Raw genomic sequence first — 62,438 nt, 5'->3', positions numbered from 1 at the left:
TCAAAGATCCTAATCATCAGTTCCTCAATATAGTAATCTCAGCCACACACAAAGATGGTCATTCTCTTGATTTTGCTATCATCCACAAATACACCACTTTTAGGCTCAAGAATTCTGAAACCCCTTTATTTGACGATAATCTCTTGGTTTTCAATTTTTCCTGCTGTCTTCCCTTACCAAACCCTAATCTTCATCCATACTATAACCAATTCATTGACCTCTACATTCTTTCCCAGGCTATTACCCTTGAACTAGACATTACCTCCTCTTTTCCCTATCTTAACCCTTTGATAAATCATTTCAACTTTATATTTGAATCTTTTTTTTTTTCTAACAGTATTTTATTTTGAGGGTAACTAGGTGGTATAGTGGATAAAGCACCAGCTCTGGAGGCAAGAGGACCTGAGTTCAAATATGACCTCAGACACTTAACCTGGTGATCATGGGCAAGTCACTTAACCCTAATCGCCTCTCAAAAAATCCAGTATTTTATTTATTTATTTAAATAAATTATTTAATATAAATAAATAACAAGTTATTTATTTATTTTATTTTTCCAAATATATGCAAAGTTAGTTTTCAACATTCACTTTCACAAAATCTTGTGTTCCAAATTTCTCTTCCTCCCTTCACTACCTCCCTCTTCCCCAAGACAGCAAAAAATTCAATATAGATTAAAGATGTACAATTCTTCTAAACATATTTCCATATTTGTCATTCTACATAAGAAAAATCAGATCAAAATGGGGGCAAAAACAATAACAACAAGAAATTGAAAATACAACTCCACATTCAGTCTCCACTGTTCTCTCTCTGGAAGTAGATGGCACCTTCTATCTTAAGTCTATCGGAATTGCCTTGAATCACCTCATTGTTAAAAAGAGCCAAGTCCATCACAACTGATCATCACATAATCTTCTTGTTACAGTGTACAATGTTCTCTGGGTTCCAGTGACTTCATTCAGCATCAGTTCGTGCAAGTCTTTCCAGGCTTTTCTGAAATCAGCCTGTTGAAAGATGGCAAGAAATACAGAGATAGTAATTTTATCTGAATGTGAATGGGATAAACTCTCCCATAAAACCGAAGTGGATAGCAGATTGGATGAAAAGCCAGAATCCTACAATTTGTTGTTTACAAGAAACTCATTTAAAACAGAATGATACATTTAGAATAAAGATAAAAGGCTGGAGAAGAATCTATTATGCTTCAGCTGAAGTTAAAAAAAAAAAAAAAAAAAAGCAGGCCTAGCAATCTTGATCTCAAATCAAGCAAAAGCAAAAATAGATTTAATTAAAAGAGATAAGGAATGAAACTACATCCTGCTTAGAGGAACCATAGATAATGAAATAATATCAATACTAAAAGTATATGCATCCAAATTCCAGACATCTGCAAGAAGAATTAGATTGCAAAATTATACTACTAGGGAATCTCAACCTTGCTCTCTTAGAACTAGATAAATCAAACCAAAAAAAAAAAAAAATAAGAAAGAAGTTAAGGAGATAAATAGAATCCTAGAAAAGTTAGGGATGATAGACCTTTGAAGAAAATTAAATGGAGACAGAAAGGAATATACCTTTTTCTTGGCAATACATGGAATCTATACAAAAATTGACCATGTATTAGGGCATAGAAACCTCAAAATCAAATGCAGAAAGGCAGAAATAGTAAATGCATTTTCTCAGATCACAATGCAATAAAAATTACATTCCATAAAAGGACAGGGAAATAGACCAAAAATTAATTGAAAACTAAGTAATCTAATCCTAAAGAGTAAGTGAGTGAAACAACAAATCATAGACACAATCAATAATTTCATTCAGGAGCATGACAACAGTAAGATAGCATACCAAAATTTGTGGGATGCAGCCAAAGTTGTTATTAGAGGAAATTTAAATCTCTGAAATCAGCCTGTTGACTCCTTCTCTTATATTTCTGATTAAGCCTATCCAAGCATCAGCATTGGTTCTTGCTTGTCATCTGTCACCTTCACTCTAACACATTGCTACTGAAAAAAGGTAGGAAAAAAAATCATACAACTGTTCTGACTAGGTCCACTACAAATTTATGTGACAAAATTTCAATAGGGTGTTTGCTGCTGCTTGGCTAGTTTCCTACATCTCTCTTGTCAACTCACTATCTCACTCTCCATAACAGCTCTTATAAACTTTTCATCCCTTCTCACATCACCCTATGGCTTCCCCTCCACCACCCTGTCAGTTAAGAAGTTTTACAGAAAAAAACAAAAACTGAGGCAATCCTCTCCCTTTCCCCCTCTTCCTCATCTCATATTTTCTGCCACCATCTCTTCTTCCACTTGTCTCACATGAAGAGGTGACCTTACTCCTTATCAAAGCAAATCTCTCTACCTGCACAAGTGATATCATTCTATCCCATCTCTTCTAACAGATTGTCCCCTCTGATATCCACACTCTCTCTTATCTTCAATTCCTCTCTGTCTCCTCTCTCTTTCCCTACTGCCTACAAATAGGCCCATATCTCTCTCCCCCATCTTCAAAAAACCTTTAATTTGATCCTTCCATCCCAGCTAACTATTGTTCTTTATCTCTTCTGTCCTTTGTGGCTAAACTCCTTGAAAAGACTGTATAATAGATATTACTCCCCCTTTTATCCTGTCCCTTTCTTCTTTAAAAAAAAAATTTAATAGAATTTTATTTTTCCAAATTCAGGCAAAGATAGTTTTTAACATTCACCTTTGCAAAAACTTGTGTTCTAAATTTTTCTCCCTCTCTCTCCCTTCTCCTCCCTTAGCAATCTGCTATAGGCTAAATGTCTCACTTTTTCTTAACTCCTTCATTACAGATTTTAATTTCCTCATTCCACTGAATCTGTTCACTCTAAAGTTACTAATGATCTCTTAGCTGCCAAATCCAAATGGATTTTTATTGATCCTTATTCTCTTTGACCCCTCCAAAGTGTTTGACACTGTTGACTATTCTCTTCTCTATGATACTCTTTTCTTTCTAGGTTTTTGGGATACCATTCTCTGATTCTCTTCCTACTTATCAGTCTACTCCTTCTTAGTCTCCTTTGCTGGAGCTCATATCCACTAATTCATTCCCAGAATGTGTCCCAGAAAACCCCTAGAGGTGTCCTTTTCTCTTCTCCCTCACCACTACTTCACTTGGGGATCTCATTAGCTCCCATGGATTTAATTATTATCTCTATGCTGATGTTTATCAACTCTACCCTTCCTACCCTAATTTCTCTGCTGATCTCAGTCTTGCATTTCCAGTTGTCTTTCAGATATTTCAAACTGGATGGCTAATAGATATCTTAAACTCAACATATCCCAAACTGAACTCAATATCTTTTCCTATAAATCCTCCTTTCCTCCAAGCTTCCCTATTATTATCAATGGCATCATCTTATCTCTCACACTATATTCTCAATGAGAAAAACATAACTATTTTTTAAATTATAAAGTATTTTTTTTAAAAAGAAAACTACAAAGAACTATTTATTCTAAGCTTTTCTGCATAATTCCAAAAAAAACAAAAAACTGAAAGAAATCTACATGTCTACTAGTAAGGAAATGATTGAATGCATTGTTACATCAATGCAAGGAACTATAATAAAGATCATCAAGTAGGACAAATGTAAAACAATCTGTAAAAATTTTAGTGAAATCATGCAAACATAGTTTTCATTAACATCACACAAAAGCAAAAATGAATGAGAATGAATAGACAAAGAATTCTGATAGGGACTTTGAAAAAACTGTTAGAATACATACATATTGAAATTAATTAGGATCATAAGATTATAGATTCCAAAACAGAAAAAAAAAATCTTAAAAGTCAAAGCTCTAAGAAAAGTTAAGTAATTTGTCTAGTCACACAGTATTTTAATGGGTGAACCAACATTTGAATCTAGACATAAGACCATAGATTTGGAACTGGTAGGTATCTCAGAGGCTATCTAATCTACCTCTTCATTTGCTTTCATAGATGAGGAAACTGAGGACCATCAAAGTTGTGATTTATCCAAAGTCATACATGTAGTGTTTATTTGTGAAAGGAGTTCAACCAGACATTTAAATAAATCTTTCCTGAATTGGTTCATCAATCTTTCTATTGTGCCACATCGCTTCCATTAATTAATAAGAATATTGACATAGTATTAATAATTTATTAAAATGTAAGTAATTTCTGAGCAATTTAGTGGGTTTTTAACAAAATGTTAAAAATAAAATATTACAGGATATGGGAAAGATAAGAGGGAGAAAAATTATTTTTGTTCATTGAAAAAATAAAATGAAATCACAAAATGGACAAATTTGAGGGGAAGTGATATAGTGACTGAAAGGAAGGGATTAAACATTATATAGTGCCTACTATTATTATTCCCATTTCATAGTAGTGGAAAGAGATAAACAAAGGTTAAATGGCTTATCCAGGGTCATACAGCTAATAATTATGTCAGTGACTGAGGGATTAAACTAGTATCTGAAGCCAGGTCCTCTAATTTCAAATTCGGTACTTTTCCCATCATACTATATTGTCTCATAGTTAAACCATGTAGCAGGAATTGGGTTTGGTTTTGTGGCTGTTGTTCAAGTCGGTGTAAGAAATTCCATCTCAATGCAGATCTCTATTAGAGATCTTCAAATTCATATAGGATCTTTTTTTTTTTTAAATATTTAAGTTCCCATTTACATGAGTTTTGCTAACTTCAGAATAAAAATTAATTTAATTAAAAGTCTGCTGACAAAATTTTTTTAAAAGATAGAGAAAATTGACAGTCTCAAAAGGTTGTAACCTTGACTGGGGTCCCAGGACCAAGTCCAGACTTGAATTCAAATCTTTTTGAGGATGCCACAGTGCCTGACAGTTGAGATTAAATAATAGATATCTGTGATGACTCAGTCATTACAATTTTAAGATTTCCTCCTCAATTCTGGATATAGCAAATGATTTATTTCTCCAAGGTCATCTCAGTAGTAGCAGAATCAAGAGTCAAAGCCAGATTCTCTGACCCCTAAGTATAATTTTTATACCCCATGAGTTTCCAATGCATATACTCCCTGATTGAGATATCAGACCCTAAATAAAAATTCACTTTGACACATAAATGAAAGACATAATAACTAGAAAAAGGCATAATAACATAATAACAATAATAACAAAGACAAGAGATTATAATTATAAAAATTATTTAAAATATGTAATTACAAAGTTAGAAATTTTTACTCTTCTTCTCTGACCAGATCGCATAGGGTCTGTTGGAAAAAAACAGTATGAGTCAGGTTAATTGCAAAAGCACAAGATGTTTTTGGAAATGCAGGTTTTGCTTAGGACAGTGTCCCAAGAGAATTAGGGACCCTTAGTCATTTCCTGACACTGTTGCTAAAGAAGGTGCCTGCCCAAGCTCTGCCACTCAAGTCTAAAACAGCCTGGGAATCAAAATTCCTGGGGTCTTGTCCTAGGTCTGCCCTGAATTCTTGAGTGGCCCTGAGCAACAAGAAAATTCCCCTCTTTGCTTCCTTCTGTGTTTTCTTTTGTTCTCTGCCATGTACTTTTTTTTTTACTCTAATTTGACTCTTTTTTTAAAATTATAGCTTTTTATTTACAAGATATATGCATAGGTAATTTTTAAGCATTGACAATTGCAAAACCTTTTGTTCCAACTTTTCCCCTCCTTCCCCCCACCCTTTCCCCCAGATGGCAGGTTGACCAATCCATGTTAAATATGTTAAACTGTAAGTTAAATACAACATATGTATACATGTCCAAACAGTTATTTTGCTGTACGAAATGAATCAGACTTTGAAATACTGTACCATTAGTCTGTGAAGGAAATCCAAAATGCAGGTGGACAAAAACAGAGGGACTGGGAATTCTATGTAGTGGTTCATAATCATCTCCCAGTGTTCTTTCACTGGGTGTAGCTGGTTCAGTTCATTCCAGCTCTACTGGAACTGATTTGGTTCATCTCATTGTTGGAGAGGGCCATGTCCATCAGAATTGATCATCATATAGTATTGTTGTTGAAATATATAATGATCTCTTGGTCCTGCTCATTTCACTCAGCATCAGTTCATATAAGTCTCTCCAGGCTTTTCTGAAATCATCCTGCTGGTCATTTCTTACAGAACAATAATATTCATATACCACAATTTATTCAGCCATTCTCCAATTGATGGGCATCCACTCAGTTTCCAGTTTCTGGCCACTACAAAGAGGTCTGCCATGTACTCTTTACTTTTTTTTCTCTCTCTCCCTTCCCTCACCCCATTTTCCCCAAACCAGGATGGGTTTTTTTTAGTATGTTTGTGGAGACAATCAGAGTAAAGTGACTTGCCCACAGTCAAACAGCTAGTAAGTATCTGAGGCCAAATTTGAACTCAAGTGCTCCTGACTCCAGGGCTGGTACTCTATCTACTGCACCACCTAGCTTCCCCTTAGTTTACTCTATTCTTAAAATATTTTTTGTCACAGATCCCTTTAGCCGAATGATAAAGCCAATGGACTCCTTTTCAGAATAATATTTTTAAATGAATAAAATAAAATAACAGGATTATGAAGGAAATAATATTGAATAACATTGAAATAAAAATGTAATTTTTCCCCATCCAAGTTCTTGAGCCCCCTGAAATTTGTTCATAGATCCCACCCAAGTTAAGAATCCTTGCCCTAGAACCTTCTGGTTGGACACCATTGCTCTATGAATGAGAATAGTAAAATGATAAAAATAAGTTTTTCACCATCACAGAACTGAAACCACACTCCATGGCTCCTGATTAATGAATCATTTTGGTCCATCCAGATCTGTGGTTTCCTCAGAGAAGGCAGCTCTAAGTGAGTAAACTATCTCCCAGGGCAAATTTCCAACTATACAGTCACTTAATGTTTTAGAGAGTTATTTAGAGACAGGTCGATTGTTCACCCAAGAACTTTAAACTATACAAGGCTGTCTCAAAAGATTCTAGTCCTTTAATTGTAGGCAGTATGGTATAGAGAAAAGCCCATTGGATTTGGAAACTAGGTTTTGAACCCTGAGATGTATGTCCTTAAATAAATCACCTAATCTCTCTGAGTCTCAGTTCCCTTATCTATACAATAGAACTAAAAATAGTTATAGTCTCTATTTGACAATGATATTATGAGGATCAAATCAGACAAAAGACATGAAAACTGTAACCATTAGAGTGCTAGAGGAATGTGATAATTCTTTTTTTTTTTTTTTTAAGGTGCTCTTTCTCTTGACCCTCTCTACTCTCACCACACACATCTAGATGCTAAAGGGTCCTAGGCCTATGCTGTCTTTGTTCTTTTAGAAAATGAATGGGCAGCCAGTTTTTTCTTGGACAGCCCTGGGAGACTTGATCAGAGACTCCCAGAATCGAAGAGTTGGAGGGAATCTTAAATCTCATCCACAGAAGAAACAGCATGCAGTAACAGCCTTCGGTGGACAGAGGACTTAGATCAGACAGACTCCTGATTTAAGCACTTCTTAGGTTTATGACCCTGGAAAGTCATAAAATTTCTGGAACTCTGTTATCTCATCTGTAAAATGAGATCCACTTGGGACTTCATGATTTGTAAAGTCCTTTCCAGCTCTAAATCTATGATTCAAATGATCTGCAATTTATCCCCAATCACTCCCTTCCTCCCTCCTCCCCCCACCAAACTCTGGAATCCTCTGGGTAACATCCCAATAGAGCAAATCATTCAGCTTTAGTTGGACATTTCCTTATTCCATCGCACTGGATAGCCCTAATTGTGGGGAAGTTCTTCCTTCCGCTGAATCATCTCCTTCTCTGTACTGAGAAGGAGCACTACTTAGTGCTCAGGGTTCTGGCTGGGGCACCACACATTCTTCCCAATGACAGCCTTTTGAAATATTTGGAATCAGGGATCATATCCCTCCTTTCTTCTTCCCTGCTCTCCCCTCCCCCCTGGAGTCTATCCTTTTTTCTAGGTTAAATTCCATTCACGACATGATTTCCAGATTCCCAATGCACTCTGACCTTTCCACACCTCTCCTGACCTTTCTGGGGTCCCAGCACTCTTGTGTCTAAGATAGAAAGCTTCTCTTCCCAGTGCAACCACTCAAGGGTTCCATGTCTTCCACAGTACCAGCTAATCTTTGAGATGGTACCTTGGAAAGATGATCGCAGGAGGGAAGGGGAGAGTAACTAATGCTAGTGTGACTTTGGGAAGTTGCCAGGGCTGGAAAGGGCAGGCCCAACTGGCTAAGGGGAGAAGAGGAGGAAGGGAAGGAGGAGGAGGTGCCCCAGGCTTCGGGCGGGGCCCCGCCGCCATCGCCGCCACCACCTTCGGCACCTGGGCGAGTCGGGAAGGTAAGCAGCTGAAACTTGACACCTGGACCCGTGAGTACGGGGGCGGGCAGGGAAACACCACTGCGAGGTGGCCTCCTGGGGCCGCGCCCCTTGGGCCTAGGGCGCACTGGGCAAAGCGCGCCATCCACGCGATTCACGGAGCGCTGTCCGCGGTGCACTGGCTGTCTGGGGGCCCGGACTCTGAGCCCGTGATGAGCTTCATCCGGAAAAAGGGCTTTTACAAGCAAGAAGTGAACAAGACTGCCTGGGAGCTGCCCAAGACCTACGTGAACCTGACCCACGTGGGCAGCGGGGCCTACGGAGCTGTGTGGTGAGACCCTGTTCCCATCTTAGGTGGGACTTAGGTGGAGGTTGGCCTGGGCTGAGGAGCGGGGGCTCTGCTGGTTGATTTGAGCAAGTACAGGTCGTAGAGACTCCGGCAACCGTTCCTGGATCTCCCCGGAGGGGCTGGAACTTTACTTTTTATGGTGGGTGTTGGAATTACTCTTTTTGTGCCCCTTGAGGGCAGGGTTAGAGTCCCCTTTCCTCCCACTGACTTTTCTGGAGTCGCTGACCGGGTACCCTTAGGCAGGTAGACACCTCAAGCAGACAGGCTCCATGCCTAACCTTGGCTTAAAGCTTTCCCTTCCTCTCAGAGACCCCAGCGTGGATTTGCTATGGGACCATTCCAGACTGGTAAGCCTGCTCAGAGGTCCCTAGCCTCTCTAACTGGAGAGTTGGGTGGAAAAGGAAACAATAGGGTGAAAGAGTAGCGTAGGACAGTAGAGATTTATAGTTGTAATAATTTCCAAATCAAAATATAGATTGACCAAAAAAAAAAAAAAAAAAAGTTCCCCCGGATCTGTGAATGAGACCAAATATTTGATACTAGTCTGTCCTGGAAAATACTGAATATGGGAATGGTTACTATAGACAGGAGTAGAGGGATGAACTGGCCTCGACAGTCTGAGCTGGTTGTTTTGGTGTGAGCAACGGCTTACATTTCAGCTCAGAGGATCCTTAGATATCACCTAGTGCAACCGCCTCGTTTTACAGAAGAAAGATGAAGTAATTTCTACAAAGTCACAGGTTACAAAATTGGAAGACTAAGATTGCATCATAAATCATGGAAATAGAGCTGGAAGGGACCTTCAGAGATAAGGGAACTAGAGGCCCAGAAAGTTAAATTACTTGGTCAAGTTCACGAGCATAAGTGTCTGAAGCAGGTACTCTGATTCCAAGCCAATGCTCTTAGTACTGTACAGACCCTACAGCAGAACTGGGAATCAAACCCAGGTATTCTGATTACAGCATAATGATGCCCCACTGCATCCTGCTGTTTCTCATTACTTATGCTACTTTTTGCTTACAGAGCTCTTTCACATGCAATTATCTTATTTGAGCCTTGCAGTAATCCTGTGAGGTCAGTAGGGTAGCTATTTTACCAATGGAGAAATGGAGGTTTACCTCACTGAAACATCTGCACAGAGATCAGCCTCGTGGTTCTGTGACTGTGTGGAGCCTAACCCTCAGTATGTCTCAGCATCTTTGTACCTGATTCTCATTGGTAGTTGGTTGTTGGGGTTTTCCCCCGAAGTCCCTGCCTATCTTGGTCTATGTTTGTAATGTAGTAATCCTCTCTTCCCATGCTGGTCTTTCCAGATTTACCTTTTGGGGGGAGGGAGGAAATAGAAGCAGGCAGGCAGGTGGAGGCTGATTCCCCCAATTTGCTCTTCCACTCCACCCCCAGAACAGGATTAGGAGTAGCAGACTAGAAAAGAGTCATCAAAAAATGAAGGGGTGTGTGTGTGTGTGTGTGTGTGTGTGTGTGTGTGTGTGTGTGTGTGCACGTGCACATAGCAAGAACTACCTGAGCTGTTACCTTCCAACCAGCCCTGTCCCCCATGTTTCCTATAGCTCAGCCATTGATAAGAAGTCAGGAGAGAAGGTGGCAATCAAGAAACTGAGCCGACCTTTCCAGTCAGAGATCTTTGCTAAAAGAGCCTATCGGGAGCTGATGCTATTGAAACACATGCAGCATGAGAACGTATGTATGCAGGAAGAATCCAAAGGGAACTTGGAAGGGAAGGGGCCCAAAGCATCTGCTGAAATTCATGAAACAAAGAACAGTGGGGATTCGGTGTGGAATCCTGTCAGGGATCACTCATCCACTTCCCTCATTTTAAAGAGGAGCTAACCCAAGCCTGAGGGAAGTGATTTGCTTGAGATCCCCCAATAAGTCAATGGCAAAGCCAGAACTACAGCTTAAAGTCTCCTGCCTCCCAGACCCATGTTCCTTCCATACATAGCAATGGAAAAAGGAAACTGGACCCTGCCTACCATCTTCTTTTCTTCTACCTTGCATAGTCCTTAACCATCTGTGATGATGAGGCAATAGAAATAAAATTTTGTAACTCTGACTTAATGCCAAGGTCCCTCATGAAAGAAGGGGGAGGTGGTTGGAGGTGAGCTGTACTCAGAACAGACCCCAAATCTAACTGAATAGGTGCTGATCACAAGGGGAGGCAGGAAGAAGCCCCCTCTCACCTGATGATTCCTTCTCCAGGTTATTGGACTCTTGGACGTCTTTACTTCGGCTACCTCCTTGCACAACTTCCATGATTTGTAAGTCTGGGGTGGGTGGAATCCTGGAGTATTTGTCAGTATCATTTCAGCTGAACTAAAATGCTTGGGCTGGAGGTGAGCAACCCATCTTGACATTTGTCTGCTGCTGTCCATTTAGCCCTTACAGAGTTATTATATATGTACCTCTCCCCTACCTGGCATAGTAGGAGGTTACTGCTAGGCACTGAGAAGATTAAAAATATGACACAGTCCCTGCCTTTCATAGATTTACAGTCTACACGGGGATGATAAGAAAATACACATAATAAAGAAGAGCACATGACTGGAATATATATTACATGCTCAGAATTGGAAGAGACAGCTGAGATTTCTTGTCCAACCTGGGCTTGATTAAGAATATTTGTGAGTCGCTATTCAAGGCAGTTTATTCCACTGTTGAGCAGTCTTAACTGTTAGGAAGTTTTTTCCTGACATCAAACCTAAATTTATAGCCTCTTTTCAAGTTTACTATGTGCTTCCAGTTTGGCTCTTTGAGCTACATAAAACAAGCATGTAGCATATGTAGTATCTCTCTTTTTTACAATAATTTCCTGCCTCCCCCCCAGGCTGGGGTTAAGTGACTTGCCCAGGGTCACACAGCCAGGAAGTGTTAAGTGTCTGAGCCAAATTTGAACTCAGGTCCTCCTGACTTCAAGGCTGGTACTCTATCCACTGCGCCACCTAGCTGCCCCAATAATTTCTAATAATAGTTTTTTATTTTCAAAAACATATGCAAAAAAGATAATTTTCAACATTCATCCTTGCAAAACCTTGTGTTTCCAGTTTTTCTCTCTCCCTTTCCCCACTGCTTCCTCTAGACAGCAAGTAATCCAATATATGTTAAACATAGCATGTTCTTTTTTTTAATTTTATTCATAATTTTTTGATAGTATATATGCATGAGTAATTTTTTTAAATAACATTATCTCTTGTATTCATTTTTCCAGATTTTCCCCTCCCTCCCTCCACTCCCTCCCCCCGATGATAGGCAATCCCATACATTTTACATGTGTTACAGTATAACCTAGATACAATATAAGTGTGTAAATCCAATTTTCTTGTTGCATATTAAGTATTGGATTCCGAAGGTATAAGTAACCTGGATAGATAGACAGTAGTGCTAACAGTTTACATTCACTTCCCAGTGTTCCTTCTCTGGGTGTAGTTGTTTCTGTCCATCATTGATCAGCTGGAAGTGAGTTGGATCTTCTTTAACATAGCATGTTCTTAATGCTAAGCTGATACATTGTAGACTGTTTCTTTATGATGTTTGGGTATTATAATTGTAGCATAAACCATAGTCACTTTTTAGTGGAAAAATCTTTCCTGTATTCTCTGGTAGACATGAATGAATACAGATAGCGCTTTCTATCTGCCTCAGTACTTTCATATTGTCTTATATTGTTACTTATTTGCATGCATGTTAGATTGTAAGCTGCACGAAGGCAGGAACCATTCAGCCTCAGATCCCCTGAGTACGTTGCCTATGGTACATGCTCAATAAGTATTTGTCAAGTGAATAAATGAAAGAATGAATGTTTTGGGGACATATAAAATCAAATAGAAATTTATTTTAAGATTATCACATAGACCTGGTATTGACAGTACCATTGTAGTGCTGAAAGAAATTTTGAAATCTCAATTAGCTTATTTCTGTAACTTAAAGCTGGACTGTTCCAAATCTATTTTAAAATTTATTCAATAAGCATATTTTAAGTACTTACCAGTACTTACTGGACATTGTACAAAGCACTAGGGCTGTAAAAGCAAATTAAAAAAAAAAAAAAAAAATCCTTCCTCAAAGGAGTTTACAATCTACTACTTTATCTCTCTTGACAAACCATCACAATATCTACTTACCCTTATTACAAGGAAATTCTTCCTTTTGTCTCACCTGAATAATATCTATCATTTACATAGCATTCATAAGGTTTACAAAGTGCTCATTTGATTTTCACAGCCCCATTGGAGATAAGTACTTGTTGCTATTATTATTACCATTTTAGAGATTGAAGTAGCTGAGACTCAGTTCAGAAAATGATGAGTGCATACAACGAGCAAAAAATTCTAGCAGCTCAGCCCAGTGGAGCCTGGTGGAGGAATGTGCCAACCAAGGATGAGGAAAGTAAAGAGGATGTCTTTCAGGAGGGGAAGAGACTGGCAGGGCTGAAAAAAGGAGGATTGAGGGAAGGATTAAAGGAGATATTTATAATTGTCCAGGCTGTCGTCAGGACAGATCTGTTTAACCTGATAAGCCAACCACATCTACAACTTGGAAAATTTAACAGGATACACATAGTGAAATTGTTGTTTTTATTTTTATCATTTTCTCCAACATTTTTGATTTTATCTCAGATGTCTACCTACATCATATTGTCTATATACATCATATCACCAAATTGTTGAGGAAAGCAGATAATAGAATAGATTATAATATGTGAAAGCTGGAGGCAGCCTTATAGACCATCTTGTGCAGGGGTGGGAAACATGAAGCTCAAAAAATCATTTGCCAAGTTAATTGAAGGTGATGGTGAGCCGAAAACTAGATTTAAAAAATCTCCCACTGCTTGAGTTTTAAAAATTTATTATTTTATGTGGCCCATGAATCATGTTATAAAATATCTAAATGGCCCTTGGCAGAGAAAAGGTTCCCCACTCCCATCTAGTCCAATCCCTTTGGTTTAGAGATGGGAAGACTGAAGCTCAAAGGGGGAAAGTCAACTTGTCAGCCAGCATTTATTAAGTGCTAACTGTGTTATGTTCTGGGGATGTAAAGGAAAGCAAGAACAATCCTAACTCTCAAAGAATTTATAGTCTAATGGGGGAGGTGGGGCATGCAACTTGCACACAACTATAAACAGTTAAAGATATAGAGTAAATTGGAGGTAGTCTCAGAGGAAAGGCATAGGGTATGGGAAAAGGCTTCTTTCACACATAGTAGAGAGGCCATGCTAGGGCAAGGACCATAGTCTCCTGATTGCTTGGCTAGTGTTTCCTTATCTTTTCCTCTCTTCTTTCTTCCCTCCTTCTTTCTTTCCCTTTCCTCCCCTCCTTCTGTGTCTTTTCCCTCTTCCCTTTTCTCTTTTGCTCTTTTCCTCCTTTCAGTAAACATATGAAGCATGGTAGCAGGATGAGATATTTAACAGTTCAGAGCAAGAAATGTCACAAGGCTGCATAAAATTAATTGACATATGAAAGGTACATTTAATAAATATTAGAGATATTCAGAGAGAAATAGAAAACAAGGCCACTGTTGTTGGGTAGTCTGCAAGGAAGAGGAATTTGAGCTGAATCTAGAAGATGAGTAGAATTTAGACAGACAAGACTAGGGGCAAAGTTTTCTCTTCACCACCAAACTTCTCATCTGAATAATCTATATTTAATTCTTCCATTTTCTCACCAGATTTTCTCCTTAACTTTATCTTCTCTCCCCACCTCATTCCACCAAATCAGTTCTCAGGTCAAGGGCTTGCAATGTACTGAATCTTCTTAGTCCTCATTCCCCTGGGAATATTTTATAGGATTCTTCACAAGCAATTGGAGGTGGGTGATTTAGGGAGGGTAGGGTAAGACAACCATACACTATATAAAGCACACTCTATATGCTTGGAGTCAGAAAGAGCTAATCCAGTTTTCTCTCAGACTCTTACTAACTATAATCCTTGGCAAGTCACTCAGTCTCTCTCTTGTGTGTGTGTGTGTGTGTGTGTGTGTGTGTGTGTGTGTGTGTGTGTGCGTGCGCGCACGTACAGGTACATGTGCATTTTTTTAAATCTATAAAATGGGGATAATAATAGCACTAATTCTGCAAGGTTTGTTGTGAGAGACAAATGAGATGTGTAAATGCTTTGCAAACCTTCAAGTCTATATTGATGCTAGCAGTTGTGATTTTTTTATCAGTATGGGGAAATTTTCACTTTCCTAGGTTGCTTTGATACACCTCCCCTAGCCTGATTCTCTCCATACACATACTGGCTGGTATCCTTCTCCAACTTTACTTCTTCCTTCTACCTCCTGAATTTGGGTCCATCCCCTGGGACTGCTCTCCAGCTCTGGCTCTTATCACTGTGATTCCCTGCCTCCTTAGGCAAACTCTGAGCTAGCTATGTTTCTCCATTCCTCTGCCTGTATATGAGATTATCTTGAGATGCTGAGTTGTTGGATTCACCATTGCTAAGTCAGAAAAGCTCCAGGAACTTGAATAACCTAGACTTTTAAAAACTTCCCCATCCAATGGAAACTCTGGAAAGGTAGCTTCTGTGTTATCAGATTCTTGGTTCAGATATGGTCCCTTCGTAACCATGTCCTACACCCTGTGGTTTCCAGACATATAAAAAGAGCCACAGAATCTTACTGCCAATGTGCCCACAGAGCTTACTTACTGTTTCCTGAAATCAGCTTTAGAAAGAAGCTGTCATATTTCTTGTTCTCTGCACTCTTATACTTAAGAGTGATTTCTTAATTGAGTAGAAAAAGACTTGACCACTTCTTGCCTCCCCATCTCCAGTGTAATAATTCTTCTCTTTAAGACCAGACTTTCTGTCTGTGGCTCAACAAAATGGTGGAAGGAATGAGAGGGGGGAATGAGGAAGGGAAGAGGGTGTGGTGACATTTTGCACAAATTGAGAAGGAAATATGATACTTGGTTTTGTTCAGGGTGTGGAAAGATAAGGGAAAATGATGTAATAAAATAAGATACTTGGCAGAAGCTTAAGATCTCAATTACAAAAGCCTGCCCCAAGAATCATTCTGAGTTCTGGGGAAAGTCAGTCAATAAACATTTACTATGTGCCAAGTATGTGCCTTTCCAAAGAGTTTTCCATGGATAGGAAAGGTTTAAAAATTCTGTCTTACAGGGCAGTTAGGTGGTGCAGTAGATAGAGCACCAGTCCTGAAGTCAGGAGGACCTGAGTTCAAATCTCGTCTCAGATGCTTAATACTTTCTAGCTGTGTGACCCTGGGCAAGTCACTTAACCTCAATTGCTTCAGGGGAAAGAAAACTTCTATCTTATTCAAGTATTCAATAGCAATATTTTTAAACTTTTTTTTGTAAATAGTATTTTATTTTTTCCAATTACATGTAAAAACAGTTTTTAGCATTCATTTTTATAAAATTTTGAGTTCCAAATTTTTCTCCCTTCTTCCCTCCCTCCTCTTCAACCTTACCAAGATGGCAAGCAATCTGATATAAGTTATATGTGTCCAATCATGTTCTATATTAGTCATGAGAAACATGAAACCAAAGAAGAAACAAAACCAAAAGGAAAAACAATGAAAAAAAAAAACCTCTAAGTGAAAATAGTATACTTCGATCTGTATTCAGATTCCATGGTTCTTTCTATGAATGTGGCTAGCATGTTCCATCTTGAGTATTTTGGAATATTTTGAGTATCTTGCTATTCCTGAGTATAATGTTCTCTCAGTTCTACTTACTTCACTTAACATAAGCTCATGTAAGTCTTTAAAGGTTTTTCTGAAGTCTGCCTGCTCAACATTTCTTATGGTACAATAGTATTCCATTTTAATCATATTCCACAACTAGTTTAGCCATCCCCCAATTTATGGCCATTCCTTCAATTTCCAAATCTTTGCCATCACAAAAAGCTGCTAGCTAGATTATGTGATGATAAACTATGATAGCCTTATCTCCTCTCAGAAATACAATGATCCAAGACAATCCCAATAGATTTGGGATAAAAAAATGCCATCTGCATCCAGAGAGAGAACTATGTCGACTGAATGAAGATTAAACCAATTCTGTTTTCACCATCTTTTTTGTTTGCTTTTTTTCCCTTGTGGTTTTTTCCTTTTGTTCTGATTTTTCTTTCATAATATGACTAATATAAATATGATTGTACATGCATAATCTGTATCAGATTGCTTGCTATCTTAGGGAAGAGGGAGGTAAGGGAAGAAAAAAATGTGGAACTTTAAATCTTACAAAAATGAATGTTGAAAACTATCTTTACATGTAATTGAAAAAATAAAATACTATTGAAATTTTTTTAAAAGCTGCTATAAATAGGGGCAGCTAGGTGGCTAGAGCACCAGCCTTGAATTCAGGAGGTCCTGAGTTCAAATCTGGTCTCAGACACCTGGGCAAGTCACTTAACTCAGCCTTAGGAAAAAAAAAAGCTGCTATAAATATTTTTGTATATGTATATTCTTTCCCCTTTTTTATAATCTTTTTGAGATATAGATCTAGAAATAGTATTGCTAAATTAAAACAAGTTTCCTAAGTTATAAGCAAAAACTGACTTAGCAAAAGTCAATAACCCATCTGTTCAAGGTATTTATGTGTTCAGTCAGAATGTTGTAAAAACACAGGGTTTGTCAAGAGAGGAAGGAGAACACAGTGGGATATAAAGAAAGGCCAAAGATAGTCCTATTCTTCAAGGAACTCACTATAAAACAGGGAATCTGCTCACAACTACATACAAACTACATACATACGTACTACATACAAACAAGCAATATGCAAGTTAAATTGGGAATAGTCTCTTAGGGACGATGCTAAAATTAAAGGAACTGGGAAAAGCTTCCTATGGAAGGTGGGATTTTTATAACCATAACATTTTCAAGCTATTGTTTTCCTTTGTTTTTTGGGGTTGTTTTTTTTTTTCATCCCAAGTGGCTACCAGTGATGGAATGCTACTAGGCCATCCATGAATAAGGAAACTCTCAAAGAGGAATTAATGCCCAAGATTCCCCAGGAAAGAAAGTAGCAGACCTAAGATTTGAACCCAGGTTTTTTGATAGACAAAAACCAAGTTCTTCCACCACTGTGGGGCAGTAGCTCACTGTTGATTTTTGTAAACTCAGAAGGAATCTGACCTGTGAGCGAGCATGTTGCTTTCTGGAAAAATATTTCTGTTCTGGGTCATGCTTGCCACTTGATTTTTTTTTTTTTTTTAACTTTACTCAGTTCAGTTTCTGAAATTTCCCCCAATTTCCAATAATATCCTGCTTCCTTTTCTTTGGAACCATCTCTTGTTTTAAAAAAAATATATTTTAAAAAAGAAAGAAAGCCATTTAGTGAAGTTGTCCAATGTATCAATGAAGTTTGGCAATATATATTTCACCTTCATGGTCTCCTATCTATGGGGGATGTAGAAAGAAGGATATTTGGGGAGAAGGGGTGTCGAAATGAGGAGATAGAAAAGTCTAGTCCCTATTTGTTTTTGCCTCATTAAAAAACTCATCTGTTAACATTGAGTTCTGCTAGTCTTGGGGGCTGAGAGTGGTAAAGCAGTTATGCTGGGAGACTGAGAGCCTAATATTACATCTTTAATTGTTTCAAAGGAAAGATAATGGGATTTCATTCATATGCATTGATGCTTTGTCTGATAGAGAATCAATAAATTCAGAGTCCCCATTCTCTTTCCTACTGGAAAGAAACTTTGACACTGGATGGAGACGGGTATTACAAGTGGATTCCTTCATTCTAGAGCCTTTGTTTTTCAGCTATCTGGTGATGCCATTTATGCCGACTGATCTTCAGAAGATAATGCGCATGGAATTCAGTGAAGATAAAATCCAGTACCTTGTCTATCAGATGCTGAAGGGGCTTAAGGTGAATGAGAGCCAACTTGGAAGGGACCAAACCTCTTCCTATTCTAATAAAGTACCTTTAGTCCAATGGCAGGGTGGGTAGACAAGATAACAATACATTAATTTATCCTTCTCTTTTCTCATTCTAGTATATCCACTCTGCTGGGGTCGTCCACAGGGTAAGTCCCACCATTGGTGTTCTCTTTCCTTTCTCACAAGGTCTCTTTGCCATCTTTGGTGTTCCTCTGACACCAGGTAGGGAGGGAGAAAGAAGAGAAGTATCTCCAGAAAGGCTAAGAGTGTGGGGTTGTCTAAGACCCTGTTACAGAAACAGAAAGAAAACAGAATTTTTTTTTTTTTTTGCAGCTTGGACTAAAGCCTCCTAGGTTTGCAACTTAGAAAAAACATTGCCTCTGGAATCTGAGGTCCTAGATTCAAAATGCACTTTTGCTTCTTTCTAGCTATGTATCCCCAGACAAATTCCTTAAGCCCAATGGGCCTCAGTTTTCTCAGCTGTATAATAGGGGTATTGAAGTAGATGATTCTTCTTCCAGCTACATGGGACAATAGGAGATTGCTAGGGCTGGAGTCAAAACCTGAGTTCAAATCTAGCCTTAGATATTTACTAGCTGTGTGATACTGGGTCATTTGCTTAACCTCAATCAACTTCTTTTTTTTTTTTTTTTTAATATAAATAAAAATAATAATAGCAGCTATGTCCTGAGGTCATTGTGAGGATCAGATGAAATATTAGAGGTTTTAGCACAGTGCCAGACATATAGTAGATGTTTAATAAATTTTCCTTCTTTTTTCCTTCTCTAAATTGATGTTTCTGCAGTTTTTTAACTAGTCTGAAGTCACTTGGATGACCTAGTAAAGTGCTGAACTTGAAATCAGAAATAATTTTTTAAAAAAATTTGTTAAGTGTTTATAATATGCCAGGCACTTTGCTAAGTGTATGGGGAAGTGGGGAGGAGGATAGTCTCTATTCTCAAAGAGCCTACATTCAAATGGAAGAAAATAACAAAAAGAAGGGGAATATACATGCAAAGGCATGGTTTAGAAGTAGTCAGGAAGTGATGTGGTGACCTGGTTCTGAACCAGATGGCTCAAAAACCCATCTGTCAGAGCTGAGGATCCCAGGGGCAGAGTCTGGGTTCCAGCAGATGTAGCTGATATGGCTTGAAAGTAGCTTGATGACCTTAATTCTGGGCAACGATATAAGTCAAAGGCTTACCTATCAGAAGTTCTAAGTTGGCGTCTTGCCTCAGATACTTACTAGTTCTATAATCCTAAGCAAGTCCCTTACCTACTTTCAGGCTCAATTTCCTCATTTGTAAAGTTGGGATAATATTAGCATTTACCTCACAAAGTTGTTGTAAGGATCAGATAAGGTAATATTTGCAAATCACTTTGCAAATCTTAAAGTATATAAATGATTGCTGTTATTTTTATCATTATTATATCTGATTTATGGAATTGGTCAATGGCCTAAGAGTATAGTGGTACTAAAACAAAGTTACTGTACTATACTTTCTTGATTCTTAGAATAAACTTTTTAAGAGTTAGAAGGTGCCCTAGAAATTATCTAAGTCAACTCCCACATTTTAGAGCTGAAGAAGCTGAGTCTGAGATAATTAATGATTTGTTCCCAATGTAACAACCAATAAGGAGTATAGTCCAGCATTGGAAACTAAAATTCTCCTTAGATAAATAAGAAATTTGTTTATCCTCACTGTTTACAAATTTCCTAAACCTCTGTATATCATTTGACTTATTCTATATTTAGTAGGTAAAAATATGAAATGAAGACAAATATATATATTCTTTTGACTTGAGGAATTAGCATGATGAGAAGTCTTTTTTGGGCACTACTCAAGTTGGCCTCCTTAGTGGTCTTGGCATGAAGTCTAAGAGACAGTGGAAACACTAAAAGACTTGGTCTTATTTTCAACATGTTTATAGAATAGTACCCAGGTCTTAACTCACAGCCCACAGGCTTTGAGGCTACCAAAAGTTGAAGAACATTTTAAATTTCTCATTATTACATCTTCATTTGGATGATCTCAGTGGTCAGGGATATGGTGGAGGAGATTCATACTTAGGAATAGTTATAGTACATGTCTTTTGAAGTCCCTCCCAGAGGAACTCAAGAAACCCAAGAAACTCTTAAGAGATGGAGAATTGCCTAATGGGAAATTTCGGTAGAGGCCCTAGGTTTCACCACTTGGTGATGTTCAAACAAATGAGGTCTTGGCTCTTAGGAAAGAGTAAGAATGCACCTTCCTCCCTTTTTTGTGGAGGTGGAAAGCTATAAATATGAAATGCTGTTATTGTTTTTTAGTCATTTTTCAGTGTGTATAATTCTTCTTGGACCCAATTGGGGTGTTGCAAAGATACTGAAGAGGTTTACCATTTCCTTCTCCAGTTCATTTTATAGATGAGGAATTAAAGCAAACAGAATTAAGTCACTTGCCTAGAGTCACATAACTAGTAAATGTCTGAGATCAGATTTGAACTCAGAGAGATGAGGTCTTCATGACTCCAGACTTAACACTCTATCCACTGTACCACTGAGCTGTTGGTGAAATACTTTTCATACTGTCAAATTTGGTTACTGTGTTAGCTTTGCCAGCTGTTGGACTTTTAGGGGGTTGGGAGGTGATTATTCTCTCTCTCTCTCTCTCTCTCTCTCTCTCTCTCTCTCTCTCTCTCCATATATATATATATAATTTGTTTATTATTATTATTATTATTTTTTTTTTTTCCAAAAAAGTGAGCTCAACCTTGGTTTTGATCTTCTATTCTTATTCATTGTAGGACTTGAAACCAGGAAACTTGGCTGTGAATGAAGACTGTGAACTGAAGGTGGAATCAAAAGAGACTGGGTTAAATTTGGGAATGACTACCAAACTGAATCAGAGATGATGTCTCTAACAGGGTGGGGGATGAGAAGAGAGGAGGAGGAGCAGAGAATTATGAGAGCTTCTCATACCCTTGCCTCGACAATAGATCTCCCTTCCTTTTTCTACTAAACTGTAGATCCTAGATTTTGGGTTGGCCAGGCATGCAGATGCTGAGATGACGGGCTATGTGGTAACACGTTGGTACCGGGCCCCAGAAGTGATTCTCAGCTGGATGCACTATAATCAGACAGGTCAGTCATGGGTGAGGGTAGATAAAAAACATTTCATTTCTCTTTGGTTGTCATATAAAGTTTATGAAGACTTCATTTAGCTATTATTATTAGCCCCCAGGAATCTTTTTCTCCTATAGCCAATCAGTCAAATAAGCATTTATTAAAACACATGCCATACACTGTGTTAAGTGCTAGACATACAAAATGAAACAAAAGTCAGTTTCTGTTCTCAAGGAGGTCACAATCTAATGGGGAAGACAGGATGAAAACAACTATTTACCAGTAAGATATATATGGGATAAAGAGGAAACAATCAACAGAGAGAAGGTGTTAGTATTAAGAGAAATCCAGAAAAGCTGACTATAGAAGATGGGATTTAGAGGCAGTTAAGTAACTTAGTGAATAAAGTTTGGAGGTTTGAGTCAAGAAGAGTCATCTTCCTTAATTCAAATTTAGCCTTCGACACTTACTGTGTGGTCCTGGACAATTTACTCCATCCTGTTTGCTTCAATTTCTTTATCTGTAAAATAAGCTGGAAAAGGAAATGGCAAAACATTCTAGTATCTTTGCCAGGAGAACCCCAAATAGGGTCACAAAGAGACAGACACGATTACAAGAAGATGAAATTTTTAAGGAAGCCAGGAGGAAGAGGTGAAGGAGGAGAGAATTCTAGGCAGAAAGTCTTGTCCAAGGAACAGATTTGCCGTAATAGCTATTACTCTTAGCATAGTTGGAATCAGGAAGATTTAGGGTGAAGTATATACTGGCTCTGTCACTCTGGACAAGTCACTTCTTTCAGAGATCTGGACCAGAGGTATCCAATTCAAATAGCAAAAGAGGCCTCTAACCCATACAAAGGATCTCTGTGAAACCTCATATTGACTAATTTTTAAAATGTAATATTTTAATCTTTTATCATATTTTTATTTATTTTGTTAATATTTTTCACTTACATTTTAAGCTGAATCTAGCTACATTTGAGAATCAGTCCAAGTGTTCTCTGTTCTCTATTCTGGACAACTATCTAAGACTATAATTACCTGTCTGTATTAGCAGTTTCCTTTCCAATGAAATGCAGTCTAAATCTTCAGTGGTATCAGATATTCATCCTGTAATGATAAGTTTAGTTTTTCAAAACCTGCAGTGGTAGAGGAAGGAAGAAAGGAAGAAAAGAAGGAAGGAAGCAAGCAAGGAAGCATTTATTAAGCCCCCACTTAGCACTAGCACAGTGCCAAACACTTTACAAATATTATTTTATTTGATCTTCACAACAATCATGAAAGGTGGTGCTATTTCTATCCTCATTACATTATCCCTAGAGGAAACTGAGGCAGGCAGAATTAAGTGACATGCCTGGCTGGTAAATACCAGATATCACATCTGAATCCAGGTTTTCCTGGGCTCTATTTCCAATGCTCCAAAGCTAGTAGATAAAATAGGCAACCAAGTTGAATGCTATATTTTCTGGCCTAAAATGAGGTAGAGCTATAAAGTTGTTGTTGGTGTTGATATATTGTCATAATGGTAAGGGTATGAGGTTTTGAATGGAATCCTGGTTCTGCCATTTGATATCTATGTAATTTTGGGCAAGTTTTCTCTTGGGACCTCAGTTTTTCATTATTCATTCAAATGAGAAAGGTTGGGCTTAGATTATCCCTAAGTCCTTTCCAAGCTAAAGAGTGTGATCCTATGAATGAAAACACATCATTGGAGGTTCCCAAGGTTCCAACTTAGTATTTTAAGCGGTAGTGGACATCATTAGAATAAATATATAATCTCCCGAGATTTGAAAAAACTTTGAAGAAAAGTCCTCATTTGACTTATACATGTTATGGTTTTTTGTTTGATTTTTTAAATGTTATTAAAAGTCAATCCAGTAGATATCTTTTATGCCAGGTATAGTGCTAAGTGTTGAGAAAACAATTCATAAAATGTCCCTACCTCCAAGGAGCTTACAATCTAGTGATAACATATAAAAGTAGGCAGGAAAATGGGCCAGAATGGGGGAAGGGAGCTGTTGAAAGCAGGCAGAACAGCAGATGCAAAATGGAGTGAACCATAAAAATTTAGTTTCTGCCTTTCATAAAAGAAGGCACTGGGAGAAGTGCCATACTCCATCCTCTAACCCTCAAATCACATTCAGTTACTAATATGCCCCTCCTGGCCTGTTTCATGGGAGCCTTCCCTTTTAATAAAGACTTAAAAGGAAAAAAAAAACAAAAACAAAAACAAAAAACCAGCAAAACTTGTTTGTTTAAAGGCTTGTTCTTGGGAAAATAGCGAAATGTATTTAGAATGAGGAGACCTAAATAAATTCTTATCTGATCTCAGGGATTTTTACTAGTTCTGTGACCAAAAAGAAATCATTTCTCATCTTGGAGACTCATAGAAATGATACTTTAAAAAGGGAGGATTCCCTAGAGAGGAGAAGATTGGAAGCAAAGTGCTTTGCAGCCTCAGGAGTCCTATATGAATCATACTTCATTCATGCTTGTCTTTTTGTTTCTTTGTTTTATCTTACCAGCTGGATTTTTAAGTTCCTTGAGAGTAGAAACATTTCTATCATCACACAGACCCACTGTAAATTTTTGTTGATTTGCTGATTAATGTTTTCATGACCAGATTCATTTTTATTCTCCATGATTTTCTTTCATTTCTTCCTCTTGCTCATTTCCTTCTTCATGTTTTATCCATAGTGGACATCTGGTCTGTTGGTTGCATCATGGCAGAGATGCTGACTGGGAAAACTCTGTTCAAGGGAAAAGACTGTATCCTTTTTTGTCCAGTCCAGATTGGATACTGTGGGTAATTCTGCCTGACTTTGGAATCCTGGTAGTGGTGGGGAGGGCTGGGAAAGGGCCCAAATTTTTTTTCTATAAATTACTCAGGAGGAACTATGAGCCTTAACTCAGCTGGCAAGATTTGGACCAACTGACCCAGATCATGAAGGTTACCGGGGTACCTGGAGCAGACTTTGTACAGAAATTACAGGACAAAGCAGTAAGGGACAAGTAGTTGGGGAAGTAGTTGAATAGAAAACTGGGTTGAAGGGTGAACAAGTTCACCATTTTCACCAAAAAATAAAAGAAGATGAATTTGGACCCTCTTCCCCTGCCTTCCTCCAACTTGCCCTATGTTTTACTGATGGTGGTCTTGGAATCATGGACCTCTTCTCATCTCTGTGCCATATATTTTAATAATTTTGGGAAAGAGGGGGAGAAGGGAAGAAAAGAGAAAAAGAAAAAGGGAAGGAGAGAGAAGAAAAGAGGAAGAATCAAAAAGTATTGATTGATATTAAAGCCAATGTGAAACTTAGAGAATTTGAAATCCAGTCCTTCAAGAGAGAAAGCTTGGGGGCAACTAAATGACCCAGTATATAGAGTACCAGTCTCAAGTCAGGAGAACCTCATTTCAAATCCAGTCTCAGATACATAATAGCTGTGTAAGCCTGGACAAGTCATTTAGATCCAATTGCCTCCAGAGGGGGAGAAGAGGGAGTGGGGAGGAATAGAGGGAAGAAGGAAGCTTGGTGTCTTGCATAGAATGTTGGACTTGGAATCACAGGAAGATGTGGTTCAAATAATTACTAGCTGTATGACCTTGGCAAATCATTCCAGATCATACCTGAAGTTCAGTTTCTTTATCTCTGAAATCTTGATTCTAAGGTCCTCCCAGCTGTAGATATATGATCCTAAAAATCCTCTCTGTTTTGTTTTCTTTCAGGCCAAATCCTATATCCAATCTCTGCCTCAGTGTCCCAAGAAGGATTTCTCACAATTTTTCCCTCGTGCTAGTCCCCAGGGTGAGACCTGTTGTTGCTACTCTCGGGCACTTGAAGGATACCAAAAGACATAGGCAGACCCTTTCACTCTGGTAGGCTATCTGGGTGGAGCCTTGAGGGAGTATGGGTTAGTGGGGCTCACATGTTCTGCCATTTACAGCTGTAGATCTGTTAGAGAAGATGCTTGAGTTGGATGTGGACAAGCGCTTGACAGCTACACAGGCTCTCGCCCATCCCTTCTTTGACCAATTCCGGGATCCAGAGGAGGAGACAGTAGCCCAGCAGCCATTTGATGATTCCATGGAACATGAGAAGCTCACAGTGGATGAATGGAAGAGTAAGAGTTAGGAATGAGAAAGTAGGGGAGAGAGAGGAAACCAGGGGATAGCTGACATCACACCTTCCCCTTCTGTGGGTCAGCTTCCTGTCCCAGGGATCGGCCTCCTTCAGTATGGGTCTCTACACCTGACCACCAATCTTTTTTCTCGTCCCTTTCCCCTTTCCAATGAATTATACCTTCTAGTCCTTGCCTCATAACCTTTTTGGGGATCCAGATTCTTTTGTTTTACTGGCTGTCTTTCACCCCTTCATGCTTAACAAGTGCTTACCTGTTTACCCTCTCTAGCCCCCACCTCCAGTGTTCCATTCATTGCTGTGTGACTTTTCATCTCTCAGTGCCCTGTTACCTAACTTAGATGTTTTGTCTCCTTTTTCCAGGTCACATCTATAAGGAGGTTTCAAATTTTAGTCCTATAGCGCGGAAGGACTCCAGGAGAAGAAGTCTCATGAAACTACAATGACCAGTCCAGATCATCCTGGGTTGAGTGAATGCTTGCAGGACAAGATGGCTCCACCTGAGGAGATACCCCTGGGACAGATATTTATTAATCCAATAAAATGGAATCTGCGTTTTTGATGCAAGGATCCAAATAGAAGACAGTATGGTCTTGTTTTCTTGGGGAGGGAACAGTATCCACCCAATGGGCAGACATGTTGACTTCATGTCTTTTTTCCTTTTGTATTTGGCACAGATGGTACTATTGGCTCAAGTATTGCCCAGCCAGGAGAGCATTTGCAGTAGAGTTAAGAGAGATTCAAAGAAAATCAGTTGATGCAATAATCAGGAAGCTATATTAAGGTTACTTGGGGTGGTTAGGTGGTGGTGAGTAAATGAGACATCGAAACTTGGTTTTTCAGAAGAGGAAGTGAAGACAACACGTTTTTTGATCAGTGCTTGATGGCAAATGGGCAGGGGAACAAAATACACACTCTTGTGATAATCATTGCAACGTTTCCCTGCCTTCTGGGATTCCTGGTCTCAGAATGTGTCAAAAAAAAGACTGTTGGTGACAAATTTTCATTAACAAATTGGATTATCAGACACCAATTGTATAAATATGGGTAAGTCTATCCTTTCTGAGTTTCAATGTCTTCACATGTTCTATTGGGATAATAGTATTTAAGGCACTTCCTACCTCATGGGGCTGTTGTGAGGAAAAGTTTTGTTAGCGCTCACATCTTTAAATATGATTTTAAAACTTGGGATTCTAGGAGAGCCCAGTTTCTTCCATCCTGTCTGATTCAGTGGAGATTCTATACTGTTGGATGGATCTGTGGAATCCCAGTTCTGTCCTTCCTCAGCCATAAGTCAGCCAGTTGCTGAATGAACAGTTTTCCAAAGCACTAGGATCTACACAGCTTCTCATGGTGCTTGTACAGGAGGATTTCTGGATAGAATTCAGCTGGTCCTTCCTACTTTTTCTCATCCACATCAGTGCTAGTGGGATAGGATGCCTCTAAGTACAGAGCCATAGACTCAGCCATAAATTTAATTCATGTCAAAAAAGTCAAGGTATTGGGATGACTGACTTTTTCTTGTCTTGGTGTCCTCATCCGCAGATGGAAATCTACCAATAGAAGTTGAAGCCTTAATGGTCCCAGAGGTTCAAAAGGTGTGATTGTTGTGATCCCCTCATGTTGTTATAGACTTCCAGATTATTTTCTAAAAAGGGAACCTAATAGGCACTAATCCTTACCCTGGGCAGTCAGGATTAAGTCAATTAAATTGGTTAAGCCTAGAGTCAGGAACATTCATCTTCCTGAGTTCAAATCCAACCTCAGATACTTTCTAGCTACGTGACACCCTTGACAAATCACTTAATCCTGTTTGCTTCAGTTTCCTCATGTGTGCAATGAGCTAAAGAAGGAAATGGCAAGATACTCCAGTATTTTTGCTGAGAAATCACAAAGAGTTAGGCACAACTGAAACAGCTCAATAGCAAAAACCCTCATCCTCTTCCACTCAAGGTATGACACAGCTAGACTCCTAGAAGTCCAGAACCACAAAAATGTGAGCTAGAAGGAGGTCTTAGGGTCTGTTTAGTCCAACCTTATTTAAGGAGCAAGCACCCATTCCAAGTGTAAGATGATGCAGGACTTGAAAACACAGGATGTTAAAACCCATCTAGTCTAAACCCTTTGTTTTAAAGCTGAAAAAGCTGAGACCCAGAGAGGAAGCATGGTTTACTCTTATCATGATCCCAAGACCAGTTTCAAAAGTTATGATGTGGTTTTTTCTTTCATGTATCTGAATTGGTTTGCAGATCAATCAACAAGCACTTAATGTCTGCTATTTGCTAGGTGCTCTGTGTGTATGTGTGTGTGTGTGTGTGTGCATGCATGTATGTGTATGTATAAAAAGACAAAAATTAAATTATCTGCCCTCAAGTAACTTACATATAATGTAATTACATATGAGTAAATGTAAAATATACAATACATACAAATTCAATAAAAAAAGAAAGGTGTGTGGAGGAGAAAAAAAGCTGATCAGGGTCAGGAAATGATCTTAGCTAACATAGCTTTCAGGTTTGCAAAGCATTTGTCAAATGTCATTTGATCCTCACCACAAGGCTTTGAGGTAGATGCTGTTATTTCCCTATTTTATAGATGAGGAAATTGAGGCTGAGAGAATTTATGACTTGCATAGGATCACACAGCTAATAAGTGTTCTAATGCATGATTTGAACTCAGATCTTCCTAAATCTAAGTTCAATTACTCTATTCATCTAGATCTGGGCTCCCTAATTATATCAAAAAGAACTCAGACAAGAGATGGTATTTGAACTGAGCTTCAAAAAGAACTAAAGTTTCTGACTTACATGAATTAATGCAAAATGAAGTAAGCAGAACCAGGACTACAATAACACTGTATTAATCAACTATGATTGACTTAGAGCTTCTCAGCAATACAATGATCTAGCACCATTCCTAGGGACTCATATGATGAAAAATGCTATCCCCCTTCAGAGAAAGAACTGCTGGAGTCTGAATGCATATTGAAGCATACTATGATTCACTTTATTTTTTTCATGTTGTGAGGATTTTTTTTTTTGTTTGCTTTTACAACATGACTAATATGAAAATGTTTTACATGATTGCACATGTAAATTGTTTACTGTCTCAGGGAAGAGAAAGAAGGGAGAAAATGAATTTGGAACTCAAAAAAATTTTTAAATGAATGTTAAAAATTGTTCTTATTTGTAATTGGGGAAAAATGTTTACTTATTAAAAAAGAAAATTAAAGGGGGCAGCTAGGTGGAGCAGTTTATAGAGCACCAGCCCTGAAGTCAAGAGGACATGAGTTCAAATGTGATCTCAGACATCTAACATTTCCTAGTAGTGTGACCCTGGGCAAATCACTTAAGCCCAATTGCTTCAGCAAAAAAAAAAAAAAAAAAAAAAAAAAAAAGGATTAAGGTTTTCAAGAGACAGAGATAAGGAATAAGTATGTTTCAGAAATGGATTGTTATAAACAAAAAATAGCAAGTAGATTTGTAAGCCAATTTGACAGGCAGAGAGATGGATAGAGAGCATCAAAGACCTTCATCTCTAAAGGCCAAACAGAAGAATCTACATTTATCCCAAAGGCATTAAGGAACCAATGGAACTTTTTGAGTAGGAGAGAAATGTGGTCAGACTTTTGCTTAATGAATTTCACTTTAGGAAGCTTTGAAGAAGATAAAATGGGATAGATAATATTTGAGACAGAAAGAGCAATTATTGCAATAATCTAGGAAGCACATTTAACACCTTTCTCCAATCGAAAACCCCACCATCAATGATCTAGAGTCAGACAAAGGGATGTATTGGAAGAAAAAACTAAGTTCTTCATTAGATCTCCCTTTGTGTTTGTTTAAAACTCAAGTGAAGGGTTTGTGGAGCAATAGATTCAAAGATGATAGTACTGAGGGCTCATCACATCCTGTAAAGGGGTTTCTAATTCCATTTCTGATACTGAGAAATAAAAAAGGCAAGAAAAAAACAAGTCACTCCCCCCCACACACAATGGCTCTAAATAGACTTGAAAACAAATATGGTCAATTTATATAAATTTAAATTTATATAAAATCCAGATGAAACACCCCTTGAAAACAAAACCAACTCCTTGTCCATATGTTGCTTCCTTCCATATTCACTCCCATCCCCAATCAGTGAGCTCAAAGCACAATTATCTCATTCGTCTTAAGTATCTTTGTGATCTGAGGGTGGTGGCTGAGGGAAGTGATCTGATCTACTGCATTGCTGATGCAAAGAGAAGGTAAGGAAAGGAAAAGATAGTGACAAAGGAGCAATTTCCCAAGGGATTGGAGCTACTCAAAGTGGACTTCTGACTCATATTTCCTAACCTAGTATCAGAATGAATAAACTATAACGGAATAGTTATAGCACTTAAGAAATCATGTCCAATATACCTCATTTTATTGACAGTGAAGCTGAAGCCAAGAGAAGGTGAGACTGATGGAGCCAGATGTGGCTTAAAGCTAGAAAGAACATCTGCAAATGTACTTTGTTCCTGGGATGGGTTTGTATGTCTAACACTTAGCTACTGCACTCTGCATGAAAATTTTCTTAGCAAATGCTTTTTTCATTCACTCATCCATTTACTCAATCAGGTCAAATCCTCATCACCTTTCATTTCCCTGGGGTTATACTTTCTTTCCCCTTCTAAATTACTTCCTTACTTTTGGACTTCAAAACTATGTCTGGGAACAGTTAGGTGGCTCAGTGGATTAAGCACATATACTCATACATACACACACATAGAGACATACACACAAAGTAAGCTCTTTACAGGACAAATAGGAAATAATTGACAGAAGAACACTAGAATTAAGAGGAGTTGGGGAAGGCTTCATATAGAAGGAGGAACTTAAAGGTCAGGAAAGCCACAATCAGAGAAAATGCTTAGAGTCAAGAAATGAAGTAAAGTGTAAAAAGACTGAAATGATAAGAGGGAATTAAGTTATTATTAAGAATCTTGAATGCCAAATACTTTTTTGTTTTTTTCAGGCATTTTTTGCGGGGGGAAGCAATCAAGAATGAGTGATTTGTTAAGGGTCACACACAGTGTCTGAGGACAGATTTGAACTCATAGTCCTCCAATTCTAGGGCCAGTGCTTTATCCATTGTGCCACCTCACTGACTCCAAATGCTTGTTTCTTTCTTTCTCATTGCATCAAGTTGCTCTCCCTACTTCAATCCATCTCAAACATAGTTGCTGAAATGACTTTTCTAAAGCATTATCTGATCATGTCACTCACCTCCTCTCAGATGGTGACTGAACAAAAAGATACTTGGTCCTTGGAAAGAAATCTGGACAGCATACTGAAAGGCTAAGATATCACTTTCCTGACAAAGGCTATATAGTCATAGCTGTGGTTTTCCCAGTAGCGATGTATGGCTGTGAGGTTGGACCGAAAGATTTGAGGGCCATAAAATCTATGCTTTCAAATTGTGGAGCCAGAGAAAACTTCTGAGAGTCCCTTGGACAGTGAGGAAATCAAATCAGTCAAAATTTCAAGAAACTAATTTAAATTGTTCACTGGGAAGCCAAATACTGGGGAAATAATGAGAAGACAGGACTCATTGGAAAAGACTGATAATGGAAAAATTGAAAGCAAAAAAAAAAAGGGGGGGGGAGATTAGATGAATAGATGGTGTCATAGCAACAATAAACATGAATGTGGACAGACTTGTAGAAGGGTACTATGGTCCATGGGTCACAAAGAGTCAGGTATGGCAGAACAAGAACAAAAACTCTCAAATTTTTCTCTCTGGAGGTGAATAGAATTTTTTTAAAAACTAGGATCATTTGGAATTTTCTTGGAATATTGTCTTACATCCTTACAATTTTGCTGCTATTGTGTACAATGTGTTCCTGATTTTACTAACTTCATTCCATATCAGTCATATAATTCTTCTCAGGTTTTTCTGAAACCACCTCCTCTGTCCAAATACTTTTCAATATCCCATTTCCTGTCTTTCTTAATATTTCCCTCCATATGTTGCCCATGCTTGAAATTACTTTCTCCTTCCTCTCTGCTTTTTGTTGTCTAGGCTTTCTGTGGTATACATAGCATGTGCTATGTTTTCCTAGCTACCATTAGTTAATTTTTTTTTTTTTAAGGCAATGGGGTTATGTGACTTGTCCAGGGTTACACAGCTAATAAGCATCTGGTCAATTTGAATTCAGGTCTTCCTGACTCTAATGATTGAGCCACCTTGCTGCCTCTTTTGGCTAAATTTTTATGTAAATTTCTTATCTCCCTAACTAGACTATAAGCTCCTTGAAGACAGAATTGTATCTTACAATTTCTTTGTTTCTATATTCTATATATTTCTATATATTCTATATCTGTACATATGGGAAGTGTGAATTTGATGCATTTATTATTTTGAAACTCTTTCCTGTATGGTATTGGGGAAGCAATGATCATGCCATCCTATGACTTAAGTAGAATATTCCAGATTGAGGAATGATGTATCCTGAAAACATCCAGTTAATCTCCTATGTCAAGGATGAAAAAATTGTCATTCAAGGTAAGAGTGTAGCAAGACTGATGATGAATCTAGTTCTTATGAGCACAAGCTGATGTAAGCCTGCTTTAGGGAGAGCTGTGACAATGTGTATTAGAAGTGCCTTGGAGAGATTTAGAGCATTAGTAAACATTCTATCTCTGGCTAATGATAAATATAATAGTCTTATATGACTATTATGTAATAGTTTAACATAATATGATATATGATACATGTATTATGTCATATAATAATATATTGCAAAATATAAAACATATATTACACATATTATGTAATATATGTCAGGTAATAAAATTATATACACTCCCATGGAAACAAAAAAATGGTGGTCTGTCTGCCCTGCCTTGCCCTGCTCTTCCATCCCCACCCCTTTCTAACTTAGAAGTCTCTAATGCATTTGTTTCAGAAAAATTCCTAGTACAGTTCTGTACTAGTTATTCAAAGTTGTCTGCTTGTAGAGTCAATCAAAGAAAGTCTTTTGAAGGTGAGTTTTGAGCTTATTTGTGGCAGAGATGAGTCGTAGATTGACTAAAAGAGGAGCCAGGAAGATAAGGTTAGGAAAATTCAAATAAATAGCTAGGAGCTTGGAAAGAAAGCATTCTGTAGAGATTAGATTAGTAGACAAACAAACCCAAAGGTCTGGGGATGACAGCCTGATGCAGCTTGATTTTTCAAGCCTCCCACTTTTAAAAACTATCCTCCAAATAGAATATATTGGTAGGTGAACCATCAGTGGCTGTTGCAGTCAAACTGGAAAGAATAAAAGCAAAACTTTAAAAAAAAAATTATTTGAATCACTTTCATTTTTTTGATATAATAGCAGCAAGATATGAATTCCTGGGAAATAGAGTTGTACTGGTCTCTACATAGCCATTCAACACTGCTCTCCATGCACCATTTACCATCCAAAATGAAGCTGCCACTCTTGGAATGAAATTAAGTTCTTCCATATTCTGCCCAAGAGCCCATTTTCTTTTCTTTTCTTTTCTTTTTTTTTTTTTATTTATTGTTTTTATTTACCAGATATATGCATGGGTAATTTTACAACATTGACAATTGCCAGACCTTTTGTTCTAATTTTTCCTCTCCTTACTCCCCCCACCCCCCGCCCAGATGGCAGGTTGACCAATACATGTTAAATATGTTAAAGCATAAACCAAATACAATATATGGATACATGTCCAAACAGTTGTTTTGCTGTACAAAAAGAATCGGACTTTGAAATAGTGTACAATTCGCCTGTGAAGGAAATCCAAAATGCAGGCAGACAAAAATAGAGGGATTTGGAATTCTATGTAGTGGTTCATAGTCATCTCCCAGAGTTCTTTCCCTGGGTGTAGCTGGTTCAGTTCATTACTGCTCTATTGGAACTGATTTGGTTCATCTCGTTGTTGAAGAGGGCCACATCTATCAGAATTGATCAAGAGCCCATTTTCTTAAAGAAAAAATAAACTTAAAAGTTACTTAGGGGTGAAAAAGAGAAATATAGTAACTTCGAAGAACTTTTGAAAGTTTCTTTTATAATTTTTTTGTGTAATAAAAGTTGCATTTGATAGAATGTATACTTGAGTTCATTGGGTGACTTCTGTATATTTTTGCTATATTCTAGAAACTTGTTCAGACTTTAAATTTGTGCGTGATATTGCCATTACATTTCTCCACTGTTAGTCTTCTTTTCCTCCAAGAAACAAGTATGGTAGATTGAGAATAGAAAACTATAATTCAGTGGGCAATGATTATCAACTCCATTTTACCAGTGAGGAAAATGAGGCAAACAGTTTAAACAGGAATGCCGGATTTTCAAACTTAAAGGTTGGGCGAATATGAGGATCACAGTTTAATCACTTATGAAATAAGAACTGGAAAAGGCAAAAGAGGCCCCAAAGGCTTAGGCTTAGGTTTATCTGAATTACACCTTCTCTAGTTGCCATGTGTAAAAACCATTTCTGATAAGATGTATAGGGAAGCAGGGCAGAGACATCCTTTCTCAACCTACCCCCAATTCCCAGGAATCGTAAGGAGAGCTACCTGCCACATGGGAAAGTGAAAGGAAGATGGAGAGCTAAAAGGGACAATTGCATGGAATGTGTACTGAACTTACCTGGCAAGTCCTATAGACTTCAAGAGCTCAACCCTGAAAGCCATGAAGATTTGAAAAGATGCAGCAATCTGGAGAAGGTGCTTCTTATTCTGATTCTCCATGACTTCTTGGATGAGGGAGCAGAAGTTGTATCAGAGAGGACTAATCTCTTCAACCAGGCAGAGCCACCTAATTAGTAGACTGACACTCTCTCTCTCTCTCTCTCTCTCTCTCTCTCTCTCTCTATATATATATATATATATATATATATATATATATATATATATATATATATATATATATATATATATATATATATATTGGAAAGATTGAGCAGCTAGGTGGTGCAATGAATAGAGAACTGAGCAGAGCACTGAGTTTAGAACTGAGACTACTCTTCCTGACTTCAAATCCAGCTTCAGATACTTACTAGCTGGGTGATCCTGGGCAAGTCACTTAACCCTCAGTTTCTTCATCTGTAAAATGAGTTGAAGAAAATGTTAAACACTTCTGTACCTTTGCCAAGAAAACCCCAAATATGATCTGAGATGAGTGAATGACAATGACAACAATGATATGCATGCATTGAAAAAAATAAAGTCATCCACCACAATTCAAAGTTGTCCTGAAGCCAGATTGACTCTCATCTTTATTTGTCACTATCTCCAACAGTGTATTTGTTTAAAAAAAAATGCCACAATCAAAGGTCCCATTTTGTGCAGGTTGGTTACTTGATAATCCAAATTTTTTGGAGGATTTTACCTGTTCAACTAGGAAAATAAAGTCACACAAATGAACATCATTTTGTCAATTGTCAAATTGTACAATTCCAGTAATTATTGCCTGGAATTTTTTGGACTATATTCCATCTCATTCAGTCCACTTTCCTAGCCTTCTTAGTCTAGATTCTTCATGTCCCAAAGGAAAATTTGGCTGTCTCTTTAGTTTGATGTTTCATCAATGACTCAGAATATTCTTCAATGCCACACCTTTCTGGTTGGTATTATAAGACATGGTCAGATGGATATAGGAGACATGGAGCTCCAAGTAAATCTGCTAGTTATGATGGCAACCTCAAGTCCTTATGGTAATTCAGTTACAATACCTGGGAAGGAGAGGAGATCAAGATGGTCAGAGGTGAAGAGGTTCCAGTGAGGGGCTGGGAAAATTGTTGTGAGAAGCGGGCATGCATACTCCTGCAAAGAGTTTTAATTAGTGGAGAGATGGGTAATGACCAAATAGCTCCTGTGAGGAATACAGTAGTCAGTTACTGTCAAGCACCATTGAAGCAGGAAACTGCAAATAATTTCTTTTCTTTCTGAATCTGCTCAGAAGACTTTAAAAAGAATGACTCCATCCTCTGGCTCCCTTTCTTTCTACCTTATTTGAATAATCACAGAGAGGCAGTCTTATATAAGATCTCTGTGATTTTTCAGAGAAGGCAGCTAGCTACAAGCACATTAGTTGGCACATGCCCTCCCCTAGGCAAGACTCAGACTTGAGATTCTGGCTTCAATTCTGCATATTTTCAGTTTTGGAAGTTTTGGAAGCAATCTTGTGAATTCAAGAGGTGGGGAGCTTCTGGGTCCCTAGTTCAATGCTACCTGGCACCAGGAGTAAATTTTGTCTCTGTCCACTGACAGGAGGAAGAGATCTACTTGTGAACCAGACTTAAGAGTGGGTCTAAAAACTAGTAGCCTATTGATGCAGGTTTGATATTGGAATGAAATAAGATACTTATAAAATCATGGAAGAGTTAACAGAAGAGATTTACTGAAACCTAATGTGGCAAGGATATAATGGTGCTTAGCTTTTATAGACATGGTCCCCTTCATCTCCATATGGAAATACATCTGGTCAGCAGGGCACTATATGGTGACTCATATAGTCTTCATTCACCCATTACTTTGTAAAAGTCCCTGCTCTATATAAGTGGAACTTTTTATGTCCTTAGATGATCAGGAAGTTGAGTCAAGGCAGGCAGGGACCAATTAAGTCAGAGAAACAGTTTTGTTACCTTTTATATGTAACACCCACTATTCTGGTTCCCATTGTTTAGAAGACCACGTGTGATAGATTTCATTTCTTCCTGAAGGTTTTTTTCATATTTTTAAAATTTAGAGGTATCTAGGCTCTCAGCAAATGACTCCAGGCCCCACTGATTCTAACCTTTCAAATGTAGAGAGGGGCACCCTATACTGTAGTTCCACTTAGTTTTTACAAAGAAATAGTTACTTCAAGGGGTATAATCACAAACATATAAACTTGCTGCCTCCACTCCCCCAATACATAGGAGGAATAATGTCTTATCCTTTATACCACCTCAGTCTCTAGGGCAAGGGAAAAAATTAGGTTCATAGCTTAGTTTATTCCCTTTAGAACACACAGACCAAATTCTAAGTCTAAATCCTTCCTGGGTTTAAATCTCAAGCATCTTCCTGGCTCAAGGTCACCATGGCTAGAATTTCTGTTGCTAAGCCACCTAGAACTGAAAAGGACAGATACCACAGAACAGCACAAACAACAGGCTTACTTCTTGGAGCCTGGATAAGAGAGGGAATAAGGGGGAGGAAGTCCTTTCTATATCACAGCTCATGCTAACCCTACTATGGATGAACTATGATCTTTACTCTCTGGAAGCAACAGGACAAGAAGATAGCACAAAAACTTGGGGTAGTAAAACAGAATGGTTGAGTCTAAAGAGTGTTATAGTAGTAGCTAGTCAGGTTATACAACCAAAGGAGGCTATACCTATCCCCATAGGAGGAGATAGAGAATGCCTCCAATTTAGGAGATCTAGGTTTGTGCAGAAAAGCCACCTTAGCAATGTCTCTATGTCAGGTGATATAACAAAGGCATAATTCAAAAGAGACTTTCCCATTTTAAGTAAACTACTCCTAGCACCTAGAAATCTATCTGGGCAGAGACTTTTTGTTTATTCTGCAAACAACACCCAGCTCAAGTAAGGCATAAACCCTTTGGGGGTATATAAATATCCTTGCTATTGGTACAATGCATAGAGCACCAAGTTTGGAGTCAGAAAGACTCTTTCACCTGAGTTCAAATTCAACTTCAGATACATTAGTTGCAAGTTACTTAATTCTGTTTGTCTCAGTTTCCTCATCAGAAAAATTAGGGAAAGAGAGAATGGCAATCATTCCAGTATTTTTGCCAAGAAAACCCTAAATGGGATTCTGAATGGGATCCCAAAGAGTCAGACATATGACTGAATGACAATAGCAAAGCCAGGAAAAACCTGATTGAGATAACTTATGTTTTTCTAGCCAAAGATAACTTGAGGAAACTGGGTTTCAATAAATTAGCTAATAATTTATTTCTTAAGTGTCAGAAAGGGGTAGGTCTGACACATTTAACCCTAGTCATTTTCCCTAGTTGTAGTGAAGGTGTAGAGATCTGTAATTCTTCCCCTTTTATTGATGAGGTAATGGGGGAAAAGTTATGAACTCTTAGCTCACCCTCTCATTAAGATATCCATCAATCAGTACTGTCAATGGACATGCCATTGATGTTCTATTAGGCTAATCAGAAGAAAAACATAGATATAAAAGGTATTGTCTGCTTATAGTCTGAGGCTTTGGGTGCAAAATGTAGGCAAGTTTATAAGATTCCTCTGTTAACAAGTTGCATTCTCCTGTTAATAAAGTATATCTTAAAGAAGTATATCTTGCCTCTGCTCACCCTTTGTTAATTTCTGGGCCCCACATTGACTACCATGCTGAAACTAAAAGGTATGTACAAATGAAAGCTTTTTCTTTCCTGATGGAAGTTTGAGTAAGTAGAAGGAAAAAAGAAATGTTTTAAACTGCTGAGTTAGGGGAGAAGCAATAACTGGAAGGAGAATGTCATTCCTTCTCTCCCCCTATTCAGGTTACTATGTGGCCTTTAACACATGGCACCATTTTGCCACTAAAGTGATTTTCTTAAAGTTCAAGTCTGATTATATCATATAAACCCTACTCAACTAAATCCAGGAGTTCCCTATTAGCTCCAGGCAAACCCTTTATTTGCCATTCAGAGCTTTGTTACCTCAATGCCATCAATTTTTCCACTTTTTTTACACTTTACTCCTGATTATTTGATCCAATAACACTAGTGTTTTGGCTAATTTCTAGGTATTTTCTCTGGTCATCCCCATGCTTAGAACACTCTCCCTCTTCCACTCTTACTACTGACCTCCTTTTATCTTTTAAGTCTCAACTAAAACCCCACCTTCTACAGGAAGCCTTTCCCAGCATCTTTTAATTTTAATGTCTTAATTCTGCTAAATACTTCCTATGTCTTATGTATATAGCTTGTTTTGTACATATTTATTGTTGTTTCTCCCATAAGATTTTAAGTTTCTTGAGAATAGAGACTTTCATCTCTTTTCCTTCCAGGGCTTAGCACAGTGCCTGGCACATTAAAGGGGACTTAATAATTTTTTTTTAATTAGTTTTTCAGTCCCAACCAACTCTTTGTGACACCATTTGGAGTTTTCTTGACAAAGATACTGGAATGGTTTGCATTTCCTTTTTCAGCTTATTTGACCCATGAAGAAATTGAGGCAACTGAATTAAGCAATTTGCTCAGGATCACACAACTGATAAATACCTAATTCCAGATTTGAATTCAGAAAGATGAGTCTTTTGTACTGTACATGCTTGCTGCCTTGGGGAAGGAGGAGGTAAGGGAGGAAGGAAGAAAAAATTGGAACACAAAATCTTTTAAAAATGAATGTTAAAAACTATCTTTATGGGTATTTGAACTATGAAAAAAATGAGTATTTTAAACTCCAGACCTGGCACTCTGTCCACTATTGGTGTCCCTGTAGCTGTAACATTTTATTCTTTGCTGACCTTGCATGAATTGAGTATCTGAGACAGACCAGACCAGACCTTTTGAGTTTTGAAAGGTTAAAAGAAACATGTAGATCCAACCATTGGAGTTGGTAACAGAATATTCTAATGACTGCTGTAGTTGAACAAGATGAAGAACAAACCCCGAGGAGTCACCTGCTTCACCCAGCCCAAGAAGGGAACTGACCTAGCAGCTGAGATATCATGTCTGACAAGCAAAGGAATGACTCATCTATCAGCAATACCACACCCAGAACTGAACTGGTGGGAGGAAAATTTTCAGTAAACACTTTGAATACAGTTTTTCTAGGTATTTAGTGAACAGAAGAGAAAGTACACCCTGATTTGTGATTGAAAGGTGAGGTTGGAGGGATATTATTCTACTTCAGTCCCCTTACATTCTTAGTTCATATTCCTCAGTTAATGCTTATTGGTTGATATTAAGGAGCTATTAACAGATTAAATGATATGGGGATGATATTAGCTGGAAATCAAGGAGAGAATATACTGAATGGGGGCTTATGAGTCATAATACTAGAGAAAATTCTCCAATTCCTTCGGATTACTCCAGGAACTTAAGGGGAAAAGGAATTACTTACACTCTGAACTGTCTATCAGTGGAGTTCAGATAGTAGAGAGGAAGGGGAAGGAAACACCCATTTATTGAGATGCTATCATCACAATCATATTCCACAACTTTTTCAGCTGTTCACCAATTGATGAGTATCTTTATTATAAATTTAAAAGAAATAGCAAGTTGTACATAATACATTTTCAGTTTCATATACAATCATCTTTTTGAAAAAAATTCTACTATGTTATGGAAATTTTTGCTTTATTTCTTAAGTTCAGAATAAAATAAAAATAAATTTGTAAAAGACTATTATTTGTCAGGTATTCCACCAAGTGCTGGGAATAAAAAAAGAAACCAAAAAGTAATCTTTGCTCTCAAGAAACTCATATTCAAAGGGGAAAAAAAACAAGCAAAGAAATTTTTTTGCCAACAAATATATTGTTGACAAGTAAATAAAACAAAGGATAAATACAAAATAATTTTAAAAGGGAAGAAATTATAATTAAGAAATATTGGGAAGAACTTCCTGTAGAAGATGGCATATTATTTGGGATATAAAGCACAGGGCACTAAATGGGACAGTAGATAGAGCACTGGGCCTGGAGTCAAAAACTCATTTTTCTGAGTTCAAATACAGCTTCAGACACTTGGTAACTGTATGACCCTGATCAAATACTGACTTCCAGTTTCCTCAACAGTTAAAGAATGAAATAAATAGCAAACCATCCAAAGAAAAGTATGAATTTATAGCCCTTTGGGCATAGATCATATGTTTTGATCATTTATCAATTGAGGCATGGCCCTTATTTTTTATATATTTGATCCAATTCCCTCTGTTTGAAAATGTGCCTTATCAGAGAAACTTACTTAGAAATTCCTTTTACAGTTACTATAGATAACTGTATTTCCCTTATTTATTCTCCCTCTCCTTTTACTCTGTCCCCCCTGAAATGTGTATTGGTACTGACTACTACCTCTCCCAATATACCTTCTCTTTTATTACATTCTCCCCCTTCCCATATCTCATTCCCCTTCTTTTTCCCTGCAGGGTAATATAGATTTCTACACCCATATTGAGTGCATATATGCTATTTCTTCTTTGAGCCAATTCTGATGAGAGTAAGGTTCACTCATTCTTCCGCTTCTCTCCCTCTTCCTCTCCATTGTAAAAGCTTTTTCTTACTTCTTTTTTTATGGCTGATGGTTGGCACCATTCCATTTCTCCCTTTTCCTTTCTCCCAGTACATTCCTCTCTCACCCTTTAATTTCATAATTTAAAAAAAAAAGGGTATTATCCAACTCACACCTGTGCCCTATAAATGATCAAAAGATATTCCTTCTAACTGCCATAATAATGACAAAGTTACAAATATCATCCTTCCATATAGAAATGTAAATAGATAAACCTTATTAAGTTCCTACAATATGGGGCAGCTAGGTGGCGCAGTGGACAGAGCACCAGCCTTGAATTCAGGAGGATCTGAGTTCAAATTTGGTCTCAGTCACTTAACACTTCCTAGCTGTGTGACCCTGGGCAAGTCACTTAACCCCAGCCTCAGGGGGAAAAAAAGAAAAAAAAAAGTTCCTATGATATCACTTTCCTGCTTCCCTTTTATGTTTCACCAGAGACCTAGACTTAAAAATCAAATATTCTATCCAGCTCTGTTCTTTTCCTCTTGAATGCTTGAAAACCCTCTATTTCACTGAATGATCGATCACCTTTTCCTCTGAAGAATTACACTCAATTTGTCCGAGTAAGTGATTCTTGGTTGTAATACTAGTTCCTTTGTTCATCATATTCTAAGCTCTTCAGTCCTTTAATGTAGAAGCTGCTAAATTTTGTGTTATCTTGACTGTAGCTCCATTATGCTTGAATTGTTTCTTTTTGGATGCTTACAATATTGTCTTCTTGAAGTGAGAGTTCAGAAATTTGGCTACAATATTCCTGGGAGTTTTCATTTTAGGATCTTTTTCAGGAGGTGATTGGTGGACACTGAAATATCTGGGGTTAGTAGGACATTGTCAGGCATGGAGAGATTCTTATGCTGCTACTACTAAACCCTTGTGTAAGCACCTGCTGGAGGAAAGTCCCAATTCTATCATGTGTGATCGGGAAAGTGTCAGAAGTTTGAAGACGTAAGAGCTTTATTAATTTCACCATCTGTATTGTTTGTCAATGTTGAGGGAGGAGTGGCTCTGGGAGTTCTTGCTCAAATAAGAGGGGGGCAGAGAAGACCAGTGGCTTTCCTTTCTAAAGTATTAGATCCTGTAGCCAAAGGATGGCCAACCTGTGTACAGGCAGCAGTTGCTACAGCTCTATTGGTAGAACAGAGTAGGAAGCTCACCTTTGGAGTCAGTCTTATATATAGTGTGTCCCACACCAAGTAAAGACCATATTAATCAGAAGGCTGGGAAATGGCTCACAGATTCCAGAATTTTAAAATATGAGACAATATTATTAGCAAAGAATGATCTAGTAATCACCCAAAATCATAATCTTAATCCTGCTTCCTTTTGGTGCCCTGGAACAGAACCATCCCTGGGAAAGGAACATTGTTGCTTAGAGTTAATTGATTTTCAAACAAAAGTAAGAGATTAACAAGGATCACCAATACCTGAGGAAGTAAATTGTTTTATAGATGGCTCTTCTAGAATGGTAGATGGAAAAGGAAAAATGGATTTGCTATTGTGGATGGAGATAACTTTCACTGTTACCAAGGGCAATCTACCTGCCCATTGTTCAGCTCAAACTTGTGAATTGTATGCCATAAATCAAGCATTAAAGTTATTGAGGGACCAAGATGGGAATATATATACTGATTCAAAATATGACTGGGGTGTGTTGTATATATTTAGAAAAATTGGGGAAGAAAGAGGGTTTGTAAATAGTAAGGGTAAAGAAGTGATCCACCATACACTAGTCAGAGAGGTACTGGAAAACGTTCTGAATCCTAGCAATGTAGCAGTAATGCATATAAAGGGACATCAGATGGGAAATTCTTTTGAGGCAAGGGGAAATAGATTAGCACAATTATGGGATTCTGCTAAAAGTAAGTACCAAGGGCACCTCCAACTTTGATACATATTACAGAAATACCCTTGTTGAGCAAGGAGCATTGATTTGTGATCGTGGGAACAAGTGTAATCCAAGGGTCACAGCCAGTGGCTATATGAACAGGGCTGCTTGAACAGGGCCTCTTGCCTGTGAGTGAGCTACTCTCTTCCTATTGGCAGATGCCATGCATTTGCAAAGCGCTCAAGCTGCTTCTCTGAATGGTAATTGAGGATTGTCTACTGTTCACATGGTGATCACACTTGCAAAAATATATATCAACAAGGCTGTAAGACATAATAAACTGTAGCTCTTTTCACACTCTATGAGTCTCCCGCCTCATTCATCTCTCCTCTGAGATCAAAGGGCTCATATGCTTTGAGTTTTTAAGAGGGCTGCAACAACTGGCGCCTGGTTACGGGAACAGGGATTTGTAATGGTGCCAGAGAGACCACTTCATATTCAAACACTGATACATGGTCAAGACAACCTCTAAGAGGACTCCAGAGGAAGAGCCCACCAAACTGTGCTGTTTCCAGACCAGGCAGAGTGGGGTGGAGAGCAGTTAAGTAACATAATGGGGCAGAAAATAGGCACCCTAGTCCCTTCAGACAAGGAAGCATATGTCAAGACTATATATAAATGTATAAAAGAGCAAGGGTGCACAATTCAATTAGGAGACATTAGGAAATTCCTGGACATTGCTTACAAAATTTCTCCATGGTTACCTAAGGAAGGCTGTTATAATTGTGATAGATGGATTGTTTTTGGTGAATAGCTTACTGTTTTTGATAAACAATGCCCAGGAAAAATACAAAATAATCTCATTAAACAAAGTCTGAAATCAGAACCAGAAAAGAAGGTCAGGAAATTTACAGTCAGAGCACAGATAAGTCCATCTCTTAGCAGTAGATGTCCCTCTCCTGAGCCTGAGCAAGATGATTTTGAATGGGCTCCCCACCACCACCACCTTCAGCCCCACATTATTTTTGTGTCTAGCCGGACCTACAGCCTTTCAAAGGCTCTCCTAATGTAAAAAATGAAATAAGAACAGAGAAAAAGCAGGATCAGAAATATAAAACAAAGACTGCAGCAACACTTAGCAGACAAAAAGCAAAAGATAATCAGTTATATTCTTTATCTTCACTTCAAACAGTTTTGCAGCAGCTAGAGATCAAGAAAAAGACACGGAGGGGTGGGAAGAATTATATCCTGTTATAAGGATGACCCTTTTAACTCAGAGCAGAGAAGATGCAGACATGAACCACTTCCCTTTAAAGTTCTAACCCAGCTTAAGGACTCAGTTCACAAATATGGGCCAGTAGCATCTTTTGTTATATTACAAATTGAAACAATGTCACAGGCAATTTTGTGTCCCAATCATTGGAAAGCACTTGCATGGGCAGTGTTGACTCCAGGCCAGGAAGTGTTCTGGATGACAGAATTTTTAGAACAGACTCGATTGACTGCCACTCAGATTGTTACAGGAGCAAACATGAATGAAGTTATATTTTGAGTAACTTCCTGGCACTGGGGCCCCAAACCAACCTGGGGAATGACACCTCAAGTAGGGACAAATATAAATCAGGAATGGAGTAACAGGTATGCAGTTTTAGATGCCAAGGGACAATCACAGTGATAAAACTCAGGAGCAATGATTATTACTACCTATCCCCTCATGCTGTTTGTGAAGTACCCATTCAACAGTATCAAAGAGGAAAACAATTTAAAATCATTGTTATAAGTCCTCCACTACTCTGGTATGTTCAATTAAAACGGAAGATAATAATTGTGAATTAGCCCTACAGATGGATCTAAATTCTGAGGCCATTGTACAAACATATTTTATAAAGGCATATTTAAAGGCACACATGTCATACTCACTTGGCCAATACTGACCCTTACTTTGAATAACCAACAATTTGAAGGATTAATAGACACTGAAGTTAATAGGGCTATGGTGGCTGCTTCTCAATGGCCCCCTTGGTGGCCTATGACTTCAGCGAACAATAGAATGGCAGAGGTTGGAAGCAGTAAGGAGGCTTTGTTGTCCAATAAACCAATAAACCGGCAAAAAGATAGGCAGGAATCATTTTTCCTTTAATAATAGATGGCTTACATATTAACTTATGGGGTAGGGATATATTACATCAATTAGGGATGAAAATTATCACAGATTTGTAGGAAGGATCATTGCTGCTTGGTTTTCAATGCTCTAAAACTGACTTGGACTACCAACACACTGGTATGGGTAGAGCAATGGAACCTGTACAAGAGAAAACAGTTGTTCTACATCAATTAGTATAAGAACAATTAGAATTAGGACATATTGAGGAAGCAAATAGCCCAACTGGTAAATGGAGAAAGTTAACAAATTTGAGACAAGTAAACTCAGTTTTGAAAGACATGGGTCCTTTAAGGTAGGTTTGCTATCCCCAAACATGATCCCCAGGGAATAGCCCTTATGGATAATAGATATTAAAAATTGCTTTTACTCTATCCCTCTTCATCCTGAAGACAGGGATAAATTTGCTTTCTCAGTATCAAATATAATTCTCAAAGACCTGTACAGCTGGGGACTAATCCCAGAGGTGACAGGCCAAATGATATATGACAAATGGATGTTATACATATGGGATAAACATGCACTCATGTTACAGTTAACACCTATTCAGACTTTGTATCTGCATCCTCTCAATAAGGGGAAGCTGCTTCACATGTAATAAATCACCTATTTCACTGTTTTGTCTCTATGGGTATCTCACACATCTGATAATGGACCCTCATATACCTCAAAAATATTAAAACAGGTCTTACAGGAATTTTCTATACATCATATTTTGGGGATTCCTTACAACCCTACAGGATAGGCCATTGTAGAAAGGACTAATCAGACCCAAGAGATTTATTAAAAAAACAAAAACAGGGAGATGGAAGTAGGGTGACTCAGAAAGATATAGATAAAGCAGTGTACACAATAAATTACTTAAAATTTGATTCAAATGATTTAAGTCCAGCTATGAAATACTCTCTGGTGAACATAAAGAATCACTCAAAGATAATGTCCCATCTTCATTAAGAAGGCCCCCTAAGTGTTCCAAATCACTATTGATCAGCAAATTAAGACAACTCTGAGATACCATTATCTACCTCTCAGATGGGTTAAGATGACAGGAAAAGATAGTGATGAATGTTGGAGGGGATGTGGGAAAACTGGAATCCAGCCTTTCTGGAGAGCAATATGGAACTATGCTCAAAAAGTTATCAAACTGTGCATACCCTTTGATCCAGCAGTGTTGTTATTGGGTTTATATCCCAAAGAAATACTAAAGAAGGGAAAGGGACCTGTATGTGCCAAAATGTTGTGGCAGCTCTTTTTGTAGTGGCCAGAAACTGGAAAATGAACGGATGTCCATCAATTGGAGAATGGTTGGGTAAATTATGGTATATGAATGTTATGGAATATTATTGTTCTGTAAGAAATGACCAGGATAAATACAGAGAGGCTTGGAGAGACTTACATCAACTGATGCTGAGTGAAATCAGCAGAACCAGGAGATCATTATACACTTCAACAATGATACTGTATGAAGATGTATTCTGATGGAAGTGGCTATCTTTGACAATGAGAAGATCTAATTCAGTTCCAATTGATCAATGATGGACAGAATCAGCTACACCCAGAGAAGGAACACTGGGAAATGTGTGTGGACTACTTGCATTTTTGTTTTTCTTCCCAGGTTATTTTTACCTTCTGAATCCAATTCTTCCTGTGCAACAAGAGAACTGTTTGGTTCTGCACACATATAATATATCTAGGATATACTTTAACATGTTTAACATGTATAAGACTGCCTGCCATTTAGGGGAGGAAGGGAAAAGTTGCAACAGAAGTGAGTGCAAGGAACGATGTTGTAAAAATTACCCATGCATATGTTCTGTCAATAAAAAGCTATATCAAAAAAAAAAAAAGGCCCCCTAAGAACAAAGGGTCCTGAAAGATGGGAGAGACCCTATAGGGTTCTAATGTGGGGACACGGGATAAAACCTTCAGCAGTGGATTCCCACCAGACATCTTAAAGTTGTCCACAGGACTGAAGAGGAAAAGAAGGAAGAAGAGATGACTGTCCAACAAGAGTAGAAGATGTGCCCCCAAGCACTATCAAGGTGCTTTCTATATATATGGGTTTGTATTACACAAATCAGGACTGGCAACAGAGACTACAAGATGGGCTATGGACCCATCATGGCCTAGGATTATCTCATGGGGGGATAGGGTGTCATGTGACACATGCTGGGCCTGCAGGGGACGCCCTGTCATAGCGACACCCTCATCTGCATGGGAAGGTTGCAGCAGTGTGTCTACATAATGGATCATCAGGTTGGCCCCTTAGAAAACAGAAGCCTCTATTGGGCTTATATCCCAAAGAAATACTAAAGAGTGGAAAGGGACCTGTATGTGCCAAAATGTTTGTGGCAGCTCTTTTTGTTGTAGCTAGAAACTGGAAGATGAATGGATGTCCATCAGTTGGAGAATGGTTGGGTAAATTGTGGTATATGAAGGTTATGGAATATTATTGCTCTGTAAGAAATGACCAGCAGGAGGAATACAGAGAGGCTTGGAGAGACTTACATCAACTGATGCTGAGTGAAATGAGCAGAACCAGAAGATCGCTGTACACTTCAATGCTGTATGAGGATGTATTCTGATGGAAGTGGAAATCTTCAACATAAAGAAGATCCAACTCACTTCCAGCTGATCAATGATGGACAGAAACAACTACACCCAGAGAAGGAGCACTGGGAAGTGAATGTAAATTGTTAGCACTACTGTCTATCTACCCAGGTTACTTATACCTTCGGAATCTAACACTTAACGTGCAACAAGAAAATTGGATTTACACACATATATTGTATCTAGGTTATATTGTAACACATGTAAAATGTATGGGATTGCCTGTCATCTAGGGGAGGGAGTAGAGGGAGGGAGGGGAAAATTTGGAAAAATGAATACAAGGGATAATGCTATAAAAAAATTACTCATGCATATGTACTGTCAAAAAAATTTATAATTATAAAATTTAAAAAAAAAAAAAAAAAAGAAAGAAAACAGAAGCCTCCATGGGACACATTCTTGTCACTCAAGAATTGGGCTGGCAGTTTGACACATGGAAAAACATCTTAGGCCCTGATTTTTGGACAAATGACATGAGAATTGGATACCAGTTCTACACTAAAGCCTGTCTGGGAGGCAAATATGCATTTATGTGGGGAGACTTTGTAACTGTTACCAAAGAAACATTAGATGTTTACAGTGTTACTTATTGGAATTGGATACTGAAATTGGAAATCAGACTGTATTTGTGATCACTAAAGTTCATGTACCAGTGCTTCTTGTGAAAAGTGAGAAACAGACCTTAATTAGAAAAAAGACAAGTATCATTGGAAATAGGAGCAGAAGTAGTTATTGAAACTCCAGACTCAATTACAATGTGAATGCAGAAAAAAATCAAACATTAGTTTGATAATACCTTTTTCATAGTGGTTAAAATTAGATCATGGATTGCCCTGTGTGTGGTTATGTTGTTTCTGCTTTGTTGTTGCCCTGTAATATTAGGATCTTTTATAGAATGTTCTCCACTGTCCTTTCAGAGGTTGCAGCTCAAGAAAGGATTTTTTAATCTAAAAGATAAAAAGGGGAATTGTTAAACTATGGGATTCTGCTAAGAGGGAGTACCAAGGCCACCTCCACCTTTGAGGCACAATAAGTTTTCTGCCACATTGCAGAAATGCCCTTGTTGAGCAAGGAGCAATAATTTGTGATTGTGGGAACAAGTGTAAGCCGAGGGTCACAACCAATAGCTACATAAACAGCGTTAAGAGGGCCTCTCACCTATGAGCAAGCTGCTGAATTGCTGGATGGGCTCTTCTTCTATTGGCAGATGCTATGCATACACAAAGCCCACGAACTGCTTCTCTGAATGGTGATTATGGATTGCCACTATCCACAGACTGATCAACAAGGCTGTACAGCATAATAAACTGAAGCTCTTTTCACACCCTATGAGTCTCCTGCCTCATTCATCTCGCCTCTGAGATCAAAGAGCTCCTATGCCATGAGCTCTTAAAAGACAGCAGATGAGGAGGCCAAGGGAGCTGGAGACCAGGAGATTACTCCTATAATGGCCTTGATACCTGTAGTTCCCCCTAGTCTGCTCTCTCCCAGTTTTACCCAGAAGGAAAAAGAGAAGGCCTCAGCTCTCGGAACAGTTCTGATATGGTGTGTCCAGCCTCGTTCCTGGATCCAAAGACCCAGAAGGATGATGGCTCTTACCTGACAGCAGAGAGGTACTGACCATACAAGTATGAGGTGGATCCTTCAGCAACTGCACCAGGGCAGTCACTGGTATGTCCAAAACCTGTGTGATGCTGTGCTGAAAAGGGATGTTTCCCCTGGCCCATATACTATGGCCCAACAACTGGTGGACAGCTGTCTCATTTGTTGAAAAAGGAGGCTTAATATCAAGTCCTGAAAGGGGGATGACCTTTGGGAATTAGACCATTCCAAAGCATCCAGGTAGACTTCACTGAATTGTCACCAATAGGTCTCCTCAAATATTTCCTGATCATAGTGGACCATCTGACCTCATGGGTGGAGGCATTCCCCTCAGCTCAAACAACTGCCTTGACAGTAAGTAAGGTCTTATTAGAACAAATTATTATTCTCAGATATGGAGCAGTGGAGAGGATAGACTCAGATCAGGGAACACAATTTTATGCCCAAGTATTGCAGAATGCCTACCTCTCACTCTGGTCAGAATCAGAACCAAGCCATGTAGAGATATTGGGTTTTCACCTTATGAATTATTGTACAGTCATTTTTTTCAGGCTTATCATATGGGAAACTAGCAAAAACTTGGGAATAATACCTATTTTAGAGACAAAGAATTTATTTCTTAAGAGATATGTTAAATCATTGGTACAACATATTCTGAAGGGAACAACCTACTCTAAAGGGCCACTACTGGATCTGTGGCTTAACTGCTCACCTACCTCTTAATTGGACAGGGATCTGTTATTTTAGATTAATAAGACCAAAATTTTTCTTTCTTCCTGAACAGGCAAACAAATATTTAGGGATTCAGTTGTACGATGATTTGGGAAGAGGGAAATGGAGTTTACATACCTCCATTACCCAGACTGGAGATGTAAATGATTGGAGTGACCAGAAAAAATAGAGTATGAGCCAGCCATCTGGGCTCAAGATGGAAGTTGGAGATATAGAACCCCAATATATATGTTGAACAAGGTAATTAGACTTCAAATAGTTGTAGAGATTATCACCAATCAGACAGCTAAAGCTCTAGATTTTTTGGCTGATTAAGCTACTCAAATCAAAGAGGCCATTTTACAGCATAGATTTGTGCTAGATTATTTGTTGGCTGAAGAAGTGTGTGTGGTTTTTGTGTGAAATTAGATTTATCAACATGTTGTATAAAGATTGATGATAATGGAAATCTAGTAAAAGAAATCACTAAGAACATTAGAAAACTTGCTCATGTTCCTGTATAGACCTGGATCTCACTGTTCAATACTTCTTGGTGGTCCTGGTTTGGGGGAAGCTGGTGGAAGCAGCTTCTTCAGTTTGGCCTTATAGTACTTAGTGGTGTTATATTATTCCCTACCTGCATACCTTGTTTGAGCTGATTGATAGCTAAAATAGGCCTAAACTAATTATCCAGAATGATTAGGTTGGAAGGAAAAGCTGAAGGGTCTGTTGGTATTAAAAGGACAAGAGTGGGAGCCAGTGGCCCAAGAAGACTGACAGGAGCCAGAAGGGGAGGAGGAATTAGATAGGGAATGTGAAATTATGGGGGCAGCCATCAATTGGAGAAAGGTTGGGTAAATTGTGGTATATGAAGGTTATGGAATATTATTGCTCTGTAAGAAATGACCGGCAGGAGGAATACAGAGAGGCTTGGAGAGACTTACATCAACTGATGCTGAGTGAAATGAGCAGAACCAGAATATCTCTGTACACTTCAATGTTGTATGAAGATGTATTCTGATGGAAGTGGATATCTTCAACATAAAGAAGATCCAACTCACTTCTACACCCAAAGAAGGAACACTGGGAAGTGAATGTAAATTGTTAGCACTACTGTCTATCTACCCAGGTTACTTATACCTTCGGAATCTAATGCTTAACGTGCAACAAGAAAATGGTATTTACACACATAGATTGTATCTAGGTTATATTGTAACACATGTAAAATGTATGGGATTGCCTGTCATGGGGGGAGGGAGTGGAGGGAGGGAGGGGATAATTTGGAAAAATGAATTAAAAAAAAAAAATTATGGGGGCAGCTAGGTGGCGCAGTGGAGAGAGCACCAGCCTTGAATTCAGGAGGACTGGAGTTCAAATCTGGTCTCAGACACTTAGCACTTTCTAGCTGTGTGACCCTGGGCAAGTCACTTATCCCCAGCGGGGGGGGGGGGGGGGCGGGGGGAGGAATGTGAAATTATGTTACAAAAATTTGAAGAGATCTCAGTGTACAAATAAGAGGGGGTTCTGAATGAGATGGGGTGAGATCTCTCAAGACAGTGAAAATCGATAAGGCTTCATCTACTTCAGAGTTGGAGTAGCCCTGAAGGCCCTTGAGCATTGACTAAAGGGCATACCTAAGTCTCCTTTCTGTTATCCTCCCATGACATTATTTTCTCCCTACTTCAATCAAATATGGGCAACTATGTACTTATTGGCCAAGTTCAAATGAGTTCCCTACTTTAGAATGTAAGACCCTCAGCCAATGAGGATGATGGTCAGTGGTGGAAAGGGTGTTTGCATTAGGGACTATTTAAAGTGTAAAACCTGTCCCAAAAGGTGCTTCCTCCTTCCAATTGCTTGCTCTAGTGGCGGGAGGCCAGCTTTTTGAGAGGACCCACAATGAACTTTTGTTTTGTTCCTAGAGATATCTCCAGCTTTTTTATTAAATGGTGACCACTCACCATTCTGAGCCACACACGTATTACTAGCTTGTTGGGCATTTTGAACTACACGAAACTCAACACATATAAACTAAATATCTTTTCCTTTAGTGATTTTTCTAAACTTTACTATTTCTGTGGAAGGTTCTGACATCCTTCTGGTCACTCAGGTTTGCAAACTCAGTGTCATCTTCATCTTTTCATTATCACTCACCTCATATATCTAATCAGTTGCAAATCTTTTTTCTACCTCCACACTTTCTCTCACATTGGTACTCTTAGCTTTAAAGGATTATGGGTTTAGAGCCGGAAAGGAGTACAGAAGTCATCTAATCTAAACCTCTCATTTTACAGATGAGAAAATTGATGCCCAGAGAGAGATTAAGCATTTTGCCCCAAAGTTATATAGCCACTAACTTGCAGAAAACTAAGTTTGAAACTCAGCATTTCTCCCATTTTCTTTATGCATTAAACCTCTTTCCCAGTTCTCATTATCACACCTCTTATAGACTATTGTTTTAGCTTTCTCATTAGTCTCCAAACCTCAAAAATTTATCCTCCTTCTAATTCATCCTTCACACAACTGCCAAAGTGATTTTTAAAAAAGCATTGTTTTGCTTATGTAATTCCAGTACTCAGGAAGCTGCATTGGCTTTCTATTGCCTCTGGTAGCAAAAATAAATTCTTCTGATTGTCATTTAAGCTTTTCACAATCTGCTTTTTTATTTATCATTGATATTCAAGTCTGGAAAACCACCCTTCTTACTATCCCTTATAAATAGTACTCCATTGAGACTTACATGAACCAATGCTCAGTGAAGTGAGTAGAACTAAGAGAACACTGTACACAGCAACATGATTATGTATGGACATGGCTCTTTTCAACAAAGAGATGATTCAGGCCAATTCCAACAGACTTGTAGTGGAGAGAGCCATTTGCATCCAGAAAGAGGACAGTTGAGACTGAATGTGGATCACACACAGGATTTTCACTTGTTTGATTGTTCTTTGTTTTCTTTCTCATTTTTTCTCCTTTTTGATCTGATTTTTCTTGTGCTGCCTAAATATGGAAATATACATAGAAGAATTGTATTGAAAATACATATGTTGGGGGCAGCTAGGTGGCGCAGTGGATAGAGCACCAGCCTTGAATTCAGGAGGACCCAAGTTCAAATGTGGTCTCAGACACTTAACACTTCCTAGCTGTGTGACCCTGGGCAGGTCACTTAACCCCAGCCTCAGTAAAAAAAAAAAAAAAAAAAAAAAAGAAAAGAAAAGAAAATACATATATTGAACTGCTTGCTCTGTAAGCAGGGGGAAGGAGGGAGAAATATTTGGAACACAAGATTTTGCAAGGATGAATATTAAATTATCTTTCCATAGATTTTGAAAATAAAAATCTATTGTTTAAAAAAAATTAAAATGTAAAACAAAAACAAAAACAGTATTCTATCTCTCATCATTATGCTTTTACATGAGCTATTGTGATGTATTCCTAAACATGGGGTGAGTAGACTCCAGCAAATCATGTCCTGATAGTAATCCATTGTCTAGGTAGACCCCAAGGAGGGATACTAACTGGATCATCTTGTCCTAAATGAACCTTTGTTGAATTTCTTGCACAAATAGAACTTGTATTTATCTTATACAAATAGAACTATCTTGAATTGGTGCCCACAGTTATTATATACAGTCAGTAGACCAAGTTATAGATGCCAACCCCATGCTTTCCCCAGGTTATTTTGTATAAGCATTCCTTAATCACCAATTGCCTTTCTGAGGCTAGCAAGTAGCATAGTTAGCATACCTTGTTTTGAATCCTTTCCCATCAAAGGTCTGACCTTTTCCCTTTTAAATTTCAAGTTCCATAGGAAACTTAAACTCACTTTATGGCATTATAATAAAGCTTTTGCCCTTTGACTGCAAGATGGCCTGAGCCTATGAATTCTTTCTGGATGACTCTCCATCTTCAAGACTTTTACCTTATCACTTTGGTGCCCTGTGTAAGGCTCTGTGTGTTAGCTCAAGCTCTCTCCCATTCAAGTAAAACCTCCCATTTTTTTCCCTTCTCTCTGTAATTGAGTCTCATCCCCTTACCCCTTAGCAAGGCTAAGTTCTCACAAGTTCTCACAGAATTCCTTTTCAGCAGGGGACACCTCCTTTCAGGAATATTTACTGTTTTTCTCCTGTTAGAGAGGAAAGGCTTCAGAAGCTTGGACCTCCACTCTTTTTTTGTTTTTTGGTAAAATAGGCCAGTCTCCTTCTACTCTCCTGAGGATTCACCCCTAGGCTGTCTTTTGCAGAACTGGAAGAAGCTCAGTCTACAGGATCTCAAAAAGAAGATGCTCATTTTCTTAAGTAACACTACCTGACTTTAGTATATCCTTGAAGATCAAGAAAAATGACCTATCAATGAGCCTCTCAATTACAATCATATTTTTCTTTTTAAATTAGTGTTTTGATTGTACATTTTATTTGTATTTGTCTTGTAATTTTGTCTGTCTGTGTCTCTGTTTGTAGAATGTTTGTGTTGTGAGCTAGATTGTTACCTTGAAAGACTTAAAATGTAACCATCCCCCCAAAAAATCTAACATCAGTTAGAGAGAACATTGGGAAAGATTTACTAATTCCCTTCTTGGGTTTTCTGTGGGAGATTAGGTTATAAGAAAAGACTTTTTTTCTGCATTCCCCAAACTGGTCAAATTGAGGCTGCAGAAATAAAACTAACTAATTAAAGTTGGAGAACCACTAAAATTATCTTAGCAGATTCTGGAGGTTTTGATATTAATCATTAAGGATATTGGCAATTAGTCATTTTAAGATTAAAGGAAAGAACTGCTGAGACTGTGGGGGTAATTCTGGAAATTCCACCCCTTCTGAAACATCTTGGTAAGTTTTGAGATACCACTCTGTAAAATTTGTTTTAAGGAAAAATAAAGATTAGAGCTTATAAAAGTTTTAAAATATCTTAAAAGTAATTGAAAAAATTAATAGTCTTGTTCTAGGGCAGTGAAGGAAAGTTAGTTGACAAAAAGCCAAGAAGTGAAGCAAGCGAAGGAAAAAAGTGACTCCCATTCTGTACCATTAGGAAAGGAAATTATGGTCCCCTTTAAATAAAGACTGGAAGGATTCTCTCCACAACCTCCACCACTCAGCATGCCTCATTCCCTTTCCCAGGAGACATGAGTATATCTCAGTGGTGGGAATTGCTAACAAGATCATTATAGTTTCTGTCACTCTTAACTCCTCTTGATGTAATAGTACTGTGTCCCCTTGATCTTTAGGGGGAGGGGCATGGACCTGGATTAGAAAAACCCTGAATCTCAACCCCTCCTGACTTTGGGAAAACTATCTGGTTCCCATGGGAAACTCCCACCTCCAATTGATCTGGGAATCACTTTGGTCTGGGAAATAATCACCACCCTTATTGATTTGAAAATTAGCTCCTCCTATCTTCAACAATGAGAGGATACAAATCAAGTCCAATTGATCATTAATGAACAGAAGCAGCTATATCCAGTGAAAGAATATTGGGAAATGAATGTGGACCACAACATAGCATTTCCACTCTTTCTGTTATTATTTGCTTGCATTTTTTGTTTTTCTTCTCAGGTTATTTTTACCTTCTTTCTTGATCCAATTTTCCTTGTGCAGCAAAATAACTGTATAAATATCTATATATATATTGTATTTTATAATGTCCAGGCAAACTCTCTGGAGGGCCTCAGCATCAGTCAGAGTCAGGATCAGTTAAAGTCCTTGGTCTTTAGGAAGAGAAATGAAGGAGGCAGGCAAGCTGCCACTTGGCTCATTAAAGATGAATACTGGACTCTGGAGTTCGGATCCTGAGGTCTCTCCCTTGATCATGTTGTGGGCAAAACGACTCTGACCCTCTCCCTCCACCCTCCAATACTTGCCTTCAATTACTTTATCACAACACATTCAGCAAGTGCCAATCCTGAGGAAAGCCATCACATCCCCATATCATCTAAATATGAGAGAGAGAGAGAGAGAGAGAGAGAGAGAGAGAGAGAGAGAGAGAGAGAGAGAACACCATTATCTCACATCGAGTAGGTAATTAGCCTTAAGTGCTCTGCTGTCTTAGATTCTTACACATTTTCAGAGTTTCAGTATTTAGCATATACTTTTACATATTTAACATATACTTTAACGTATTTAACATGTATGGGACTACCTGCCAAATAGGGGAAGGGGTGGGGGGAAGGAGGGGAAAAGTTGGAAGAGAAGTTTTTGCAAGGGTCAATGTTGAAAAATTACCCATGCATAAGCTTTGTCAATAAAAAGCTATAGTAAAAAATATAAGATTAGCCCTGTAATTGCTTCCTAGTCCCAAGCCATAGAAAGCTAAATAAAATCAAGACTCTGTAGACTCTGTATTCTAACCTTTGCTAATTTCCTAACCAGGAACTAGCCCACTGAGATTTCTCAGTGAAAATAAACCTTTGTTTTTGTTTTTGTTTTTGTTTTTGTTTTTTGCCAAAACCCCGCTTTGAGATTGAGATTGTGAATTCTTTTGCAAAACCTGCGATACTGGCCTGGGGACCCCCATCGCTATTAGGTTCTCTCATCTTTTAACACTCTCATCTCAAATCAAATTAAGGAAAGAGAACATTGGAGAATTGTAGGGAAACTTGAATTCTGCCCCATCTGGTAGAAAGATGAGATAAGGATTGCATCACCCTACACATCCTACCCCAGCAGCTCCCCAACACTAGCATCTGTAGCTGTGAGGGAGAGCGGACATCAGGCCCCATGGTCAATATCCTCTAAAATCTGGAATTACTACTAAAGGAAGATCCTGGAATGAGTGATCCCAACCCTCAGCAGCTTGGGAAAATCCAGGTGCCCCCAGAAGTGCCTAATGTGGCAGTGTGAAATTGGGGGAGCCAGCCAGCCCCTGTCCTTGGCTTCAGTTGCAGAAATGTAGTAATTACATTATTTTATCTTTGTTTCCCCCAGTTTCATAATTGTTAAATGGGTGTAGTAAGGATTACATGACTGTAAAGTGCTTGGCATAGGGCAAATGCTATATTGAATGTTAACTGTTTTATTGGATGTAATTGCTTCATACATACAAAGTTATATGGTTTTTTTTTTAGATGTGACCAAAATATAATGCTAATGTTGAGATAAATGACTTTCTGTGTAATTTTCAAGTGAATTCACCTTAATTAAGGTCACTTGATTGGTAATTAATGGGACCCCCAAATTCTGGGCTTCACAGGCATAGAAAAGAAAAAATTTTTGTGAATTGGGAAACAATCAAAAAGTAATTGAGATTGATTAGAATATTTAGTTAGAATTTAGGACTCTTACAAACCAAAGTTAAGTGTTGGTCAATTTTAACTTTTGAAATTGGTGTGTTACCTGTCAGATTGGCTAAGATGACAGGAAAAAATAATGATGAATGTTGGAGGGGATGTGGGAAAACTGGGACACTGATACATTGTTGGTGGAGTTGTGAACGAATCCGGCCATTCTGGAGAGCAATCTGGAATTATGCCCCAAAAGTTATCAAACTGTGCATACCCTTTGACCCAGCATTGCTGCTATTGGGCTTATATCCCAAGGAAATACTAAAGAGCAGAAAGGGACCTGTATGTGCCAAAATGTTTGTGGCAGCTCTTTTTGTTGTAGCTAGAAACAGGAAGATGAATGGATGTCCATCAATTGGAGAATGGTTGAGTAAATTATGGTATATGAAGGTTATGGAATATTATTGCTCTGTAAGAAATGACCAGCAGGAGGAATACAGAGAGGCCTGGAGAGACTTAAATCAACTGATGCTGAGTGAAATGAACAGAACCAGAAGATCATTATACACTTCAACAACGATACTGTATGAGGATGTATTCTGATGGAAGTGGATATCTTCAACATAAAGAAGATCCAACTCACTTCCAGTTGATCAATGATGGACAGAAACAACTACACCCAGAGAAGGAACACTGGGAAGTGAATGTAAATTGTTAGCACTAATGTCTATCTACCCAGGTTACTTATACCTTCGGAATCTAATACTTAATGTGCAACAAGAAAATGGTATTTACACACATATATTGTATCTAGCTTATACTGTAACACATGTAAAATATATGGGATTGCCTGTTATCAAGGGGAGGGAGTAGAGGGAGGGAGGGGGGAGATAATTTGGAAAAATTAATACAAGGGATAATATTATAAAAAAAATTACTCATGCATATATACTGTGGACAAAAAATTCTAAAAAAAAAAAAAAAAAAAAAAAAAAAAAAAAAAAAAGATGTATTCTGATGGAAGTGGATATCTTCAACATAAAGAAGATCCAACTCACTTCCAGTTGATCAATGATGGTCAAAAACAACTACACCCAGAGAAGGAACACTGGGAAGTGAATGTAAATTGTTAGCACTACTGATTATCTACCCAGGTTACTCATACCTTCGGAATCTAATATTTAACGTGCAACAAGAAAATTGGATTTACACACATATATTGTATCTAGGTTATACTGTAACATATGTAAAATGTATGGGATTGCCTGTCATCTAGGGGAGGGAGTAGAGGGAGGGAGGGGAAAATTTTGGAAAAATGAATACAAGGGATAATGTTATAAAAAAAATTACTCATGCATATGTACTGTCAAAAAAATTTATAATTATAAAATTTTAAAAAATAATAAAAGAAAAAAATACTAAAAAATGAAATTGGTGTGTTAAAATAGGAAAATTGATTAAAAATTATGAGATCCATTTTTGTAATAGATTATGTTCTATTGAAATGCATTGGCAAGAATATACAAAAGAACTATACAAGAAACGTCATTAATAACCTTACTATTGGTTACTGAAGTACAGTCAAACAACCTGAATAATGAGTCACATAGGCCCTAGGAAGCATTGCTAAGAATACTAATAGTAAAGGTGCTAGAAATGCAGCTGACCTATTTAAAACACTAAAAGATGATGCTGTTAAAGTGCTGCACTTAATATGACAGGAAATCTGGAAAACTTAAGAGTGGCCACTGGAATGGAAAAGATCAGTGTATAGCCTAATTGGTATTTTGAACTTTCTACCAAACAATTGCACCCATTTCATAGCCAAGAAAGGTTCTGCTCAAGATTCTGCAAGCTAGGCTTCTGTAATATATGAACTGAATTACCAGAAGAGCAGGCTGGTTTTTGAAGAGGCAGAAGAGCAAACTGACAACATTTGTCGGATTATGGAAAAAGCAAAGGAGTTCCAGAAGAATATCTACTTCTGCTTCATTGACTATTGATTATGTGGATCACAACAAAATGTGGCAAGTCCTCAAAGAGATGAGAGTACCAGATCATTTTACTTGTCTCTTGAGGAACCTGTATATAGTCTAAGAAACATGGAACAATTGTTGGTTTAAGATTAGAAAAAGAGTATGATAAGGCAGTATATTGTCATCCTATTTAATTTATATGTAAAGTTCATCATGGGCAATGCCAGGCTGGATGAATAAAAAATCAGAATTAATATTACAAGAAGAAATATCAATAATCTTAAATATGATACCACTCTGATGGTATCACAGATGATACCACTGTAATGGCAGAAAGTGAAGAAGAATTAAGAAGTCTCTTGATAAGAGAATGTAAAAGCATATTTGGAGCTTAACATTAAAAACTTAACAACAACAAGCATCTGAAGATCTTAGCAACTGTTCCCATTACTTCCTGACAAATAGAGGGAGAAGAATTGGAAGCAGTTTCCAATTACATATTCTTGGGCTCTAGGATCAATGTTGAAGCAAATCTGGACAGCATACTGAAAAGCAGAGCTATCACCTTGCTGTCAAAGATCTGTTTAGTCAAATCTATGTGGTTTTTTTTTTCCTTCCAATGTTCACATGTGAACTAGAATGAAAACTGTGGCTGCAGAATTGACACTTTTGAATTGAGGTGCTGGAGAAAACTTTTGAGAGTCTGTTGAACTCAAATTAAATAATACTTGAAAGAAATTAATTCAGACTGAAGGGTCAAATACTGAAGCCACAGCTTAAATTCTTTGGCTATAAAATAAAAAGACAGGATTTATTGGAAAACACCCTAATTTTGGGAAAGATTGAAGTCAAAAAGAAAAATGAACATCAGAGGATGAGATGTATATAGTATCATGAAAACAATGAATATGAACTTGGACTTTGAGAGATAGTAGAGGATAGAACTTGTTGTGTTATGGTCCATATGGTCAGGAAGCGACTGACATGACTAACAGCAACAAAATCTGCCAAGCATTGTGCTAAATCTTGGTATGCAAATAGAAATGCAAATAGTAGTCCTGCCTTTCAAGGAGCTCACAGTCTAGTGGCAGAAACAATGTACAAACTAGAATGTATATATAAGATAATTTGGGGATAATCAAGGAAATTTGAAAAGCTTCTCATTGAAAATGGGATTTTAACTAAGACTTAAAAGAAGCTAGAAAAGTGAGAAGATAGAGATGATGAGATAAAGAATCCCATTTCACAATCCCAAAGTCTGATTTCCTGGCCCTTAATTTTATGAAAAAGGCAACAGCTTTATCTTAGTATCATTAATGACATTATTTTCCAATCTCATTATCTTTTCTACATTCTCTTTTTCCTTGACTTCTTAGTGGCATTTGCTAATATAACTCCATACCTCTTGTGTCCAATTATGTCTTATCTCAGGTTGAAATGAGAGGGGTGAATCCTGAAACTGTCCTCCTTGACTTTTGGGGTGAACTCTGAAACTCTTCTCTGACAAAGACTCACCCTTCAGGGCAATTAAGTAGTTTCATTAAGAGTAGCCCAGGACTGGAATTTAAATGGTCTCATTCAACTAGAAATCTAGGCTTGGGGGCAATGACAACTTTAAGGAATCTCATTACATGGAAGCCCTACTCCCAGACTTCTTATAAAATGACTATTTTGAACTCCAAATCTTTGCAGAAGTCCAAAGTAGGATTTGCCAAGGGACCTCTCCTCTTGGCACAGCTGCCTACCAGGACTCCTGCCCTCTGTGAAGAGACCCTCTTCTCAGTAATAAGATTTTGTTATTTCTCTGCCAGGACCTCTTGCCACTCAGAAGTCTGTCTTCCTAGCAAAAATGGCTTCTCTGCCAATAAACTTCCCTTTTGCCATTTAGATTTCGGGTTCATAAATTCTTTCACGTTGGACCTGTGTCTCTGACCAGAGGGGATTCCCATAACTCTCTGCACTGCCACTAACCACATCACAATTTTTTAAAAGGCTTATTAATATTTTACTACTTACTATTATTTTAACCATTTGATTTGTAATTCCAAGTTACTTCCCATAATGTTGTGCTACAGTAATTCACAAACCCACTAAACATGCCTTTCTAAGCCTAACTTTCTACAACTCTGCTACCTCCCCCATAACTAATGCCCATTTTTTGCCATCTGTGCCTGTTTTCTAGGTGTTGTAACTGATATCTCAGGTTTGTTTTGATTTGTAATTTTCTTATAATTAGTTATTTGGTGCAATCTTTAGTATTGGAATAGACTCTAGCAGGGCCTTTGTTAGTTCCTGCCTAGGCAGTTGACCACAGGGAACTGAAAAACAGGGCAGTTACTCAACCATCCAGGTGAAGAGGGGTTTGGGGTATGGTATATATAGAATGTAGTTGCTAAATCTGGAGTTCCAGCACAGCTTTATTAGTTTCAAGGACTTAATGAGTACCCAACCAATGGTTGAAAACTAACCCGACCGGGGAAAATATAACATTTTCTTATAAATATCCCATTATAGGCTACCTCCTCAGGCCAACCAGTTTCTTGATGCTGTTTGGTTTCATCCAGATTTACCATAATAACCTCCTTCTTTTGAGAAATCAGTTTGACCTCTTGGTAATTCTTACCAATCAAATCTGTAATCCCACTGCAATGTGGTTGTTTGTACTTAGGCATTCTTTTTAGAACTGTTTGCCACTTATCCTCCAATAATTTATCTAACCACAAGTAAAGCTTTATTTCTGTGCAGAGACACTTAAAGTTTAATTTATTCATAATACAGCACCAAAATTACTTGTTTTTTTTTTTTTTTAATTCAGGAAAGATTTATTTTATATTCTTGCAGGAATAGGTGCCTAGATGAGTATTCACACCTTCAAAACTCATTTTATTTCCTATCTTGAAGCACGTCCCTCCCTTGATTCCTCATTAATAATTGGATGTCATGGAAGTTACTAGATATGAATCTCCACTCTCATTACATAGCCAGTTCCTACCCCAAAGGAGCTTACATTCTAGAAATGAGAAGCTAACAGAGGCAAAGAAACAAAAGAACTATTTTCGAATCTCAGGTTACCACCCTGATTATTCTTTGAAGTCCTTGTGGGTTTCAATTTTCTAAGTTTCACTTCTCCAATTTAATTTTCATTACTCAACTAAAATAACTTGGTTTTGCAGTTGACAGATATAGATGATAAAAGTAGAAACCTTGAGTCAAAGACCCTGTTCTCTCTGGTTTATCCTTTGCTTTTATAGAGGCTTAATAGGAGAAGATCTGGGGTTGTAGGTGACAGGAAGGGCTTTAATCTCTTCCCTGAGAAAGTGTAGAAGACTTAATTTTAGCCTGGAGCATTGTGTGT

The 62,438-nt window shown here is 38.0% G+C and overlaps 1 protein-coding gene across 2 annotated transcripts; it reads left to right on the top strand.

The window, feature by feature from the left end:
* Positions 1-7,799: 7,799 nt before the first annotated feature.
* MAPK13 (mitogen-activated protein kinase 13) lies at positions 7,800-26,332 on the top strand. Of its 2 annotated transcripts, none has more exons than XM_074311130.1 (12): positions 7,800-8,327; positions 10,224-10,353; positions 10,873-10,931; positions 18,396-18,504; positions 18,632-18,661; positions 21,303-21,350; positions 21,525-21,639; positions 24,318-24,389; positions 24,542-24,621; positions 25,345-25,423; positions 25,563-25,739; positions 26,120-26,332. In XM_074311130.1, exons 2-12 carry the CDS (start codon positions 10,324-10,326, stop codon positions 26,200-26,202), a joined length of 882 nt encoding a protein of 293 aa, XP_074167231.1. In that variant the 5' UTR covers positions 7,800-8,327; positions 10,224-10,323; the 3' UTR covers positions 26,203-26,332. The 2 variants fall into 2 exon arrangements, with proteins under 2 accessions (XP_074167231.1, XP_074167232.1); XM_074311131.1 differs by lacking the exon at positions 7,800-8,327 and adding an exon at positions 8,336-8,637.
* Positions 26,333-62,438: the final 36,106 nt, after the last annotated feature.

The sequence above is a fragment of the Sminthopsis crassicaudata genome, chromosome 4 (genome assembly GCF_048593235.1).
Source record: "Sminthopsis crassicaudata isolate SCR6 chromosome 4, ASM4859323v1, whole genome shotgun sequence".
NCBI lineage: Eukaryota > Metazoa > Chordata > Mammalia > Dasyuromorphia > Dasyuridae > Sminthopsis > Sminthopsis crassicaudata.
The sequence above is the reverse complement of the archived record's forward strand: the minus strand, read 5'-3'. Positions and strand labels throughout refer to the sequence as shown.

Bases quoted from the DNA above. Each gene is read 5' to 3' on its own strand.
- MAPK13 (XM_074311131.1), top strand. From the start codon at position 8,519: ATGAGCTTCATCCGGAAAAAGGGCTTTTACAAGCAAGAAGTGAACAAG. The intron at 18,662-21,302 runs GTAAGTCCCACC...TATTCATTGTAG, and splicing joins CTGCTGGGGTCGTCCACAGG to GACTTGAAACCAGGAAACTT. The intron at 21,640-24,317 runs GTCAGTCATGGG...TTTTATCCATAG, and splicing joins GATGCACTATAATCAGACAG to TGGACATCTGGTCTGTTGGT.